The 72,089-nt window shown below is 46.3% G+C and overlaps 1 protein-coding gene across 1 annotated transcript; it reads left to right on the top strand.

Moving 5' to 3' along the window:
* The first annotated feature begins 21,874 nt into the window (after positions 1–21,874).
* Positions 21,875–43,603, top strand: LOC135362482 (immunoglobulin kappa light chain-like). The gene is made up of 3 exons (XM_064577714.1): positions 21,875–22,172; positions 27,981–28,283; positions 43,515–43,603. The coding sequence occupies exons 1-3, from the start codon at positions 21,875–21,877 to the stop codon at positions 43,601–43,603; spliced, it is 690 nt and encodes a 229-aa protein (XP_064433784.1).
* Positions 43,604–72,089: the final 28,486 nt, after the last annotated feature.

Below are 72,089 nucleotides of genomic sequence, written 5' to 3'. Positions count from 1 at the left end.
AACTCAAAGCCACTTTCTTTTTCATCCCCTATCTGAGAACCAACAAAAGTGTGGATAGCACTAAGCCATACAGGATAACAAAGAAAAATGTACAAGGAGATTTCAGTTGTCACCACAAATATATAACTGGACATATAGCTACAATCCTATGATTAGGGCTGCAGGAGGGGACAGCACAAGGAAGTTGTTTTGAAATGGTGGAACAGTTCTGTGTCATGATTTTGATCATGGTTACATGACCCGATGCATTTGTCAAAATTCATAAAACTGTCCAGGAAAGAGTAGATTCTATTGCACATAAATTAGATAGATAAATGGATGGATGGATGGGCGGATGGATGATAGCTAGCTAGATAGCTAGATGATGATAGATTAGATAGATAGATAGATTAGATAGATAGATAGATAGATAGATGATAGATAGATAGATGATAGATAGATATAGATAGATGATAGATAGATAGATAGATAGATGATAGATAGATAGATGATAGATAGATAGATCCTATGATTACATATGGTCAACTGGAGTTACTTTTTAAATGTTAAATCGTATTACAGTAATCATCTCTCCATCTCTTAGACTTCTGCTTCTCACATGAATGTTATTTGTGGGAACAGTTTTGAATCCAGCATGGACTTTCTCTTGAACCTGGTCACCATTCCTCCAAGGTGCCCTGTATTTTTCCTGCCTCCACATCCTGACTCATGCTTTTCTCCCTGCCTGTCAACTTCCCCACATTATGGCAGGTACCCCTGATCTTACCCCCAACCCCCAATCCATCACAATTTCTCCAAACTAGGAGTCTCAACCTCTCCATGAAGCTTCCTCAAGCCCCTGTGGTCCATAAATTGCTTGGTCCTCCAAACTCACAGAATTTACTATCCTTATATTTTTGTCTATTGGCATTCCTGCACTGACTTGTGACATATTTCAATCATTATTTACTATATTATCACAATGTCACTCTTTGTGAATTTATTTTCACTTACTCAGTTAAATAAACTATAACTCCCCTAGGGATGGATTCAGTGCAGTGCATATTACACTTGTAAGTGGAGAACCAAAATGCCTAGTTGATTTGAAGGCTTGGAGTTGGACATGCTTGGACTTAAGCAATCATGGGTAGGTAATCATCTTCATCTGTCAGGTGGGGATAATAACAGTGTAGGATTGTCATTTTGTTAAATGTGGTTACTTATGCAAAATACCAACAGAGCAAAAACACACAGCAAGTAATAAGTTCATGGCTATTATTTATTCAACAAAGAATAACTGAGTAATCGCTGCGCTTTTGGGACATGACAAACAAACGAGGCAGATATAATCCCTGATTTTGTGAAGCGTATCTTCTGGAGGGGAAGAAGCTCAAAAGTGATTTCTATTGTACTTTATTATAGGAACAAGATATCACCAAGTCCTCAAGTATTCTGTTATTATCCAAATATATGATGCCCAGGCTCATCTCACATACTTGGGACATCCAGAGCTCTCCCAAATATTCCTGAGGATCCCTTGGGTGTCTTACAGTCCTCTGGTCACCTCCCTCTCAATCCCTGTTCCCATGGATTCCTGGCCCCCAGTTGTGTCCCAGGCAAGAACACAGCCTATTCTCCTTCTTCTGCTCGCTGTTACTAAGTGTTGGAGGAAGAGAGAGGTGGACTAAAACAAACTATAGAACAAAAGCCAATTTGAAACTAAATGACAGATATGGCAAATTAAAGATGGCCACATAGTTTTTGACATTTTTCCTATGGAGGGGTAGCATCTCTTGCCCCCCATTGAATCTGAGTGGTACTGTGATGACTTTGGCCAATACAATATGGTGGATATGGTGCTGCACCTGATTCCCCCCCAAAGCCAGCAGCTTCCACTTCCTGTCTGTTAGAACCCTTGCTCTTGGAGCCTGAGATGCTCTGCAAGACATCCTACTGACCTGTAGGGGATACCATGTGGAGAGGCCACAAAACCTACTCATAATAGAGATGAGGGGCTGACCAGAGCCCAGCCTCCCTCCAGCACAGCCCAGTTACCAGCTGAATCCCATTAGGTGACCCCAGTCATTGGCTGATGGAGCCAAAGAATCATGAGACCTGCAGATTGGGACTGTAATAAAATTGTTAATATTTTAAGCTATCAGCTTTGGGTGCTTTGTTCCTAACATTACATAATCAGAGCAGCCGATGGCAATGACATTTACTTTTTTGTGGCCAGTCCTCCCCTCTGGGTCTAGACCCAGCCTAGTTTTCTTCCTCCCTGAGCCCCCAAACTCCTTGGCCTAACATGTAAAAGCCAAAAATGGAATCTCTGTTTCAAGTACTCTTATTTTGGGCTGGTTTGATACCAGGTGCCCATCTGCATAAATACAAAGCTCCTTTGGGGTATCTCCTGAGTCAATCTTGTTAACCTTGTGCTCACAATTCTAAAAGGTTTGAAACGATAGCTTTTCTTTAATTGTCTCACATCAAATTCTCTAGGAGGGACCCTCTGACCTCTAAGACATAACCCAAGGGGTGGCTTAGGTGGGTATATCTCCAAACTATCCAAATAAACATACAACCTAAATAAAACCAATGTGCTTGCTATACAGGCATGTCTTCAAGACAACTCCCTGAGTACCTCCATCGACACAACCAGGTACCTGTTCATAAGCCCCTTCCAGAGAGTAATTTGGGATTACCAATCCTCTACCACTAAGTATAAGCTGAGGAGGGCAATAAGGTATTTATATGCATTCTATATGGAATAAACGTTGGGAGCCTTGTTTATGATTCTTCAGATTACATTATTCTAGCTGTTATGCTTTGATCGATTGTGTATCCCTGAAGAACTAGGGCCATGCTGCTCACCTGCCTGAGATGTACACACAACTTTGTAAATGGGAGAAACCACAGCAGGTGAAGGGAGGATGGCCTGACCCCTTCCTTCTGGTCTTGGTGGGCAGGTTCTTAGCTGCCCCCTTCATCAATAAGCCAATATTCGGTCCTACACAGCCTAGAGACACAACCCACGGAGAAGGGCTGGAGCTTTCCCCTCCCAGAGCCTGCTGAAAGTCAGTCTTTTTCATAGAAGCTGAAGGACTACAGAAAAGGAGAAGACCAAATGTGAATGTGTGGCATGCTTTGAGAGTGACCACAGCTGGACCAGGCCAGGTCAAGCGGAGGGCCGAGAGGGCCATAAAAGTCTCTGGGCAAAACACTGTCGACATGAGTCAGATGTGGCCTTGGGCCCAGGCCTGCCCTGTTCACCAGCATAATCTGCTCTGTATGTCATCCTTGTTATGAAGGAAGGACTTCTGTTAACTCTTTATCAGTTGCTTTGAAAACTCATGACCTCAAGCCAGCCCCCATCAAAGAGGTGCTTCCCAGGGGCCTATATAATCCGAAAACTGTGTGTCTTCATTCCTGCCCTAGGGCTGGTTCAGTACATAGTACTGCGATTTAATTAAAAGTAAAATAAAATAAAAAAAAAAAAAAAACAGGAAAAAAACACATCAGGGCAGCTGACACAGGCCATTTAGTCAAATAAGTGTACTTTATTTTCAGCTAACTCAATTGCAAGTAATATGAAACAAATAAAGGGCAAAACATCTATGTTACTTCCAAATAAAAAAAAAATTGTTTCAAAGGTCTTACTTGGCTTTGTATGGCTTCTTGAAAATACTTCCCCTGAAAGCACTCTTAATGCAGGTAAGTGGGGCGAGCACTCTCTCTTGCTATCCGCCTTCCTTTGGTCATTAAAGCAAAAGCAGAGCTACAAGCATGTCTGCTTATAACCTTTAAATATAGGACAGGATATTTTAGCTTGTAGAAATTACCTGAGAATATGTGCAGACCAGCAAAAAGAAATGAAAACTTGGGGCCACATTCTCAAGAAAAATCCAAGTGGGCAGAATAGTTCCTCCCAGACATAAGTCATTCCTTAAATTGTCAATGTAAGTGTGGATGCCCTAACTTACAGGGCTTTATAAATCCAGGGGCACCATATGTGCGCCTGCCAGCTGCCTAGAACGTGTTAGGCATTACAGCACAGCGTTCTGGAGATAGTCTAGACGAAACCAAATCCCTAGGCCACCACTCACCAGCTGTGAGCAATCATAACTGCCTGGGCCTCTGTTCCCTCAGCTTTCAAAGTAGTTTCGGAAGAGAAAGGATTGATATGAGCATTGATGCAGAATAGTACCTGGTGCAGAGTGAACACACAAGGTTATTAGCTATTACTATTAAGAAATCTTTGAGTGCAGCCCCTTGGGTTCACATGGGTGAGATATTGATAACCTCATTTCCCAAGTGGCCTCACTGAGCACCAGAGGGTGAGGAGCCCTGGAAATAGGCTCCCATGCTCCCTGGCTCCTGGCCTCTGGGCAGCCATTGCCTCTGTGGGCCAATCAATCAGTACAGAAGGGTGCCCTGCAGGTGTATACACATAGTATTATATATGCTAATTGATATGTGTGTTAATAATGCAGGGCCATCATTTTAGCTCAAATGCTATGAGAGATGCAAACATTCTTCCTTTTCTGCTTTTCCCTCTTCCACTATCCCTGCTTTTGTTCCTGCTCTCACTGTCTCTCTCTCTCAAATAAATAAATAAAATCTTTAAAAAAAGAAAGAAAAGAAAGAAGGAGGGAAGGAAGGAAGGAAGGAAGGAAGGAAGGAAGGAAGGAAGGAGAGAAGGAAGGGGAAGGGAGGGAGGGAGGAGGAAGGAGAGAAGGGAGGGAGGGAGGAGGAAGGAAGGAAGGAAGGAAGGAAGGAGAGAAGGAAGGGGAAGGGAGGCAGGGAGGGAGGGAGGAGGAAGGAGAGAAGGGAGGGAGGGAGGAGGAAGGAAGGAAGGAAGGAAGAGAGAAAGACAGTCAAGTGAAAAGTTAGGGAAGGTGCTCCCCATTGTGTGGTGCTGAGAAGCTACCAGGTAAAGGCATTGGCAGGGGTGTCTTAGAAGAGAGTTGGAAGCAAGGCTGAGAAAGAAGGTAGAGGCAGGGATTGGGGTCAGCAGGAAAGAGGAGCCTGTGGAAAATCCTAAGGGGAATGGTGGGCTGCAGAGAAGGCAGCTGGTCTATGCTGAGAATGGAGATCAGATGGGAGGGTGGGAGGACAGCGTGTGTCCGTGTGTGTCTCGGTCAGGGGTTAGGGGGAGCAATGAGCAGTTGGGAATGAGAAATAGGGTAGTAAGGTATGCCGGGCATACAGAGGTTGGGGCTTCACAAGTTGTTGGCAGGGCTGGAGAGCCAGGCAGCAAAATTGAGATTCAGGACCTGGGGCAAAGTATCCGCACGGATGGAAGCTTGTGCAGGGGTGTGACAGGGTCCCTGGCAGAGGAAGGGTCTTCTCCACAGGGTTCCCAGGCAGTGCTCAGAGGAAATCTAGGGTTCTGTAGTTGGGTGACAGGACCCTCTACACGGAGGGAGGCAGGACTCTGAGCTTACAGGATTCACTATCTCACTGTGGTCTAAGATGTAAAATCGGGGCTCAGCCCGATATGCTGCCTTGACGTTGGTGCAGCCAGGAGGGCGTGGAGTTATCTAAGTCTTGGTTCCCCTCCCCACTCTGCTCTTGCACACATGGTCTCCTAGCCAAAGCACCCTCATTATAAAGGGGACCAGGCCCAGATCTTGCTCATCCTGGAGAGTGGGTTTCAGTTCCTGCCAGCCTGCAAAACTATTCAAACAGCCAATCACAGCCTGCCTTGGGAACCAGGGTTCTTGAAGAAAAAAAAGAAGGACAAAAATATCTTAGCCGGTTGGCTTAGCTATTTACAGTAGTGGCCCACAAACTACCTGGACCACTTTCCTTCTTGGGATAAAGGTTTCGAGCAGTCACTGCTACATGGAGTTTTATTTAGCCATAAATTGCATGTATATATTATTGTATTAATAGTTGGTATATACTATAGTATATTAACATTTTAAGGGAATAAGATAAAAATTACTATCATGTTACTGTCATAAAAACTCTAATATTTTCTTCCTCCCTGTGGACCCTTAAGACCAGGCAAGGTACTAATCATTCCAGAGAGTCCAGTTAGCCCATCCCAGGGGGGGAAAAGACCTATAGAATCTGAGCCATCCCCTTTAAGGCTGTCATGTCAGCTTAGGAATGATTCTCTCTGGGTTCCAGTTCATCTGGGAAGACAAGTGATTCGACTCAGAGATCCCATTGCCAATCCTGGGATGACACCTCAGAGACACTGGTCCCTTGATATGGCCTCATGATCAGCCTCTCAGATGCTTCACCATAAAAAGACTAGAAAAAACACAAGTCCCTTGGGAACAAGGAGGCAAGTGTGGTGGTCACTCTGTCAGTAGAAATGTCAACGTCCTCTCCCAATGGTGTCATTTTGCTCAGCATTCTAGACTTTCTCCTTACAGATGTCATAAACATACTTAGTACAGTCATAAAAATGCCATTTGGATCAAAGTGACACAGTGTCATCTCTCTGCCTGCATCTAAATGTTGCGATTATTACTCCCGAGCTGATGTAGAAAGGCCAGGGGACGTGTGCTGCCAGGAATCGTTGCTCTCCCTCACCCACCCACCAACAAGGCTACAGACCCACCCCCACCTCCGTCCATCTTCTCTGCTTCCTTTCCTTTGCAGCCCACAAAGCCAGGAAATCCTCTGCCACCTACTATCCCTTCCCAAACCATCCACTACTTGCTTATTCTCAATTTTTCTCTCCCTCCCTACCAGATCGCTGTTACCAGTATACAAACCGATCCATCACTAAAATGCACCTCCTGACCCCTCACCCACCCAGCTCAGGCTTCTCCTTTCTTTGCTCCTCTTTCTTGTGAAGCAAGCTATACTTATGACTCACTGTCTGAACCTAGTTACCTCACCGCCCTCCATCCTGGTCCTGTCCTCCATTGTCCGCATGATATTCGTGTTGTCTTGCCAAGGCCCATGACCTGCCTCCCACTGCCAAATTCAGTGGCACCTGTGTATCATCCTCCCATCTGACCACTCAGCTGTATTTGGGGTATTTGGCCAACTCCTTCTTCACAACACATTTCCCTCTCTTGAATTTCTGACGCTGTGCTTCCCTGGCTTTCATCCCCATGATTCTGGGGCTTCTTCTCTGTCAGGTTTGCTGTTTCCTGCTCTTCTCTATGCAACCTCCAAATGGTGCATTGTCTTGGAAATTGACTTTAGTCTTTCTTGCTTCTCCAACTACGCTCCATTTTTAGGTCTGCTCAGTTAGTCCCATACCACATGTGTTCTTTCTAGTCCAAAAGTTCATCCTTAGCTCAGGCTTCTCCTCTGAGCTCCAGATTTTCATTAACAATTTCCTGCTGGATCTCACCACTTAAATATCTAGCAGTCATTTCAAACTTAATATGACCAAAACATCAGTCTGGTTTCTGCCCTCCAGAGTCCACTTATCCCTGACTTTCCTGTATATGACATTGTTGCCCACTGGAAGACCAAACTACTTTATCAACTTTTTTTAAAATCTTTTTTTCATTTTTACACTTACATTTTATCCTTTCATTGTATTTAATTTTATTTTTGTATATATATAAGTTTTTCTTTCTTTACAATTTTGGGATGCAGTTTCTTCTAACAAACAGACCAAAATACACCCAGAATCTAGCATATGGTTCTGTTCTCTTCACCTATCTGATCGTATTCTCTCTTTTTTGTCTTTGTTTTGTTTTGTTTTCTTAAAGTCATTTTTGTACTTTCATCTTTACACTTACATTCTGTCCTTTCAATGTATTTAATGTTATTTTTGTATATATATGTTATTCTTTCTTTATAATTTTGAGATGTAGTTTCTTCAAACAAACTGAACAAAATACGCTCAGGATATAATGTATAGCTCTGTTCTGTTCACCTGTTTATATTCCTGTCTCCTTTTTTTCATTTTTTTCTTTTTTAATTTTCATTTCTACAGTTACATTCTATCCTTTCACTGTATTTAATCTTATTATAGTACACACATAAGTTGTTCTTACTTTACAATTTTGGGATCTAGTTTTCTAACAAACAGACCAAAATACACACAGGATCCAGTGTATTGCTCTATTCTGTTCACCTCTGGTTATATTCTCCTTTTGATTCTTTAATTTCAATTTCAATTTTTTTTTTTTTTTTTTTTAGTTTAAGATCTCTTCTGATTTGTTCAGTGTATATTTCTCTGGGGTCATTGCTGTCATTGCAGTATTTTGTTCTTTCATTCATCTATTCTTCCTGGACAAAATGGTCTAAGACAGAAAAACTCACCTCAAAAAAAGAGAACAAGAGGCAGTACTGACTTCCAAGGGCCTAATCAGTATGGAGGTAAGTAAGATGTCAGAACTAGAGCTCAGAATAATGATTATAAAGATAATAGATGGGCTTGAAAAAAGCATAGAAGACACTACAGAATCTCTTTCTGGAGAAATAAAAGAACTAAAATCTGCTCATGTTGAAATCAAAAAGGCTATTAATGTGATGCAATTAAAAATGGAGGGAGATCCCTGGGACATTTGCAAGCAGGACCAGGAGTCCCTGAAGCCAAGGGAAACTTCAGATCAGGAGAACGGGCCTCGCCCGGGAAGGAGGCCTGAACACTCTGCCCTGATTGTCTTGTGCGCACGGACGGACGTGACCTGGCCCTGCCTTGAGCCCCTAGGTTTGCTGTAGGGCCAGGTGGGCCTGAGTGGCTGAGCTCCGGGCCGGGATTAGCCCTTCCCACCTCCCCCAGGGCTTGTGTGATTGAGACAACTTTCTACTTCACGGCAAAGTCAGGGGCAACAGTTTTCTGGAACCTGGCTGGCCTCTCCTCCCCCAGCCCAACTGCTCTGCCCTGGTGGCCGGGCACCGTTGACCTCATAGGTGGAACTCTCCACAGGGTTCTGAGTGGTCCTTTGCGGTCACAGGACTCTGGCACTTGGAGACAGAGCTGTGGAGCCCGACGCAGCCATGGAGGGCCCCCTCTTGGCCGCCAGATCCACTTGCCAGCTGGTGTTGGAGCACCTGTGGGGGGCGCTGCAGCTGATTTCTGAAAGCTGGGGACACAGCCCGAGTCTCCCCGTGTTGCCCTGCATGGTGCTCATATGGACTGTGCTGCTGGTTCTCCTAGTGAAGAGACAACTCACTCGAAGAAGCGTGAAGACGCTGGGCCACAGGGGCTCTGCCCGCCACGAAGTGTGTGGAGCCCGCCGTGAGGAGAGTGGCCCAACCACACAAGCCGAGGCCGCCCTCAGGCCGCCCGCGGTGGTGGCCAGGCCTCCCTTGTTACAAGCCCTGTGCTTGTCGGCAATGAACACAGAACTGAGCAGGCTGGTGGATAGGGACACTGTCCATTTTTTGAGGAAGGCACTGAAGGAACTAGACCAGCCTCCCGACCTGCCCCAGGTCCCTGGGGAAAAACCCATCCTCAGAACATCGGAGAAGGATGGAGAACAGCTTCTGACGAAAAGAATGAAGGATCAGAGTGAAAACACTCCTTTTCCAGAAGGACCCGAACCGCTCAACCAAGAAGTTTCAAGATGGAGGCAGAAAGGGCAGAAGAAGGAGGGGGAAGAAAGCCGGGAGCCGTCGAAGGCATGCATGGAGCTGGTCCCGAAAGATCAAGCCAGCCAGTCCCCGTCCAGTGCCGGACCCGGGATGCAGGCCGTCCCCCCGCCTGACCTCCCGGCAGAGCACGACGGTGCCGGGACCCGGGGAGTCCAGCCAAAGAGGGGAGCAGGAAATGGTGATCAGCCCGCCCATCAGGCAGCCCTGGATCTGAAGGGCGTCCCTGAGGATGCTGGCTGCCCTGGGTCCCCTCCAAGTCCCGAAGGGGAACAGCAACACAGAGCCAGACGACTGTGGGCAGAAAAGCAAGAGATCGTGGAGCTGACACGACAAATCCACAGCCTGCAAACCCAGGAAGCCTCTTTGCAGAAGGAAACTTCACAGCTGGACAAGGAGATTCAGCCGCTGAAGCTGAAACTTCAGAACCCCCTGGATGAACAGGACCAATACATCCTGCAACTTGACCGAAAAGTGTTTCAAGCGGAAGCTCAGTGCTTGGAAATGAAGAAGAAACTGGCCAGCGCGCACAGAGAAATGAACTTCACGTGCCAGATTCGCAACCTCTACAAGAAGATGGCCCAAGACCTGGGCAAGGAGCTGGAGAGAACCACCTCCTACTATCATCGCAAGCTGGTCCTCTTCCATCAGGACAGAGTCGCAAAGAGCTGGGTGGTGGCTGCATCCAGAGAGAGGGAGTTCCAGGAGCTAAGGAAAGAGAATGATCACTTGAGGCGGATGCTAGCCGATGTGGAGTCCAGCTGCCGGCCTGTGCTGAGGGACCCTCTTGGTCCTGCTGCTCCGCCCACAGCCCACGCAGGCTGGGAAGTGTCAGGGGGTCCCCAGGGTCATCGGGCCCCCAGGGGGGATGGGAGGCCCACCGTGAGGGCCCCGGGACCCGGAGTCGCCTGCAAGGGTGACCGGGCTCAGGGCAGCCGGGCTCCGACCAGCCAAAGCCCGGCTCAGCATCTGCGCGGAGCTCCATGAAGAACGTCTGATGGCTCTCTCTCTAGTGAAACGGCTACTATTTCGGAACTGACGCCACAGTGACTCTCTGCAGGATAGCGGTGGAACCCCATCACAGACTGTGTAACTAGAGCTTTGTCCACACTGTCATGAATACATAGCTTCCCTGCCGGACGCTTTACAACTCTCGGCTGTAGGTATGGTGGTCGGATTTAAATTAATGCCACTGGGACTGAAGACATCCTCTATTGTGGACATAGACAGAGACTTTCAAACAAGACCATTTCTGTGCTCTAGGACTAGGTTTACAGTTCCGCAGAAATAACTCAGTATTTATGTGATTGCCTTAAAAAAAGAGAGAGAGAAAAAACTTAAACAAAACAACATCTCACTCAAACTGTATGAAATAGTTAGTGCAGTCCTAAATTCAAATTTTAGTCCTAAAACTCATATTTTAGTCATAAATTCAAATTTTAGTCCTAAATTCAAATTTTAGTCTTAAATTCAAATTGTAGTCCTAAATTCACATTTTAGTCCTAAGTTCATATTTTAGTTCTGAATTCATATTTTAGTCCTAAATTCATAGCATTAGTTTAGTCTTAAATTTATAAAAAAAAAAAAATTATAGATAGGAAAACTTAGGAATTTGCAACCATTTCTTCCTTGTTCTGCAATTTTTTTCTTCTTAGCCTTTGTTGTTTTGTTTAAGATACTGTTTGTTGTTTAACATTTGTGAATTTCATGCAGTCAAAATACAAAGTTTTCTCCTGATAACAAGCATACACTCCCATGCACGTGGGCATGTGCACATGCACACACCCCAGGATGCAAATCTAGACTACTGTAGTTGTTATGAATTCATATTTTAGTCCTTAATTCTTATTTTAGTCCTAAATTCATGGGGTTAGTTTAATCTTAAACTTATAGATAGGAAAGCTTAAGAATCTGCAACCATTTCTACCTTGTTCCGTGATTTTTTTTCTTAATCTTTGTTGTTTTGTTTAAGATACTATTTATTGTTTAACACTTATGTATTCTAAGCAGTCAAAATACAAAGTCTTCTCCCGATGACAAGCATACACTCCCATGCACGTGGACGCGTGCACACGCACACGCCCCAGGATGCAGAATCTAGACTATTGTAGTTGTTTTGTGAGTACCTGAAAATGTAAAAATAGAATTGCCCATTTCATTAATTGCTTGTAGATAAATAAATTACTGAAAGGAAAAAAACGTGTGTGTAATGTGTAAAGAGAGGAAAGTCTCCTTGATCTTCTGCACAGAGAGCAGAGTGTCCCGATGGACCAGGGAAGATCCCAGGCAGGAGCGCTTCTCCCACATGGTCCGGAGGAAGAGGCCCGGGGACAGTCCCCAGGTGCAGGAGGGAGGAGGGCAGGACCAAGGAGGGGGCTCCCAGCCTCCAGCCACAGGGGGAGGCGGTCCCAACCCTGGGCCTGGAGGGAGGACAGGGAAGTGGCATCTGCTGAGCCCAGTGGGGGGCTGTCCCAGGAATGGGGCAAAGTGCCCCCCTCTGCCATCCAGACCTCCATAGACTGCTGGGCAAGGAGGCAGCCCCCAGAGGGCCTGAGTGCAGGTAGGGGAGTCAGCCTCGGGCACAGGGCAGGCAGAAAAGGGTCCAGGAGCAATTTGGAGAAGGACGTGCACTCATGATTCTATTTGATCCAAAGTGTGCCTGTGTGTATTATTTGCTTTCATTCGCACCCACATATGTAGTGAGTATCTCTGCAGCTTCTAAGATGTCTTTAGCGCTGTCCTGCAGCATGGGATGGGGCCCGAGGACCCCCAGGGCTTCTGTCCTAGTGGGGGCAAGGCCAGAGAATCAAGAACAAGGGGACAAGGAATAGCAATCTCTGTTCTGCAGAGAATTCCAGTAGGGTGATGACTACAGGGGTCAGGGGCCACAACCAGAGGGGACATTCAGGCTGAGATGAAGGTCACAGGAGGTAGTCTGGGAGAGCAGGGGGAAGAATATTCCAGGCAGGGAGCACAGGAGTATAAAGGCCGAGGCAGGGCTGTGCTGCCAGGGCTGGGGAAACCAGGCACAGGTGAGAGGGAAGGGGGCAGGCAGCAGGGCCCCTGCACAGAGCTCTCCCTCGTGCAGGGTACAGACACCCGGGGCGGGTGTAGACCTGGAGACAGGGGCTGGAGGCTGGGCACGGGTGTGATGTGTGTTCTGCACAGATCTGCGTGGCTTTGGGGACAAGGGAACGAGGGAGGGGGAGACGGGGCTGGATTCTGGGAGGGGGCTCATGGGGTCTGCATGGAGCACTGGGGGCTGGCACTGGGGTGGTCATCATGGAGATGGAGGGGGAGGACAGATCGGGGCTGTGTTGGGGCAGTTGGGGGGTCAGAGGAGAGGCAGGAAGAAAGACTCCCACCTTCTGTAAGATCGCTGTGTGTTGTCTGGGCGTCCTCAAAGAACCCTTAGAGAAATCTCTGCGTGGGACCCTGAGGAGAGTCAGCATGGCATGGACCCATTGCACGCAGTGGGGAGCCCGCTTTCTGAGGAGTGCGGCGTGGAGTAGGCCTGTCCATTCGGGCTCCCGCCAGGTTTCCACCGTCCCTGACGGCCCTCGTGAGCAGGTGGTCTCACCTCCCAGCTGCTCCCACAACAGGGACCCCAAGGGCAGCTTCGGGAGGGGCTGGAGTGCAGGGGGAGGATTTCCAAGGGGACGCACATCCTACCTGATGGAGCCGACGCTGCTACCAGTGGGAACCACAACAAATACTACGTGTCCTCCCACAGAGTCATAGGCAGCAGGAGAGAGAGGCTCGGGGACTGGAAGTGCTCCTGAAGGTGGCATGTGCTCTCATTGCTGGGCCATCCCGCCTCTCTAACTGTCCCTGCTGCAGGCTGGGGTGGGGTGGCAGGGCAGGGGGGCTCTCCGGAGGAGGAGGCCTCTGAGCCGAATACTGATCAATGAGGAGGAGTTACCGATGGTGCTTTCACAGTTTAAAGAGCATTGGAATCTCTTGGAGACCTTGTCACAGAACAATTCAGATTCCTCAGGTTGTGGAGCTGAGACCCTGCACGGCCCCCATATGCTGTCTATGCTGGGACCAGATGTGGAATAACAAGGATCCTTAGATGATGATGGGATAGGAGTGGGGGAAGTTGGTTTGTGCAGGAGAATTTCTGGCAGAAGCCTCAGCACAGGCCAAACACAGGGCAGAAAACAGCCTAGTTTGGGTGAGCAAGGCAAGTTTGTGCTGTTAGTTTTCTGGAGTCCAGTGCCGATTGGCTCAGAAGGGAATTCTACCAAACATTTAAAGAAAAATTAATACCTATTTTTCTGAAGCAGTTTCAAAAAATAGAAATGGAAGGAAAACTTCCAAACTCATTCTATAAGGTCAGCATCACCTTGATCCCAAAATCAAAGAGCCCAATAAAAAGAATTTCAGACCAATACCCTTGATGAAAATGGATGCAAAAATTCTGGCTAAAATACTAGCCAATAGGATCCAACAGTACATTAAAAGGATTATTCTCCAAGACCAATGGGATTTATTTCTGGGCTAGAAGGGTGGTTGAACACCTGCAAACCAATCAACCTAATACATCAGATTAAGAAAATAAAGGACAAGAACCATATGATCCTCTCAACTGATGCAAAAAAAAAATATTTGACAAAATACATCATGCTTTCTTGATTAAAACTCTTCACAGTGTAGGGATAGGGGGAACATACCTCAATATCATAAAAGCCATATACGAAAAACCCACAGTGAATTTTTCAATGGGGAAAAACTGACAGCATTTCCTCTAAGGTCAGGAACACAACAGGGATGTCCACTCTCACCACTGCTGTTGAATATAGTACTAGAACTCATAGCCTCAGCAATCAGACAACAACAACAAAAGCATCCAAACTGACAAAGTAGAAGTCAAACTCTCACTCTTCACAAATGTCATGATACTCTATGTGGACAACCCAAAAGACTCCACCCCCAAATTCCTAGAACTCATACATGGAATTCAGCAACCTCTTTGACTTCAACTGTAGCAATTTCTTTCTAGACACGTCTCCAAAGGCAAGGGAAACAAAAGCAAAACTGAACTACTGGAACTTCATAAAAATAAAAAGCTTTGCACAGCAAAGGAAATAGTCGACAAAACCAAAAGACAACTGGCAGAATGGGAGAAGATATTCCCTATTTTCTTATCAGATATAGGGCTAGTATCCAAAATCTATAATGAATTTATCCAACCCCACACCCAAAGAACAAAGAATCCAATCAAGAAATGGGCAGAAGACATGAACAGACATTTTTCCAACGAAGACATCCAAACGGCCAACAGACACATGAAAAAGTGTTCAACATCGCTCGGCCTCAGGGAAATCCAAATCAAAACCTCAATGAGATATCACCTCACACCAGTCAGAATGGCTAAAATTAACAAGTCAGGAAAAGACAGATGTTGGTGGGGATGTGGAGAAAGGGGAATCCTCCTACACTGTTGGTGGGAATGCAAGCTGGTGCAGCCACTCTGGAAAACAGTATGGAGGTTCTTCAAAAAGTTGAAAATAGAGCTACCATACGATCTAGCAATTGCACTACTGAGTATTTACCCCAAAGATACAAATGTAGGGATCCGAAGGGGTACGTGCACCCTAATGTTTATAACAGTAATGTCCACAATAGCCAAACTGTGGAAAGAGCCAAGATGTTCATCGACAGATGAATGGATAAAGAAGAGGTGGTATATATATATACAATGGAATACTATGCAGCCATCAAAAAGAATGAAATCTTGCCATTTACAATGACATGGATGGAACTGGAGGGTATTATGCTGAGAGAAATAAGTCAATCAGAGAAAGACATGTATCATATGACCTCACTGATATGAGGAATTCTTAATCTCAGGAAACAAACTGAGGGTTGCTGGAGTGGTGGGTGGTGGGAGGGATGGGGTGGCTGGGTGATAGACATTGGGGAGGGTATGTACTATGGTGAGCGCTGTGAAGTGTGCAAGACTGTTGAATCACAGATCTGTACCTCTGAAGCAAATAATACATTATATGTTAAAAAAAAAAGAAGAAGAAGAAGAAGAAGATAGCAGGGGGGGAAGAATGAAGGGGGGGAAATCAGAGGGGGAGATGATCCATGAAAGGCTATGGACTCTGAAAAAGAAACTGAGGGTTCTAGAGGTGAGGGGGGTGGGAGGATGGGTTAGCCCAGTGATGGGTATTAAAGAGGGCACGTTCTGCATGGAGCACTGGGTGTTATACGCAAACAATGAATCATGGAACACTACATCAAAAACTAATGATGTAATGTATGGGGATTGACATAACATAATTAAAAAAAAAGAGAAAAAAAAAACCACAATGAGATACTACCTCACCTCAGTCAGAATGGCTAAAATTAACAAGTCAGGAAATGACAGATGTTGGTGGGGATGCGTGTAAAGGGGAACTCTCTTACACTGTTGGTGGGAATACAATCTGGTGCAACCACCCTGGAAAACAGTGTGCAGTTTCCTCAAACAGTTGAAAATAGAGCTACCTTATGACCCAGAAATTGCACTACTGGATATTTACCCCAAAGATACAAATACAGTGATCTGAAGGGGCACCTGCACCCCAATGTTCATAGCAGCAATGTCCACAATAGCCAAACTATGGAAAGAGCCCAGATGTCCATCAAAAGGTGAATAGATAAAGAAGATATGGTATATATATACAATGGAATACTACTCAGCCATCAAAAAAATGAAATCTTGCCATTTGCAAAGATGTGGATGGAATTAGAGGGTATTATGCAAAGTGAAATAAGTCAATCAGAGAAAGAAATTATTATATGATCTCACTCATATGTGGAATTTAAGAAACAAAACAGAGGGTCATACAGGAAGAGAGGAAAAAATAAAAGAAGACATAATCAGAGAGGGAGATAAACCATAAGAGACTCTTAATCTCAGGAAACAAACTGAGAGTTGCTGGAGGGGAGGGAGGTGTGGGGATGGGGTAACTGGGTGATGGGCATTAAGGAGGGCATGTGATGTAATGAGCACTGGGTATTATATAAGAGTGATGAATCAGTGAACTCTACTTCTGAAACTAATAATACATTATATGTTAATTAATTGAATTTAAATTTTAAAAAATGGTATAACTAAGTTAAGAATAAATTAAAGAATGAAAGAACCAGGTGTTAATTTAGGAAAGAGATTCAATGCCAAGTACTGACTATTGTTAACTATTTTCCATCTATAATTTTTATTCCTATAACCATATCCTGAGTTATCAGGCAAATAGAAACTTATTGAATAAAAAGTATAAGGTACCACATTTCTCAGAGGGCGTGGCCCACCCTCTTAAACAGAATATGCATTTGATTAATAAATACTAATTTAATGATCTTTGTTAAAAAAAAATCAATGTATTTCCTCTACATCCAAAACATGTTTTCTAAATCAGGAATTTCTTAAATCAAGGCTTTACAATGTTTGACATTGGACAAAACAGGCAAATAAGTCTAAGTGGCCTGGAGGCCTGATTTCTGGGCCTGAGGACCCCACCCAGGACTTCAAATCACCCTTGGACCTCCTTTTGCAGCAGATCAAGTGCTTCAGTGTTATCTGAGCGGATAGGAAAGGGAATGTTACCGTGAACGATCATCAGATGGGCACCTGAAACTATTGGGTCTTAGACTCTTACTCCATTCTCTCCCTTTTGAGGCTAACTCCAATTAGGAATCTGTAAAGACTTACTGAACACTATGGCCAACTTGACTTGACTTTTCTTACCTTGGCACATATGCAAAACGAGTCGTTTTCATAAGTTTCAAAATGGTTGTTGCGAGTGACAGTTAAGTTGGAATTTATTTTAAATTTCATCCCCTCCCCTCCCCACAACTTCCTCTGAGATAAGCCCCTTCTGCTGCCCAGTGAAGAATCAAGCGCCTGGCATGGTAATTGAGGAGAAATCTAGCAATGAATTTTCTTACTGATTTTTGTCATTTAGAGTAGAGCTCCAAGACATTTGTGTGGGGTAAGCACTGCTGTTTTACAAACAGAGATGTTGAATAAAGATAGATTCCCTTAGCTCACCAGACATAGTAGCTTAATAAATGCTCAAGATTGTCTCTTATGCTAAATGCTAAATTCACATTTCCCTCTCCCACACGCACATTAGTTTAGAAGAATGAATCCCAAAGACGAAACAAATATACTTCCCTGAGTGGTAAGAATCAATAGTCATTCCACTACATTAAAATGCCTGTTCAGCCATTTTTATTCGATATGCAAAGATCAATATTAATATCTCATAAACACATGTGATTCTGTACCCAGTGGCATTTATTTTCAGTATGAAGAGCATGCTTCTGCAAAAAGCTGGTATGTTCATGCATAAACTCATCCTGACATAGACCTCTCCCCTAACCTTGAAATCTGCAGATGCCCCTCCATCCCAGTGTGCTCCGCTGGAAGCACCTTTAATACTGCAGATGAGTGGAGTAGAAGAATGACTGGAAATGCTCAAGAGTGCCAGGCGAATACTTTTGTGTTACCTTAATAGCTGGAAGACAAGTAGCTGATGTACAATTCTTTGGTTACAACAAAGTGTAACTCGAAGGTCCATTGACTATTGTGCTTTCAGGAGACACAGAAAAGGGAGAGGGACTTTTTAAAAATAATAAATGCAAGTTGTGTGTAAATAATATAATAAGTACATTTTTAAATGAAGGGACTAAAAGCCAGCACCAGGACCTTCTCAGTAATAGAGTGATGACATTAGCTTACACTTTCAGTCCTTTGCATTCATCGTGGACTCACTCTCACTCTCATAACAACCATATGGGGACAGGACAGGCTTTATTATCCACAAACATAGATGGAAAATTTGGGGTTTCAGATATATAAAATGATGTCTGTGCTCATAATGTTAGTAAGCCATTGTGCAGGAGCCCTTAAGTCCCGATATTTTCCTTTAGGTAGCAGTCTGAGATAGGCAGCCCTGGAGGAATTCCTTCTTCCCCTCTCCCTGCTAACTATAACTTTGCTCAATTACAGTTCATTAACACCAAGTAGTGTTTAAAAAGGCCAACCTGGCCAGTAGAAAGAGGAAAGATGCCATCAGCAGAGGGTGGGAGGTAGCAGCCCACCTGGACTGAGAATACACAGACTAGGAGATATTCAGAGTTATCAGAAACCGGAGGAGTCGGTAGGTAGGAAATACAAAGACTGACAGCATGGCCATATGGTACAATTAGGGGCCGGAGAAGGCAGTCCACCAATAAATAACCAGAGTAGTGACTGTTAGGTGACAACCAAGGTTGAAATGCTATGGATGGGTCTCACGTTTTACTGGACGAGAAGAGTTGGTAAGCTGTCCATCTATTTCAGGCCTAGGAATAGCATCATTAACCAAATGATACCAGTGTCCTCTGTCACATGAGTCTGATTAGTATTTGATCCCACTATTTCTTGTGGCAACCACACCCACCTTATCATTACTGATAAAATGTAACCACATGCCTCCTAAAAAAACCAAAATCACATCAACTGCACCTTCGGTACCCAGGCAGAGTTCAGAATCTCTAGAAAATATATGTGTATACACTGCAAAAGGATGTACACACACATACATCTACAAACATACACAGAGCAGACGCAATTAGTATATATGTGCACACATACAAGTATACTCATGTCTGTGTACGTCTATCAATATAAAGGGGTGTGTGGCAGGAATTTGATGTGATGCGGAGACACACACAAAAACACACAGGTGAGCCTCAGAGAAGCCACACTGACTGCCAGCTACAAACGGGCTCCAACTTCCCACTCAGTTCGCAGGGAGGTTCACACAGGGCTCCCCTCGTGTTTCACTTTTCCTGGAAACATACAGCATGAGGATTCTAACCCATCACACCTGCCCCTCAAGTTTTTAACTTAGGAGAAAATGTCACCTTGGAGCTCAACTAGTTTGGAATCATAGACACCTAGGTCCTCACAGTCCCTGCATCCTCAGACTAACCAGACTCTTCTCCAGAGGGACTGACTCCAAACACACTTCAGTTCTTGCCCCTTCTTCCCATCCTGACAGCAGCCCCACAGTCCCCTCTGCAGAGAGGCCTCCTCTAACCTCTCCCCACATACTCCCTGCCTGTCATTTTGTCTGATGTCACTTCATTCTCTGCACGTCACCCAACACTGCACATGTTCTTCTATAATTATTTTATTAATTGATCATTTTGTGTTTATTGTCATCCTAACTGGTCAGGAAGATTAAGGCAATACACGCACATCTCAACAAGAGGCATGAATGTTCAGATACTTATTTTTCTCCCACAGAAATAAGTCTGAGGTCAGATGGTGGTTCTCCAGGTACTCACTTTTTCTCCCACCATCACTACTATAGAGGCTTTGCTTTGCCTTATTGTTGAGCGGACCTAGGGATGGCTGCCGCAGCTCCAGCCATCACACCCAAGTACAAGGGAAAGAGCACAACATGCATTTATACTGTTTCTTTTCTTCACAAGAGCAAAAGTGCCCCAAAAGGTCCCCAGGCACATGACACATTCATTGGTCAGCTCTGGGCCATGGATGGGGTCAACGCTGACCACGTGGCATCTGAGAATAGCCATAGTGTGGCTTCTAAAAGAATGTAGAAGACAAGATGCAGATAGAAGGGGTTGGAGTCTATGTGCTGTATCAGCAAAGCACATATATCCACTCTGCAGCCCCAGACTCGAGATGGAAATTGATAAAGTGACTGCATCTTGCTCACACTAATTTCCAGGATAGAATGTCTGCCAGACCAAAGTGGGTCTGATTAATGTTTGTTAAGTGACTGTTCTCCTGTCTCTGACTTGGAAGCAAGTCACCTCTGCCCCAGGTTGGTCCTGCACCAGCTGCTGGCACCAGTAAGAGGCTGTCCCTGAGTCCTGCGTCCCCTAGTACCAAGCTCCAAAACCACATGCATGACCACCCACAACCCGTACTTCAGATGAGCCCTGCATTCTCCTCCTCTAAATGAGCCTGCTCATATTTTCATGGGTAACCTGATCAGCACCTGCATGACCTTGAGGCTGGCAGGGACTACTTAGTTAAAAGCAACTCCTCACATGGAGCCAAAAGTCCATGGATCAGGGACTCAAGATCAGAGCAGTGGATTCAGAATCTCCACCTGGAGGAAGGTCTTCCCTGCACTTGCACCGCCAATGCGGAGTGGCCTCTAGGGGGCAGCAGAGCTCACCTGGACATGGGGTGTGTACGGGCATCAGGGGTTCTAACAGCCAGGGAGGGTTCGTCACCACCACCTGAGACCTAAAGGAAAAGTCATAGGCTTTCTATACTGTCACCTTTACCGCTAACCAAAAATTGACTCGGTGTCGCTCAGATCTGTCTCTTTAAGAATTTGCCTCTGTCTCCTGCACAAGGTCCAGTACCTTTTCTCCAGCCCAGCCCATTTATGCTAAAAACCAGTCACTGTCAATAATTGCTCAAGCACTGCATCTATCCCAGGAAATGAGTGCACACTGGGGATACTGAGCCACAGAATCTATGACCTGCCCTAGGAGCTCTCCGTGAGGACATCACCTACAGCACCTCAGTGGTTCTTGCAAAACTCCATGTGTGCTTAGCAAGTGAAGAATTTTCTTCATGTCTGATGCTCACAAACAGGGGTCTGGGTAGACACTGCACTGACCTAAGCCTCTTATGGTCACCTAGGAGCAAGGAAAGGAGAAAATCTGGGAAGGACATTTCAGAACCAATTATGGGACAAGTGGGCAAAGCAGAATCCCCTGGGCTGATGGTAGGTCTGCAGGGCCCACCCCTCCCTCTCTCTGCCCCTTGGGGCCAAGCCTTCTCTGAAACCGCGAAGGTCCTCAGCAGCAGCCCCTGAGCCCCAAATGATTTGCATAACCTTCGGGTGTTTCCAGCAAGGGGATAAGAGAGGCCTGGGAAGGCATGTGCCCAGCCTAGTGCCTCAGGGAGAAAATCGGGGCACCTGCACCATGGCCTGGACCCCTCTCCTCCTCGCATTCCTGGCTCACTGCACAGGTGCTGAGCCCAGGCTCACACCCACCCAGACCCACAGAACTGTCACAAGCCTGGCCCTGACATGGAGCTCAGCAGGGCACTGCTTGTGGGGGGCAAGATGCTCATGACCCTGCTGCAGGATGAGGGGCTGGAGGGCTCTGCGTGAGCCCTAGGGGCTGCACCTACCCAGGGAAAGAGGGTCAGGATTCTTATTTGTTCAAAGGCTCCATTCACCAGCCATGCTCAGGGGCCCCAGGGGCTGAAACTGATGGGAGGGGTGCCGTGTAAGTCCAGAGTATCCCTAAACTCCGATCTAGGTCACGTGGGTGGGGGGTCCTAAAGACGAGACCTGAGTGTGAAAGCCCACCTCGCGTTTTCTCTCTTGCAGGTTCCATGGCTGCCTACGTGCTGACTCAGCCCCCATCGATGTCAGTGAGCCTGGGACAGACGGCCAGGATTACCTGTGGGGGAGACAACATTGGAAGTAAATATGCTTACTGGTACCAACAGAAGCCAGGCCAGGCCCCCGTGACGATTATCTATGCTGATAGCAACCAGCCCTCAGGGATCCCTGACCGATTCTCAGGCACCAACTCGGGGAACACGGCTACCCTGACCATCAGCGGGGCCCGGGCCGAGGACGAGGCTGACTATTACTGTCTGTCATCAGCAAGCGGTGCTGATGCTCACGGTGACACAGGCAGATGGGGAAGTGAGACACAAACCCCTTCCCCGTCTGTGTCACCCTCTCCTCCAGCCCCAGGACACCTGTGCACAAACCAATGAGCAGGTCAAACCCAGGTCCCCAGGTCTGAGGTCCACAGGCTGCTCCCTCCTCCCTGCCCCGCAGGCGGGCTCTACAGAGGATGTATGAGGGACAACACAAAAATTACCATTGTAATGAGACTCCATTTGTTTGAAGAGGCAGAGCATGACTGAACATGTTCAGTGCAGACGTGGATGACCCTTGAATGGGGCCACATCTCACTTTGGAGATGAAAACTGCAGTCAGTGTCTGACAATAAAAATGCACTGGATGACAACAGATTAGTTTCTGCAAAAGAAGAGATTCGCGAACTCCACAACACCAAAGTAGTAACCATTCAAAATGAAATAAGACCCCCCAAAGAAGACTGTAAGAAATGAACAGAGCCTCGTTTGGTTGCGGGACCACCTCATGCAGCCCACTATACTTGTAACTGGAGCCCCCGAGCAGAGAAGACAGACAGGAGGGAATAGAAAAGATGCTTAAAGAAATATTGGACAGAAATATTACAAATTTGGTGAAAACAATAACCAACATATTCAAGAAGTTCAACAAAGCTCATGCTTGGGAACCAGGAAGTACCCACAGTGTCATCCACATCACAGTCACATTGCTGAACGCCGGTGTGGAAGAGTCATCTGCGAAGCAGCCAGAGAGAACATGCGGGTGGTATGCAGAGGGTAAATATGGTGAAAGCAGATTTTACTATGAGCAACGCAAGCAAGAAGACGGTGGAGAAATACCTTTTGAAAGAAAGATATTAAACTATGTATCTCTAGGGGGACCTGGGTGACTCATTTGGTGAAGCGTCTGCCTTTGGCTCAGGTCAAGATCCTGGAGTCCTGGGATCAAGCCACTTGTCCTGCTGCCTGCTCAGCGGGGAGTCTGATCCTACCTCTCCCTCTGCCCCACTTGCACACTCTCTCTCTCTCAAATAAATAAAATCTTAAAAAAAATACGTATCTGTAAAAAAAGAAAAATCTGTCCACCTGCAATTCATTATCCAGTGAAAATATCTCTCAAAAATGAAGCAAGACAAAGCTTTCAGACTGCACAATGTCACATAATTGACCACCCACAGACACTCGCTACAACAGCGAGTGATAGACACTCCTCACAGAGAGGAATAGTCTACCAGATAGCAATGTGAACCCACACAAAGGGATGAAGATAATCAGCCATGGGGTCTACATGGACAAACCTAAACATCTGTCTTACATTAATGTCTCTGAATGACAACTGTGTGAAGACAAACATAATAACAATATGCCCTGGTTCATGATGAATCTCAAAATAAAACACAGGATCCCCATAGCACAAATTGGGGGGTGGGGTGAGAAAAACATATTAAAATAGTCTTATGTTCTATGCAAAGTGATATAAAATCACTGGAAGGTAGATTTGGGGAAGGTAGATTGCTCCTGTAAACCCTAAAGCAACAATAAACTAAAACCTTTCAGTAAGAAAGAGTTATATCTAACGAGGTGTATTCGTTAGGTTCTCCAGAAAGAAGCAACATGAGAGGTACACAGTTGACCCTTGACCAACTCGGGTTGAATTGCTCCAGTCCAGTTACTCACAAGGGTTTACGCAACAGTAATGTAAATGTATTTTCTCTTGTTCATGCTTTTCCCCCCAAATCTGTATGTTTTATTCCCACAAGACAGCCAGGGGTGGGGAGTGTTGAGCAGCTAGCAGCTGGAGGGACATTGCTCCGGTAGAGGGTGCCTGCCTGGTCTGGGGTCTACACCAGAGCAGAAGCCTGCTTTTCAGGGAGACAGTAAGGGTACCGTGTGGACCTCTCCAAGGGACTGTGGGCTTGGGTGGGGGGTGCACGCCTGCAGAGCTGTGGGCGGCAGGGAAGTTCCTTCTTTATTACCAGGGGCCCTTCTGTGGGACATTATCGTGTCACCACACAGCTTTCTGGACAATATGGAACTTGGTGAAGGTCCATTTGATGGCATTCCCCTGCATGCTCCACCCCTTGGGCTGGGCTTCCATCCCCTTCCACAGTGGGTGGGTGACCTCCCTAGTCACTCAGATCTTGCTGTGCTCATGGAATTTGGCCTTAGAGCCATCGGCGGACTGTCCCATCTGCACATTACTCCCTGGTTGCTGCCTCTCCGGATGGTCACAAGGGAAGGCCAGGCTCCACGAACCCAACTCAGCATAGGGGGCTTGCGGGTCGAGGAGCTTAGTGCAGTTCGTGTCTGTTTGCCACGTTGTTAGGGCCTGTTGGTGACAATGCACAAGTACAGATTGTGCAGATTAAACATATCCCCACCGATGTCCTTTGGTGAGAACTGGTGCACAGGGTGAGCACAGTGCCCGTCCACACTAGAGGCTCACATGGTGCTGGCCGGGCAGGGGCTGCCTGGGCCCCACACACCAGCACCAGCTATCCTAATTCCCTAATTTTCTTCTGCACAACATTTTCTTTTTGGACTCACTTTTTTTGTGAGAATACAATATATGATTCATATACCATCGAAAATATGTCTTAATCCACTGTGTATGTCGTCAGTAAGGTTTCTGGTCAAGAGGAGGCGATTAGTAGTTAAAATTTGGGAGAATCAAAAGTTATATGCAGGTTTTAGACTACACCTGTGTCAGCACCCCTAACACCTGCTTGTTCAAAACTCAACTGTAGTATGAATTTTTCACAACGGGTTCCAAAAAATAGATGAATGTGGTAGACTTCCCCACTCATTTCATGTAGCCATTGTTACACTGATACCAAAAGTACACATCACTAGAAAACTATAGACCGCTGTCCCCTACAAATACAGGCACAGAAATCCTCAACAAAACACTATCAAACTTAATCCAGCAGCATATAGAAAGAATTAGACACCAGGAACAAGAGGGATTTACTGCAACAATACAAGGTGTTTCAACATACAAAACGATTCGTGCGATACATCGTATCAATGGAATAAAATACAAAACTCACATGATTTTCTCAATCGAAGCAGAAAGAGCATTTGACAAATGCAACATCCTTCATTAGAAAAAGACTTAACACCCAGCAGATGAGCCACAGTGACCGTCAGCTACAAAAAAGGCTGCTGTCTCCCTTTCAGTTTGCTCCAGATTCACACAGGAACCACTCCTGGGATTCACCAAAACCAGAAACAAACAGCAAAATGAATTCTGACAACACATCACTCCAGCCCCCCAATTTTTAATTTGTAAGAACATATTCCCTTGAAACGGACAAGGTTTAAATCACAGACACCTTAGGTGCTCACTGTTCCTTCAGGATCAGACAAACAGGAATCTTCCCTGCAGGGACTGACCCTGCTGTCCCCAAACACATGTCCTCGTGCCCCTTCCTTCTTCCCATCCTGACTGACAGCAGCTCTAGGGTCACCTCCCCAGAGAGGCCTCCTGCAGCTTCTCCCCACACAGTATCTGCCTGATATCCATTTTAATTGTATGCATATTACCTACTACTGAACGGTTTTTCCCTATCATGTGATTAGTTCATTGATTTGTGGTCATTATTTCCCTACTGGTCACAAAAACGTTAATGCAAAACATACCCATGATGATCAGAGGCAGGAACAGACAAACTCCCTCCCAACAAAGTCTAGAGGTAAATGGCTACTTTCCAGAGACTCACCAATTCCATGACGTCCCAAATCTACTCACTTTTCCCCCCCAATATCTCACCTATGGAGCTTTGCTTTTCATTCTTGCTGACAACACACCTCACATGGCTGTTGCAGCTCCAGGAAAGGCACTCCATATATCTGGTCTGTCTCCTTACTTCATGACAGTAAAAGTCCCCAGAAAGATCACCAGATGAAGGACATATCCATTGGCCAGTGCTGAACCACAAGGTCAATGCTGGCCAAGAGGGACGTGGGAATAGCAATGGTTTGGCTTTCAAATGAATATAGAAGATAAGACTTAGGTAAAAGGTGGTAGGGGCTGTCTACTGTCTCACCAAAACAAGTGTGTCCACTATTGCACCCCACCCACAACATGGAAACTCTGAGGGAGAAACTGTCTTCTTCACAAAGATTTCCCAGGATTGAAAGTCTGCCAAACCAAAGTGGGTCTGAATAAAGGTTAGCCAGGTGAGTGTTCTCCTGTCTCTGTCCTTGGAGCTGTAGCCACCACCACCTTATTTTGTTGCACCAGCCACCAGGGCCAGTAAGAAGCAGTGCCTGAGTCCTGTGTCCCCTGGTGTCCAGCCCAGAACCACACTCCTGACGACCCACCACCCCAATGGTAGGAGCAGTGATACCTCACATGGGCTTTGCCTTCTCCTCCTCACATGGGCCTCTTCCGATTTTCATGGATACTCAGATCTCCGGCAGTCTGGCCTTGAAAGTGGCAAGGGCCACATAGAGAAGAGTAATTCCTCCCTGGGGCCAGCAGTCCAAGGATCTGGGAATCAGGATGTGAGCAGTGGGTTCTGAATCTGCACCTGGACAATGGACTTCCCTGTGCCTCCCGGAGAACGACCACCAGGGGGCAGCAGAGATCACCTGGCCAAGCCACCTGGCCATGGGGAGGGTCTGGCATCAGGAGTTCTAACAGGGACGGTTGTTCACCAGGACCTGAGACCAGAAAGAAAGGGTGCAGGTTTTCTACACTATCACCTTTGACTCTGATGTAAAATTCTGACTCAGGGGCTCTCCATATTTGTGTCCTTGTGAATTTGTCTCTGTCTCTAGCACAGGTCCAGGATTTCATGCCTCCCCACCCAGCCCATTCCTGCTGCACTCAGTCACTGTCGATCTTTGCTCAAGCTGTGTCTGCTCCAGCATGCATTGCACCCTGGGGATACTGAGGCACAACATCTGTGACCAGCCCTCAGGACAGACACCTACAGCACTTCAATGGCTCCTTAAAACTCTACATGCACATGGCAAGGGAGAACTTTTTGATCGGGTTCTAATGCTCCTCAACACAGATATGGCTTAGGCAATGCACTGACCTAAGCCTCCTAGTTCCTGCAGAGGAAACATGCTATCATGCTCAGAAAATGCAGACATACTCCACCTCTGCGCTCAGCCAGGACAGACCAGCTCGGGAGTGGAGTCAGGACATGGAGAGGATGGAGTTGGGCACCCCAGGCTATGGACCAGGAGGTGAAGAAAAATCCCCTGGGCTGAGGGTGGACCTCCAGGGCTGGCCCTCCCCTCTCTGTGTCCCCTGAGGCTGAGCCCTTCTATGAAACCACAAGGCTCTTCAATAGCAGCCCCTGAGCCCCAGCTCATTTGTATGACCATCCTGTCCCTCTGAAAGGCGTAAGAGATGCCTGGGATCAATCCAGACCAGGCACAGGACTCTGGGAGCAGAATCCTTCACCATGGCCTGGACCCCTCTCCTCCTTGGCCTCCTTGCTCATTGCACAGGTGCTGCACCCAGGGTCAGACCCACTGCAGCCCCAGGGATCGGGGGCAATCCAGGCCCTGACTCTGAGCTAAGCAGGGAGCAGCTTGTCAAGGGAAGGATGGTCCTCACCCTGATGCAGTGAGAGACTGGAGGCGTGTAATTCCCCCAAGTGCTCACTGGCTCTCACTTGGGCAGAGAAAAATGAGGATGATCTCCTTTGGGCAAATAATCCATCCACCAGCTGGACCCAAGGGCCTCAGGTGCTGAGATGGTGGGAGGGTGGAAACAGGGCGTGGAGAATCCCTGGAGGCCAGGCAGGTGATGGTGTTCCGGGGATGAGACCCAGAGCTGGAAACCTAAAGCTCCTTTTCTTTCTTGTAGGTTCTGTGGCCTCCTATGAGCTGACTCAGCCCCCATCTGTGTCTGTGACCCTGGGACAAACAGCCCGGATCACCTGTGGGGGAAACAACACTGGAAGTACAAATGTTTCCTGCTACCAACAGAAGCCGGGCCAGGCCCCTGTGACGATTATCTATGGTGATAGCAGCCGGCCCTCAGGGATCCCTGACCGATTCTCAGGCTCCAACTCAGGGAACACGGCCACCCTGACCATCAGCGGAGCCCGGGCCAAGGACGAGGCTGACTATTACTGTCACGTGTGGGACAGCAATGCTGATGCTCACGGTGACACAGGCAGATGGGGAAGTGAGACACAAACCCCTTCCCCGTGTGTGTCGCACTCTCCTCCAGCCCCAGGAGGCCTGTGCACAGAGCAGTGAGGTCTGGCGCCGGTCACCAGGTCCAAGGTCCCCAGACCTCCCAGCCATCCACCCTTCAGGCAGTACCTGTAGAGAGTGGCTTGATTTGGGGTTACGATATTGTCATGGCCTGAGTATGTTTGGAAACAGAGGGACTGGGTGGAAGGACAAACAGAAAGAAGCATCAATACACTGGTCATTATTCTTGCGTTTCTATATGGTGGTCATGGACCACTCCTTCACCCCACTGGCCAGGATTATGACCAGAAATTTCCAGCTCCGCTGAGCTCCTGAAGCCCTGGCAGCATGGCAGCTGGGGACTCTGAGTGGAGCAGACCAGTGCATTACCCACTGTGGTCACCCCTCCTCTGGGCTCGCGCACGCACTCACCTCTGCCTGGAACCCCTGGAAGCTCATGGGGGAACTCTTCCCTGGGAAGTGCTCTTGGTTCAGAACACTGCCTCCTCCAGTTTCTGCCCCTTCTCAGACAGATTCAGTTGAATATTTCCTGAAGCCAAGGTCCCAAGGCCTTACCCCCAGTACAGATATCCTGGAAGGTCTCAGCTTAAAGCCCCCCATGCAGGGATGAGGCCTCACCTGATGTCTCACTTTGTGTGGGTCACTTTTCCTTCTGCCCAGTTTGACCTCCCTCCTGCTCCTACATTTCCTACACATGCACTTCTCCACCTCAGAGTCTGCATTCTGGAACCCAATGCAGGATAGCCTCTATCACCACCATGGTCCCCAAGGACCTCAGGAGGCCCCTGTGGACACACACAAAGCTCTGGTTTCTCCCACAAATCCACAATGTGCGTGTCCAATCCCCACACAGATCACATTGTTACTTGTCTTTTTAAACAATGAAAAAGATGCAGACACACTGGGTGCTCTGGGTTCTGACAGACAGTTGGAGAGTCACATGCATCCTGATGGTGAATGAGGGACATTGGGAGAGTTGCCTCCTCCTACAAAGTGGCCAGAAGATACACAACCATGGGACTGAGACACACAATGGGTTCTGCCTCACTTCTACCCTCCAAATTGTGCCCAAGAATTTCTCTTTACACTCACGCTACCCAGAAATGCAGAAAGGAATTTTGTGAAATACAGTTTAGCCTGTCAATGCTGACAGTTAATAACCACCACAGTCCCCCCTGCTCCACTCACCCAGATCCACACAAACCACAGTCTCTGAATAAAGAGAATGTTGGCTACCATGTTTCTACCTAATGTGATGAAACTATCCAATGAACAATTACAAACATGCTCACCCTTTCCCCACAAGAGAATTCAAAATACATTTTAGTCTACTAGTGATCCTTTTTTTTGTCCCTGCTGATTTGATATCCCATAACTTCAAAATTGAGATATAGTTTACTAGTTACTGTTAACACATCTAATGATAGATGATAATGGGATGACACAGGTGAACAAAAGAGAAACATATGCTTAATATGTATCCAAACTTATTCATGTCAACATAAGGAAGAGACACTTGTTACTTTCACTCTGCTCATTTCTGCCACTACCTCGTGGTCAGAGTGATGTTGCTAATTACCTTCTTCAAGACCCCATGTCCCCCTTGCCCACAGAAAATTCCTGAGCTAGTCATGATCCCTGCCAGGTGGGACAAGCAAGCCTTTAGCTGGAAGGTGGGTCCATTATCAGACCTGCTGCATTGGATTGTGATGAATTTATGACTGTAATCACAGTCCCAGGGAGTATTTGGGGATCTCCTGAATCCATGCATGCACCTGCTTACCCCAGTTGTGTTGTAGACACCCAATTGCCCCATGATAGACATCAGGATTCCCCTATCCAGTGCCCCCTACTTTTCCTGGTGATTCACTGCCAGGAAGACACGGGCGTGGGGGTATGGTGCCTTCTCAAGCACCAGAGCAGTGCGGTCAGTATCTCACTGGGGTATCCCATCCACAGTGCACACCCCAGGTGGCTGGTGAAAAAGTCTATTCTGAAACCATCTTTTCCACATCATTACAGGGTCTAGAATCTGAATCAAGCTCAGTGACCAGAGAGGAACAGTTAAGCCCCAAGAACCAGGTGGCCTGGTAGGACTTGGGAAGACAAGGAGAGGAAGGGAGACTTTCCACAGTGGCCTGAACCCCTAGCCTGTGAAACTCGGTGAGCACATAGTCCCCTGGGGAGGGTTTGCTCCACAAGATGCAGATGCAGCTCTGGGGTGGTCCCGGGCATCTGCATGTGCATGAGCCTGTGGTGCTGGTCCTCCGAGGACCACACTCTGAGTAGCTTCGCCCTGCTTCCCTGCTGCACCAAGCACAGGTGAGAGGCCCACAGAGAGGCACAGAGTGAGGGACAGGTGCCCTGCTCCCTACCACTCAGGGTCCATGGGGTCAGGGCCCTGCCCTCACTGTGTCCACACTGTTCCCTCCCCTAAGGGCTGGGCCAGTCACTTCTGACTCAGCCTCCCTGTCTTCGTCCAGGCCCTTCTCTGCTCCTCTCATAAGCTGCGAGGCTCCCCTGACCTGAGGCCACCTCCATCCATGTCAGTGGCCCTGGGCAGGCCCAGGATCCCCTGCTCTGGAGATGAGCTCAGGAGTGAACTTGAATCTTGATACCAGCAGAAGCCACACCAGGTCCCCGCGCTGGTTATATATACAGATGTGAGTGACCACCTGGAACATTCTGGCTGAGGCTGGCCCACCTCCCCTCTTGACCTGGGGCAGGGGACAGCTGCTGCCTTGCACCTGCTGGCTGATTCTGAGGATACAACTAAAGGACATGCCTCACCAGAGCATGACCAGGACCACAAGGGCCAGGACAAGGCTGCTCATTGCTGTGTCACCTATCATCACAGTGAGAGTGTCTGGCCGTGACTCACAGTGACAGAGAGGGATGTGCACAAACCCTCCTCCATGGCCTGGCTCTCTCTCTCTCACCTGCTCTCTGAGCAATGGCTACTCAGGCCTTCAGATCAGGTATCCTCCCTGATCCTAGCCTGGCCCCTGCAGAGTGGGAGACTCTAGCAGGTTCTCTATCCTCCAGTCTGTGTTTATCCTACTGAACAGTGGCAGAGTGGGGGGCTGTTCTGACTACGGGGACTGTTGTTGAGTTTCACAGTTGAGAGCAAAGATTTAGGATGTCATTGCACATCACTTGGACCCCAGATGTAATCACGCATCACTCGGGAGGGGAGACAGCTGCCTCAGGCAGCACAGTCCTGCGGGAATTCCTCTTCTCCTTGGGTCCAGGCAGCCTAGGTGGGCCCCAGGGGCTGTGTCTCCTCTGCTTCCTGGATGAGTTGTCCTCACATGCAGAAGGGCTGCCTGAGGCTTCCTGAAGAGGGGACCAGGCCCCTGCTGCCCTAGGCCCTGCCCTCAGATTTTACGAAACTCTGGAGGAAGTGCAGACACCACCTTGGGGTCCACAGGGGACTTTCTCCTGGCACCACGGTCCTCCCACTGCCCCAAGTCACCTGCACCAGGCAGGTCTGACCCTTAGCTCAGGTCCAACCCACATGGACTCACGCCCAACCCCATGTGACCCCATGTGGTGGCCACGGCTGCATTCGGGCCTCACCTATAGTACCAAGGGGAGAGACCTTTTCCAAGATGTGAATAAAATTATATCATAACTTGAATTTCTCTTCATGAATCTTTCACTTGCAGTTTTGGATTTGATTTGTAGAGCATAGCATGAGGTCCAAATGACAGAGGAGGAATTTATTAAGAAGGAAAAGCAGAAGCTTCCCCTATTTACACCCTGGCTTGTGTCAGAGCGATATCTTCAAAGGAGTTGTGAGAAGAAAACCCATTTTCTCCTCACAAAAGCATATCAAGTGCCATTGGAATCTTTCATCTAAAATTTACTTATTGGGGCGCCTGGGTGGCTCAGTTGGTTAAGCGACTGCCTTCAGCTCAGGTCGTGATCCCGGAGTCCCGGGAGTCCTGAGTCGGGCTCCCTGCTCAGCGGGGAGTCTGCTTCTCCCTCTGACCCTCCTCCCTCTCATGCTCTCTCATTCTCTCTCTCTCTCTCTCTCAAATAAATAAATAAATAAAATCTTAAAAATAAATAAATAAATAAATAAATAAATAAAATTTACTTATTGACCTAATGAAACAAACAAAAAAACAAACAAAAAAAACAAAGATGATTTTCTTAATGGGTATCCCTATGACTAAAATAAGATGTCAAGGGATTTTTCAGGTTAAAGGATCATGACAATGTCCCTCTAGGGAATTATAATCTGGAGATTCCCACCAGAGGCTTTCTCAGCATCATGACCATGAATGGACGGGCGGGTACCTCCCTGGTCAGCAGGTGTCACTGTGGCCAAGTGCAGCAGCGCCCCCACAGGCAGCGGGCAGAACTGAGAGGAAGGAGCTGTCTCCTTCTGGACCTGGAACGTTCTGGCTGAGGCTGGCCCACCTCCCCTCTTGGCCTGGGGCAGGGGAAAGCTGCTGCCTTGCACCTGCTGGCTTCTGCTCTTTTCTCTCCCTCTCCGGGGACCTGGACTCCTCTCCCGGCTCCCTTCCCTGTCAGGTGCACCCCTCCCTCATGTTCCAGCTCAGCTTGGCCAGTCTGTGGATGCTGGGGAAAGCAGTGCAGGTCATCGACAGGGGACAAGATGGGGGGACAATATCAGAGCACGTGGAGCACCCTGGTGTCCCTGTGGCTTAGGTGTGTATTGGGGGGAGGGGAGGGATGATAACCACTGCCCTGAGCGACCTCAGCCCCCAGGTGACCTAGGGAGATCCCAGGCACTGAGCACCGCTGTGCCAAACCTGTTCCTACCTCAGCCGCTTCCTCCTGGAGGCCCTTCAATGTTACCAGCAGCTGCGCAGAGGACGTGACTTATTACCTGGAAATTGCCCCTTACACACCGGACACATCCTTCTGTGCCCCAAGGGCTAACCTAAGAGAAATCTCCACACAGGCCTGGAACTGGAATTGAATCTCAGACCTCTCAGATTTGTCCTGTTCTTCCACACGACTATCCCTCCCAACCTCAGCACCTACCTGAAGTCAGGACAGGGCTTTCTTCACATGTCTTACTGCTTGTTTCTCTTGCTGACCAGACCAGTGCCAGAGTTCCCTCTTCAGTAGGCACTGTGTCTTGTTCATGCAGAATGCCCAGGATGGAATGTGGGCCAGACCAATGTGGGTCTGAACATATGTGTGCTGCGTGGACGCTCTCCTCTCTCTGTCTTTGGGACATTAGTCCCTGGTCACACACACACACACACACACACACACACACACACACACACACACACAATCAGCCCTGCATCCACAGTTGGCACCAGAAAGAGCCATCCCCTAAGTACTGGGTTCCCCAATGCTAACGCATGGGCAGGGAAGCCTCAGTGAAACCAGTCCTCTTTCCTCCAAATGAGCCTGTTCATGTTTTCATGAGTAATCTGGGACCCTCATGTCAGAATATGAGGCAGGCAGAAGCCATGCATAGAAAAGTCATTCCTCACTGGATCAGGACTCAGAAACTGAGCTGTGGTTTATCAATCTACACCTTTATGCCTGCCCTTCCAGCAGGCAGTGTGGATCGGCCACCAGGGGACAGCAGGGATCACCTGGCAAAACCACCTGCAGATGCAGAGGGCTTGGGCTTCAGGGCTTTTGACACGCAGCCCGGGGTCCTAAACAGTACCTGAGGCCTTCAGGTCATTTGGCTTTGGCCATTAATCTACAGCGTCATCCCTCATTCTCCAGTACAAATTCCTCAGGGTACCTGCGTGTACGGTCTTGCCCATGGAGACATTGCCTATTTCTCCAATACAGGTGCAGCCAAAAAGTCCCCCACCAACCCAAGCCCTAGCCCATCCTAATGAAACAAAATGCTGTCACTGTCCACAAACACTCACCCTTCCTGTGACCACATGTTTCCTTTCCCCCTCCTTTCCCTGTGCTGACAGTCCCCTGTCCTGCCGGACACAGCTCTTCCTCCTTCTTAGAAGGTCTTCCTACAGGGGACTGGAAAATTATGTTCTTCCCTTTCTCAGTTTCTGCAACACAGTTATTTTCTCGGTAAGCTTTTCTTGACTTAACTTATAGATTAAGATATTTCTTATATATTTTTCCCCAAATGTGAAGACAAGTTACTTATGACAACCCTTCCCTCTAAGAGTTACTAAACTTTGAGGTCCTCTCTCATTCTCTTATATGACAATATTTCTTTTTGCACCTGATCTGTTCCTGACCCTGACTGCAAAAGAGGGATACTGAGGCACAACCCCTGTGACCTGCTGCAGGGACTCACAGCTGAGAGCAGGCACTAACAGCACCGTGATGGCTTTGGAAACGCCATGTGCTCTTGAGGGAAGATGAATTTTATTTGGTCTCTGGCCCACAAGCTGTGATCTAGGTTGGACCCTGAACCTGTGCAAAGCCTCATAGTGCCAGGTATAGAATGGGATCAGAAAATAAAGACTACTCCACCTCTCAGGTCTCAGTGGCCAGGCCAGCCAAGGAGTGAGACACCAACCCCTTCCCTGTATGTGTCCCACCCTCCTCCAGCTCCAGGAGGCCTGTGCACAAAGCAATGAGCAGCTCTGACCCAGGTCCCCAGGTCTGAGGTCCCCAATCTGTCCCCTTCCTCCCAACCCTCCAGGGTGGATCGGCAGGGGATTTGTAAACAGTTTTCGGAACTCCATCTCCTCTGAATGTTTAGGAGCAGATATGGAAGATATTTTTCAAAGTCCAAATCTTTTAAATCTTTGCTAAATTAAATGGTCCGAAATTAAGAAATACACAGGAGAGACTGACAACGGATATGAGGCCGCCAAAGAAGAGATTATAGAATTTGATGTCTCAGTGATGGAAACTATTCAAAATGATATACAGAGCAAAAACCCTAAAGACATTATAAAGGCTGGGTGCCTGGAAGACACCTTCACACCACCCAGACAATGTGCAAGTGTAAGGATTGTGGGAGGGAAGATAAGGAACTGAAGGTGAAGCAAAAAATCTGTGAAGATCTAATTTACAGAAAGGCTTCAAATTTGGAGAAACCCAGGAACCAATGTATTCACGAAGCTCAGCGAAGCTTAGGCACAGGGAACATGAGAGACAGCCCAGCACACATCGGATGAAATGTCTACAAACCAGTGATGCAGATACTCTCACAGCCAGAGAGGAGAGTCGTGTTCCCTACAGAGAACCAGCGTCGTGCTGGGAGCACCTTTCTCATTACAAGCCATGTGAGCAAGAATACAGGGAAGCAATGGTTTCAAAATCTTAATAGAAAGCACTGTTAAGTTTGTTCCTTACCCAGGGAAAATGGCATTGAAAATTGAACACAACTAAGCCTTTCTCAGACTGCAAACCACCCAGACTGATCACCCACAGACCCTCAGCACAAGCGACAGTGAAGGACGGCCCTCGGATGGAAGAAAAGGGTGACAGAAGGAAATGTGAGCCTACACAAAGAAATAAAAAGCATCTGGTGTCATAACTACAAAGATAAATATACAAACAATGTTAATGGTTAATGTATATAAAAGTCAACTGCTTAAAGCAAAAAAATATATAGCAATGTGTTTGATTCATAATGGATTACAAATAATACACGTGACAATGAGAGCACAAATGATGAGGAAGATGAGACCATGTTATGAGGTCCTCATCCTGCACGTGAGTGATGTCATATCACTGGGAGGAACTTTCTTAAGGTAGGAGGTGAGAACTGTAAACTCTAAAGAAAGCATTAAAATAAAACCATTTTAACAAAGAGCGAGAGCTAAAGAGGTGCATGACTTAGGAATGTCTAGAGGGTGCAGATCCAATAGGACATGGATGTCATGTTCATGTATGTGTGTATTTATCTGTGATGCACAGAGAGACAGAGACAGTGGGAGAGACACTCACGTTGTGAATGGGCCCAGGCGGTCCTGGGGCGGCAGGTCTGGAAGCTGCCGGACAGGACAGAGGGCTGTGCATGGAAAGCAGGACAGTGTTGCAGACTTTCATCCAAATTTACTCTAATGATTGAAATGCAAAGAAGAGACAGAGAAGAAAATTAAAGGATTGCAATCAAACTGCTAGAGATGAAAACTGTAACATCTCAGATCACAAATACAAGGGCTGAGATTAGCACCAGACGTGACAAGATGAAGAACGTGAGGGAATCTGAAGACACAGCACAGACACCGCAGAGTGAAAGACACAAAAAGAGTTTATAGTTGAACAGACCAGCACTGAATATAGGAAAATGTTAGCAACGTCATGCACATGTGCTTGTGAACCCAGGGAGTGAGGGTGGAGGGGTGGAAAAGAATATTTGATGAATCATTGGCCACAAATGTACTAAATTTCATGAAAATTCAGTACCTATAGTTTACAAATTCTTGATAAACCCCAAGCAAAGAGATATGGGGGTGGGAGGAACAACAGCCCAACACCCATCAGGTATCACATTGTTTAAGGCAGAGAGAAAGACACAGTGTGAAAAGCAACCAGAGAGGAAAGATACTTGTTTCAGGGGAACAGTGATAAGGATTCAGACTGATTTCTCATGAGCAGAAATGCACACAGATGGCAGCGGATTAGCATCTTCAAACTACTGAGAAAAACAAGAAGAAACCACTTATGTTTTTATCCAGGGAAAATATCCTTTAGTAATAAAGGCTAAATAAATTTTTTTTTCAGATATACCAAACTGACAGAACTGATCATCAGCAGACCCCTAACACAGGAAATAATACTGGACTCCCCTCAGGCAGGAGGAAGTGATTCCAGAAAGAATCCAAATCTACAAAATGAATGTAAGAGTCAGAAAGGATAACTACAGGGATAAATATGAAGAATTTTTGATCTAATCTCTGCGTATGTTGGAATTTATCACGTAGCTAACAGTAATGGATATGACATTCCTACCACAGCTCTGAGAAGACAGAGTGGGAAGTGGGTTCTAATGGCTGATGCTCTCTGTCACGTGGAGTGGCGTCACCTAAATGTAGCCTGTGACAAGTCACAGATGACAGGACAGCAAGGAGTTACAGCTAAATAGCCAAAACAGAAATAAAATAGATTGTAAGAAATATTCTGTTACTCAAAAACAAGAAATAAATGGAAAAGGAGAATAGAGAAAACATGGAACATAAAGAAAATAAAAAGCAAGACGTGATCTAATAAACTATGTTACCACTCACAGTCAGGAAACCGCCTAAACGCCACAATTAAAAGATAGACATTGTCAATTTGAATTTGATAGCAACAACCAAGGAGAAGAAACCTACACTAAATGAACTTATACTAAGTGCAAGATCAGGACAATATTCCCACTCGATTCTGTTCCATAATTCAGGATGTAAAAAAAAACAGAACAGAGAATCTGGGAAGATGAATCGAACTTTTACAAATGGTTAGGATGGAATATTTCATGTCATGTGAAACACACAAAAATGGAAGTAAATGATCACAAGGGACATTTCATGAGAACATCAACAGAAATGCCCTCACCTCTCCCTCCCCCAATTTTTATGGTAGCAAACACAGAGTGACCAGAGCTCCCCTATGGAGCTGAGAGGTGAGGGAAGCTCCATGTAAGCCAAATGTATGAAGCTCGCCCAGAAGCAGAGAGATTCTCTCCACCAGCGTGAGAAGGAGCATTTTTCTCAAGAACCAGTGAGAGGGCATGATGGAGACTTTGGGAGGCCAGGCTCAGCAGTGGACTCAAGAAACAGAATCTGGGGTCCCCACCATTGCCTGGACCCTCCTCTGCTCTCCCTCGTCACTCTCTACCCAGGTGCTGCACAGGCCCTGCTCACAGACTCAGCCCCCACAGGACCCTGAGCATGACCTTGAGCCTGAGGTCAGCCCAGAGGGTGCTGGAGGGGTTATGACCCAGAGAATGAGCCCCACGGTGTCCTGAACCTACAGGACTTGGGTCCACTCCAAGACTCATCTGACCCCATTACTGTGGCCACGAGACCCCCCGTCACTCCCTCAAACTTGGAGCTCAGAGAGCACAAAGCAATAACGCAGAGCAGAGCCGGCAGGACCCAGGCCAGGCCCCTGCACCCCCAAACAGCCTCCAAAGTCCCCACAGATCCTCCAGCTCAAACCTGGGGCATGACACCTCTGACCCTCCTCACCGGCATGTTACCCAGGCTCCCTTACAGGCCAGGCCACTAGGGGGAGAGCAGTGAGCTGAGGGACAGAAGCCCTGCTGCCCAGCCTGGCCTCACCCTCTCACCCACCCGCCCTGGTCAAGCTCTGCCTTGATGAGCCCAGAGTCCGAATCCAACACATCTGGGCTCCATCCTGGACTCGCCCCACTCTCCGCTGTTTTCCTGGGAAGCTAGCCTCTCTGGGCCTCAGCTTTACGTGCTGTGAAATGGGGAAGCTTACACTCATGTAAGACACAATTTTTTCATGTTAAATGATACAAAACATTGTAAGGGTCTTCCTAATTAGAGAAACTCCATGTGATCTCGGTGAATTCACCTTGGACTTGGAGTCTCCCATCTTCTGTGAGTTGAAGGAAAAGTTGTCATCTACACTGTGACCTGCATCATATGCAATTGGATCCAAGTCTGAATGCGCAGTTTGCAAGTTCCACAAAATCACACACTAGGCTACTTCACAAATCCTCCTGCTCCAAACTCCAGGAGGTGTGGGTTAGAATAATAAAAAAAGTAGTAAAAATAAGAGTAATAACAATAAAATTAAATCTTTGCTTACTCAACTGAACTTAGCACCAGAATCATCACCTATTGCTCCGATGACCCAACTACACTGATGGGGATGCAGGAATCATCGGTCCTGATCCCTAAGTACACGAGAATCTGCTGGCTGTCGGATACCACACAGGTTTGTCTGGACATTGACCTTTTCAAATACAATACACTTGACCCTGAACTCTCCTTTTTGTAAGAAGCCAGCGGGTGAGGCCAAGGCATTTACCCTGGGACAAGCGCGGGAATTGAACCTACCCTGCCTCCTGAATAGTGTATGTGACCTTGTGTGCTGGGCTGGGCAGGGCGGGGGGAGGCAGCTGCCTGTGGGAGGCAGGACTCCCAGGTCCACACCCCTCCTCAGGTGACAGGGGCTGTGGAGGGACCTGCAGGAGGGAAGCTCCTGGTCTGAGGCTCCTCCACCAGCAGGGGGCAGCAGGGCTGCATCAGGAGCTGCAGGACAGAGGCTGGGGCTGCCCAGGGGGACCCTCACAGGGACACCAGGCCCAGGGGTCAGCAGGGATCCAGGACTCAGTCCTCAGAGACTGTGAGGATGATCCATCCTTATCTCCTCAGGCTGCAGGGACCATGTTCTGAGAGTCAGACACACAGTGTCACCCAGAACACTGATGGGAGTGACACAGTGAGCACCTCACATGGGAAACTTGGGTCCCCTCTCTGTCCACCAGTGCTCCCAGGGTCTGACTCCTCTGTGCTGGGCACATCCAGAGATGCCCCGATTACTCAAACTCTGCCTCTCCTTCCCACCTCCACCCCAACTCAAATCCGGGGCTGCAGCTTCCTTGCTCATGAGTGCCTCAGGGGATGGGAGGTGGGGCACTCGGGACCCCTGGTCCCCGGAAGGAGCATCCGCAGCCTCCCTGTGAGACTGTCTCCAGGGTGACGTGATTTTCACGGCCTCAGGCCACATCTCTGGTCCCTGTGCTGTCCTTGCTTCAGGGACAGAACCCAGTTCCCAGGAGGGACCACTCACTATCCAGTCCCCAGAGCTCACGCTGTATGCAAAGATGTGACCCGGGGGACCCTCACAGAGACCCAGAGCTTGAAGTGAGTCCCTCAGTCAGGGGTGGGTTCTGATACTATTCACAAGTTTCCATGAAACATGGATGAAAAAAATGAAAGGGATCAAAGTGTTGACAATGCCAGTCTCTGGTCCACTGTGGGATGGGGGTTGTTACAGAGACAGAAGCACCACGTGGAAATAGACTAGAAGTTGTGATGAATCTCCAACAGCAGGTGGTTGTGTAACAAGGAAGTTCCCACATGCACCATGATGAGCACGTGTCAGAATGAGAGGGTTTCCTATTCGGATGACATGTCGAGGATGGGACCAGACTTCAGCTGGAGGATACAAAGGGGACATGACATAGGAGGGGGAGGGGATGAGACCACAGGACCACCTTTCCCTGAAACAGGTGTTGTCTGTAGCTCTGCAAGGCCCCAGCTCAGCCCCATGGCCAGGCTCCTGAGAGGTCTCCCGGGTGCTAACCCAGCTGCCCTGTGCTCAGTGACCCTGGGACAGATGGCCATGATCACCTGTCCGGGAGACAATATAGAAATCCGATATACAGTGGTACCAGCAGAAGCCAGGTCAGGACCCCGTGTTGGTCATATAGGACAATAGCAAGCTTCCCTCAGGGATACCCAAATGATCCTCCAGCTCCAGCTTGGAAGACAGGGCCACCCTATACACCAGGAGGACCAGGGCCAAGGATGAGGCTGACTACTACTGTCAAGTGTGGGACGGTAATCGTAATGCTCACAGTGACATCGATAGCCAGACATGTGAGACACAAACCCCTTCCCAACTGTGTCAGCCTCCTTCAGCCTAGGAGGACTGTGGACAAAGCACAGTAGGTCTGGCCCAGGTCCCCGGATCTGAGATTCCCAGATCTCACCCCCAACCCAGTCCTCCAGGCAGCCTCTGCACCATGTGGATCAGGAGTGCATATGCAGGACGCAGGATGGGGCTGTCATGTTCTCTTGACTGCTGTTTGTGGCGGATGGAATTTCAGGCTGGAAGGACACACAGAGAGACGTCCATGGAGACATGACAAGCTCAAAATCACAAGGGGACATTTCAGCTTTCAGTTGATAGAATCATGCTCTGTCACTCGGTGGACATATTCTCCCCTAGAACTAAGACCTCTTGGCAGCAGAGTGTAAGGTCATGTGACAAGGACTGAACATTTTGCAGTGGATCACCCGGACTGTCAGCGAGTGGGGACATTCCCAATTCCACCTCTTGATTCCTGGACCCATGAATGCTGGCTATGGGAGAAACAGCATCACATATTGGACACAGACCCAGTGCAAATATCACCTCATGCCAAATCTTGCCCCAGTCCCACAAGGTGTTGCCATGTGACTGGACAGTAAACAAGTCTGCGAGAGGCCAGTGGTCCATCATTCAAGCCAGCTGTTTCAAATGGTGGGGAACATGGTACAACCAGTGCGTTCCATGGGCACGGCACACTGCAGCCCTTTTCTGATGTGAACTGTGAGCCTGGGATGGAAGCCACACTGAATACTAGAACAGTGGGTGACGCATTCAGTAAGTGCAAGGGTTACAGTTTGGGAAGAAGCACTGCAGACAAAGAAAGCAAGTCCCTATCCAGAGTAAAGGTCTATTCCAAAAAGGACAGAGCTTTCCCTTCCATGATGGATGAGATCTAATGTAATTCATCAGCCACCAGGCTCCTGGATGATTCCAAAGGGAATGGCCTCACCCTAGGAACTTAAGATTGGTCTCTGCTGTTGGCAGAGTAGATCTGAGAAGCGGCCATAGCCATGTCAGCTATGAGTGGACCTCCCTAGGGATTATCCCATGAATAACCTCCCGACTGGCAACATGGCCACTTTGTTATGGAGCCCACCAGACAAGTTCAAGTGTGGATGGACAAGAAGGCTGACCACCGTCCCCAGTCATGTCACATTATCCACCTGATTAATAACGCCATTCCCCTTTAAGAACTCACTCGTGCGGGCATTTTCATGGAACACAAATAGCTCTGTATTCCTTTGGGGGTGGGTTCCACTCACATATCTCTTCCTCAAACATCTTCCACCACTTTCCTTATTGTGTTTCTTCCATGTCTCTGACCGTCTAGCCATAACTGAGTCAGAGACCATAGGTTACAATAAAGCCACTTCTGTCCTTCTCTCCATCCAGGTAAAATAAATCAAGCCTTCTGCTCAAAGTCGCCTTACTGAATCCCCACCCACATTATGCACGAGTGTCCCTGATGAGGGCTGCAAAACTAACACTGTTGACTAGCAGAGTGGGCTGCACATCATACAGGAACCTCTGTAAACCAGCCCTACGGTTTTTGCTCTATATCAGCTGTTCATAGGCTTGTTCCTGCTGGGGCATAATTGTGCCAGATAGAGCACAAGGCAGTATGGGTTGGGGTCATGGGCATTGGGCCTCTTCCTCATGCAACTCACCTGTGCTTTCAGGATCTGGTGAAGCCCAATCTCGAATTATCTCTTCTGTTTGATGATGGAGAGCTGCTATAAGTGCCCAGTGCCGTGGCATGGTTGGTCCGATAACACCCAGTTCAGGCAGGCAGCTCAATTACATAGAAACTCAGTGCCTAATAAGGAGCATAGAGTCTCTGGTAAGGTTCAGTAGCAAGCCAAAACATGTGCCAATTGGAGCTTTCTATTTATACAAATGTAAAACAATTGGTAAGCTGCCCATCTATTTCAGTTCTAGGAACAGCATCATTGACTGATACCCATGTCCTCTGTCATATGACTCTCATTACTAACTTGGTCCTGCTATTCATAATGGTAACCATACCCACCTTATCATTGGTGATAAAATGGAACTGCGTGTCTCCTAAAAATGCAAAGATCCCCAAAACTACAAATTTGGCACCCAATTCAAATCTGGGTACTGTGGCCCAGCCAAGTTGACACATGAATTTAACCATCACACCATGCCAGAGACTGTGACATAATTGGTTATGGCGCAATGTGGGCCTCAAGATTGCTAAAGCTCCCCAAGTTTCCTAAGTTACATTCAAAGGTGAGAACTATGCTCTAGAAACACAGATTTTTGAAATGTTAACACTGATTTTTGAACCCTTCAGTTAAGGGCTCTTTGATTCACTGAAAACCAATGTGAGGACCAGAGGGAAATCATCCCCAGAAGCCAGATTTCCCAGACCTTTGCAATTCCACAAGAAGCAACAGAAGCAAGTCACTATGTCACAGGACTTAAAATGTGTAGTCATAAGATTTGGGAGCAACCACACCACTGGACAAAGCCAACCCTCAAAGCAGCCTAAGGGACATTAAACACAAGCCTCATAGGGGAAATGCAAAGATAAGAAAGAAAAGCTGCCACCACCCCATATTTTATGCTATGGAAGAAAATAGCATTGTCCCAAATGTGTCTCCAAAATGCCTCCTCCGTAGGTTAAACACTGCCACAATTGACCTCTCGTTGGTGCCAATAGCATCCTGCAAAGATGAAGCCATCGATGCTGTTTTTTCTCTGTCCACCAAACTGCTCTCAGATTCCATGGAGCTTCCACTTCATATTTGATATCAGTAACACAGGTCAAGATTGAACCAAGTGTGATGTCCTGAGAGCCACATTTCACTTGGGGTATCTCCCTAGGACTTGAGGTTAGTTAGTGACATAAAGTCAGTGCTGTGATAATTCTGTGGGTCCCACAACCACCTTATACTCTTTAAAGTGGGGAATGAGAAACGCATCTAACTCAACTTCGAAGCCCAATGGCATTAAGCCCATCGTGATAATGGTGACCTGGTTCACACATGATTGTTGGAAAATCCCAGACTCTAATGAACACAAAAAGAAATCCAAGAGGGCCTTAATCTCATTGAACATTAATTTAAAATTAGGAATTATGTATAGACTTTGGACTTGACTTCCACAGGGCAAGAATATTTAAATTTGGATTTTGTTACTTCAGACACAAAATGAGTTGAACTTTATCTTACAAGAATATTTAATATTTGTGGCTTTTAATTTCTTCCTGAAGAAAGAAAAAGCTGGTCCTTAGAGCTGTTTCTACTATTCTGGCTCTTGTCCTCCAGGCACGTGGGAGCATTGGGCTTCTGTGCCACTTTTGAACGTAAGCATTGCCATGTCACTTACTTTGGCTTATGACATGTGAGCAGAAAAGACATTGTCACTTCCAAGTGAAAGTTTTAGGCACCAGTGTGTGCTTAGTTAAGGTTGGTGCTCCCTCTGGCATCTGGCCAGCAATATTCCAGATGGTGGCTGTTCTCCTAGCCAGGTATCAGAGCAAGACCACAGTGAAGCAGAACAGAAGCCCCAGCTGGCCAGTGAAGTCCTCAGGAATAAACCTTCCTAGTATTAGTCCACTGAGATCTGTGGCTTGCTTCCTACTGCAGCATAACTTGGTCTACCTACTAAAACAGAATTTAATAAAAGAAGGGCTTTATATTCAACTTGAGCCATCTCCAGATTATTAATATTTTCTTCCCAGATCATCTTAATGTTGACCTTTAATCACATTGCTGTAGCTCCACTGGGCAATATGGCTGGGGGAAAAAATGCAAAGAAATAAAGAAAAGAATAAATTTCCAGCCTTGACTCCAGCGTGGCTCAAAATTAATATGAGTATTTCACTACTTCAACCCAATGGACAGCTTCTGGGAGTAAAATATATACTGCCCAGTGGCAGTTCCAGGAACGTACCCCAAGGGGGTGTGGGCTGCTGAAGGCAGGAGCAGGGCTGGCCAGATGCACAGCTCACCAGCGCAGGGCAGGACACCCCTGGACCCAAAGGTTAAGAGAACAAAAAGCACAGGGGTCCCCTTAGTTCCCCATTCCTCACATTTACATGTGGAGGGAATGCTACTTGAATGACTCCTGGCCTCTTGTTCCAGTCTCACTGGTTGCTCACCATGGAGGAGCAGGTGACTGCCGTTGGCTCATGCTCCATGATTGCGTAAAGCTGATCTCTCAGAAGGCTGGAAACAACAGGGATTCGATCTCCTTTCTTCCCTCTCCAGCTAGGACCCCTGGGAGGCGGCAGAAGGGTAAAGTGTCTGACTTGGAGATCCCAACTTTACTGTCGAGAGCTGCTCCAAAAAGCAGATGGGAGAAGGGACATGCAGAGGAGCAACAAGCCCATCAGGAGAAGGCGTGAGCTCCATCAAATGACCTCCCTTGGATGAGCAATAAAATGGATGGTTTGGTCTCCATCTGTCTGCTTCTGTGTCTGCCCTCCTGTTTGTTCATAACTCTGGTGGGACAGAGAGATTATTTATGAACTCCTAAACATCCCATCAGTGTCTCCTGCTGAGTGGACGTGTGAGCCCATATGGAAAGCCAAGAGCCATGATGTGGCACCAGTAACAATGGGTCATCTGTCTTGTGCCCAGGCCTTATGGTCATGCCAGGTCCTTGTGGCTCCTGCTGGCACCAGCTTCTCACTAAGACCAAGGGGTACCCAAGGGACAGGGACTCGCTGGCAGACTTGCAGAGAGCTTCTAGGTAGCTGGGAGGGGTGTGTGTGTTTGGGGGTCCAGAGGCTAGAGCTACTGTGGAGACACAAAGGATAAGAAAACATCTCTGCCTTGGAGAAAAGTGGCAGTCGAGAGCGAATCAAGAAGCCCTCACCCACTGTTAACCAGGGGGGACATTTTGAAGGGAGTGAACCCCAGAAATACTGCATGGTATTAATTAATTGCATCTCCAGAAAATGTCTGGGGGCACCTGGGTGGCTCATTTGGTTAAGCATCCGACTCTTGGTTTAGGCTCAGGTCTTGATCTCAGGGTCATGAGATCGAGCCCCCGTGGGGCTCTGTGCTCAGCATAGATTCTGCTTGAGATTCTCTCTCTCCCTCTGCCTCTGCCCCTTCCCCAACTCACACATGTGTGTGCTCTCTCTTTCTCTCTCAAAATAAATAAAATCTTTAAAAAAAAAGAAAAGAAAATGTCTGTCATCCATTTAATTTCAATAATACTATTTGGGGTACGTAACAAAGTTCTTGGCAATATTTAAATTTTTAATAAGAAAAAGGTATGAAATAATGATAATTTTATCATTTCCCCTAACTTTTCCTTCTCACTGCTAGTGCCCAGTTCAGGCCTTTAGCACCGTTCTTCTGGGTTACTCAGTCCAAGTCATGATGCTGAGAGAGATCTGGATCCCCCCACTTACTTCTCCATCCATGCCGCCTTTGAAAGGAGAGCAAGTCTCTGCATGGTGATGAGAGGGGCGTGGGTGGCCCCTGGCGGCAGCTCACCATCTCCTTGTGCTCTGAGGGTCCCCTGGCTGGGCGGTCCCAGCCCCATCATCCAGCGGAGAGCGAGTCCCATGGGAGGAAATCTAGGAGGAGATAAAGACAGATGCTTCCCCCTTGCAAGGTGAACATTTTTATAGTGATAACGTTATAAATATATCTATATCTATCTCTAGAGATGTATACTATAAGCAGAGTTTTAAGAAGCTACAGATTTAGAAAAAATATAAAATAATAAAAACGTCTTACATTGGTAAGAGAATATAAATAACATAATAGAAAATTGATTCGCAGAAAAACCAATTCAAAGGAGCACCAAATATGAGAAGATACTCAAACTCAGTAGTAAGTGACCATGTGACGTAGTTTTAGATGGACAAATATTAGAAAACAAAAGCCCTCGACCGTGTTGAGAATGTGGAAAAATGGGAACTCTAACGTAGCCAGTGGGAGCATGAATTGGTGCCTCCTCCTGGAATGTGATCTTGGAATAACCTAGTAAGATGCAGAGTCACCACCCAGTTACCCCATCCACCCACCCACCTCCCTTTCCACAACCCTCAGTTTGTTTCCTGGAGTCAAGAGTCTCTAATGGTTTGTTTCCCTCTCTGATTTCTTCCCATTCAGTTTTCCCTCCCTTCCCCTATTGTCCTCTGCACTATTCCTTATATTCCACATATGAGTGAAACCATATGATAATTAAAGAGGACACGTGATGTGATGAGCACTGGGTGTTATACGCAACTAACGAATCATTGAACAGTATATCGAAACCAATGATGTAAAAAAAAATTGCATTCTACAAAAAAAAAAAAAAAAAAAAAATACCTGTAACCCACCAATCCCAGTCTTAGGGAATTACTCCAGAGAATAAAGGTCAGCATATACAGATGCATGTATAAGGATGGTCTATATAGCTTTGTTTCCATGACAAAACATGACAATCAAGTGAAAGCCCATTAAGAGAGAAGTGGCAGAATAAACTCTACTAGTTGTGGAAGTTTATAGTTATTAAAAAATTAGTTAGGGCACTAGCCCCTGACTTGCAGAAATACCATGTGGCATTGCCAAGTAAGAAAAGCAAGATGTGCATTTAGATGATTGCATTTAGAACAAAACGAAGACCCTAAAAACAACAGTGTGTGTGTGTGGGTGTGTGTATTTATATATGACTAAGTGAACACAGAGAGAAACACCAGAGGAGAGATGATGGGGTGGGAAGACAAGCACAAAATTTTTTAAACGTGCGCTACAAATATTACCACGTCTGATATAATTACCTTCACATAAATTTACATAAGTGTATATAGATGCAGAAAGAAGGGGGGAAGATAAAAGATAGATCCAATACGTGAGCAGTGTTATTTCTTATTTGCTACGAAGACTTGAAGGTTAATTAGCAATATAGCTAAATAGTTATGCTGCCAAATCTCCTTCAGACAAACAATTTTATTAAAAGTGTTCAGATGAATTAGGTAAGTAGCAGGTCTTTATCCGCAAATATGTGGCCATTCAGGACTTTTTGTTATATGAAACTAGGATTTTTCAAGGATTATGCTTTTGAGGAATGGCATAACGTAATGGTTCAAAGCATAGCATTTGGGGTTGATAGCCTCGAATTGGAATTCCAGCTCCAGCAGTGTAGTGTTAACACTTACTCTGAGCTTCAATCTCTTCTCTCTGAGAAGTGGGTATAATTCCTGCTCCTCATGCTTGTGTAAGACTGCACATAAAAATTCTGAATAAATCGTACCTGTTGTTACTAACCTGTGGGGGTGGGGGGAGGCTAGATCCATATCCATGTACTCATTGAGAGATCTTTGATACATTAATTGAGAAGACATTTTGGTAAAAACCAACAAAAATTCCCAAGTGTGTATAATTGCCTGGAAAAGATTTACAGGAACAGGAAAAAGAGACAGAGGAAGCATGTGCTATTAATATTAGGCCTCCAGGATGGTGGAGTTGCAGAGTGGTCCGGTGGAGAAGATTCTCTTTAAAACAACAACAACAACAACAACAACAACAACAACAAGAATGCATGACTTCTGTATTTTGGAAAAGAAAGTCTAATGTCAAGACTTTGAATATTGCTGATTTTTCAGTCACTCTTCATACCATTGCCCATTTTGTAGCTTGCCTTAGTAGCAATGAATTCTGATAAGGTAAAAATCAGATTTAAGGCTGCTGTATGCCTCTGTCAATTGCCCACTGGAAATGTGTGAAATCATTTTGCTGAAAGTGACCCCTGATTCTTGGGGTCCGATTAGACTTCTCTCCAAGAAGGACAACTTTCCATCCTGCCCTTCCCAGATCTGGATTGAAGCTGTGTCCATCCTTGTGTGGTGATCCCTAGCATTGAGATGGCCCCTGTCTTCAGCTCCTTGGATGTCCCTAGCTTGGGCCATTTGTTCTAGCTAATGGCATTGGGGCCAGGCACCTTCCTGGGCTCCCAATTGTTTCATAGGGATAGTAAGAAACAATTGTTGCTATCATTTTTATGGAATATTTTTTTAAAAGAGTTAGTCATTTTAATTCTTAGATGTTCTATGTTAGTTTTCTTCTACTTACTAACACAGTTCCCAGAGGAGGAGGCAACAGGGAAAGCATCCATAGGTCCTTCTCTGTGCCACAGAGGAGGTAATTAACACAGCTGTACGTGCTGGGACTCAGAGTCATGGAAATGGCCTTGAAAAGAATGTAGATCCTGCCTCAGCCTCCCTTATGAGCAAAGGAGGAAATTGACCCTCACAATTCCTTGGAACTTCACTTTTTAACATTTTGAAGTGTATTTTACAAAAAGTTTAATTTAGAAAATGTGAAGAAAAAAAAAGACCAGTGCCCATAATACTGCAATCTGTCCCTTCCAGAAGACATGTGACATTTAAGGTCCTAATTAAGAGGCCCATTGTAGCACATTGATGGCAAAGCCAGCCTATCCTCATCTTTCTCAAAGCCACTGTGTGTGAGTCTCAGCCCAGTTATAGACAGACCAAACAACTCCAAACTAAAAGCAAGAATGGGGCCCAATTAATCAGAATTAATTTTACCTAAATGATATTTCAGATGCACCAAAATGGGTTTGTGATTAGAGCCTGAAGCTGGCATCCTCCCTGCAGAGAATACTAATGCTGACATTCTAGTCCCGTGTGGCACTTAGCGTCATCGCCGGCCATTGCCAACCCGCTCCCTGCAGGTCCCCCTGGAAAACCAGCTTGTCAAATGTCGAGAGCACTGTGATGAGTCTGCATGGGTCCATTTAGAACTCCAGCTCCTTCTCATTCATATTCATCACAGTTGGTGTGAATTCACAAGTGATGGCGGCATGTTTCTGTCAGTTCCTAATGCCTCTTAGAAATATGGGCATTTTTAACAAGGGCTTGCCTGATTGCAAAGCAAACACTCTGGGGTCATTTTTTCGGAAGAGCAAACACTCTGTTAAAATACGACACATCCAGCAGTGCTCCTGCTCATCTGTCCCCGTTCACTGAGTCACTGTACCAGCACCGCGTGGACAAACCACATGGGACACATTGACTGTTTTCATAGCTCCCCCTCTTCCTGATGCAATGGCCACATTTAGATGGAAAATACTACTTCAATACGTGGAAGAAGAACCATCAAGGGCAGCCTTCTAGCAAGAGATTTAAGAGAAGGGGGAAAGGACTAGGCCACTCTTCTCTCCCCTTCTCTCTGGGAGGACTGGTGTGATCTTGGGAATTTGCTAGAACAGCTCAGGGAACTCCTGGAAAGAACAGCTGCATCTTCTGTCGATCAGCACTCACATCTGGGACTGCCTAGAGTTGGAGAAGGCCCAGTTCTCCAGGTGAGCACCTGTTTGCACCATTCGCCATGTCACCACCTGAACAGGCTGGTGTCAACGTCCTCACATTTAAAAGAAGGATGAGCATCATGACACCAACTTCATAAAGCTGTCATGAGACCTGAATGCCCCCACAAAACTCTTAACACAGCCCCTGGCATATTGTGTGTGCTCAAGAGATACTAACTCTTATGATCATTACTAATAACATATTAAAGTTTTCCACGACTAGAACCTTCCACAGATCTTGTTTTTTTCCGGAATCGGTCATGGGTATTATATTTGACCAAAGATATACATTTAGGAGATAGTTTCCAAGGGGTGAAGATGCATCGTGTCCATAAAACAGTTTTTTGCTGGAGCCCACATAGCCTTGCCTGCTTCAAATGCAGTGGGTAGCTCATGTCTGCTCTAGAGATTAGAAACACTACATGGGGAGCTTAAGGACCCCATGGTTCTGATTGTGTGACCTCCTGGCTCAGAAAGTCATTCAACCTACTAAACCTCAGATTCCTCAACAGCACAATAAGCTTTACCGGATAATCTTAGAGATCCTCACCAGGCAAAAATTCCAGTTCAACATTTTTATAACCCAAGCTTTGGAGAATTTGTCTGCCATGTTTGCTCCTCTATTCCCAATCCCTGCCACAGAGAAGACACTAAATAAGCATTTGTAGAGTAAAAACATGGATAAATAAAAAAGATCCACTTGAAAAAATAAATCCAATTGATCCTTTTCCTCTTGAAGAAAAAAAAATAATTATTCATTATTTAGATACTTCCAAAATTTAATATTTCTGTCCATTTTGTTGTGCTGCCCATGTATTAACTGTGTAAAGCAATAATAATGCCTTCTTTTTTTTTATTTTTTTTATTCTTATGTTAATCCCCATACATTACATCATTAGTTTTAGATGAAGTGTTCCATGATTCATTGTTTGTGCATAACACCCAGTGCTCCATGCAGAATGTGCCCTCCTCAATACCCACCACCAGGCTAACCCATCCTCACACCCCCCTCCCCTCTAGAACCCTCAGTTTGTTTTTCAGAGTCCATCGTCTCTCATGGTTCGTCTACCCCTCCGATTTCCCCCGGTTCATTCTTCCCCTCCCGCTACCTTCTTCTTCTTCTTTTTTTTTTCCTAACATATATTGCATTTGTTTCAGAGGTACAGATCTGAGATTCAACAGTCTTGCACAATTCACAGCGCTTACCAGAGCACATGCCCTCCCCAGTGTCTATCACCCAGTCACCCCATCACTCCCAACCCACCCCCACTCCAACAACACTCAGTTTGTTTTCTGCGATTAAGAATTCCTCATATCAGTGAGATCATATGATACATATCTTTCTCTGTTTGACTTATTTCACTCAACATAATACCCTCCAGTTGCATCCACGTCGTTGCAAATGGCAAGATCTCATTCATTTTGATGGCTGCATAATATTCCATTGTGTATATATATACCACCTCTTCTTTATCCATTCATCTGTCGATGGACATCTTGGCTCTTTCCACAGTTTGGCTATTGTGGACATTGCTGCTATAAACATCGGGGTGCACGTACCCCTTCGGAACCCTACTTTTGTATCTTTGGGGTAAATACCCAGTAGTGCAATTGCTGGATCATAGGGTAGCTCTACTTTCAACTTTTTGAGGAACCTCCATACAGTTTGCCAGAGTGATAATGCCTTCTTTTTTTAAAATTTAAATTCAATTAGCCAACATATAGTACATCATTAGTTTTTGGTGTAGTGTTCAATGACTCATTAGTTGCATATAACACCCAATGCATATCACAACACGTGCCCTCCTTAAAAATCCCATCACCCAATTACCCCATCCCCCCACCCACCTCCCTTTCCACAACCCTCAGTTTTTTTCCTGGAGTCAAGAGTCTCTCATGGTTTGTCTCCTTCTCTGATCTTCCCTCCCTTCCCCTATGATCCTCTGCATTGTTCCTTATATTCCACTGCCTTCTTAGGCTTACAGTGAATACAATAAAATATAGTTCAGCAATGATATGTAGATTGTGGGAGTAGTAAATGAAGTTAAAGTATTCTAGTGTCCTCATATTTTCTGGGAAAAGATCAGAGGCTCTAATTTATATTTGTCTGTAGTAAGTCAAAGGCATACATTTTACCTTTGATTGTAGTTACTAAAAGAATAGTAAGTGAATGTATTACTTCTGTAGTGCATTGAATGGTGGCCCGCAAAATGATATGTCAACATCTTAACTCCTGGAGCCTGTGAATGTGATCATATTTAGATATAGAGTACACAGCTGTAATTAAGTTAAGGATCTTGAGAGATCATCGTAGATTGCCCAGGTACACACTAAATCCAATGATACGTGTCCTTCTAACAAACAGAAGAAGATGGACACACAGAAGGGAAGACTATGGGACAGCAGAGGAAGGATTAGAGTGACAATGTCACAAGCCAAAGAATGAGAAAAGACACCAGAACTGAAGAGGCAAAGAACGATTCCCTCCTCGAATGGCTGGAGGGAGCATGGCCCTGCTGACTCCTTGACTTCATGCTCTTGGCCTCCAGAACTTTGTTCAAGCCACCGTGTTTGTAATAATTTATTATAGCAGCCATAGGAAATTGAGAAGTCTTTTAATTTTTTTCTCTTTGGTTATTCAACCAATTTCTTACTTTATCAACTCTTTTTTTAAAATCTTTTTTCATTTTTACACTTACATTTTATCCTTTCATTGTATTTAATTTTATTTTTGTATATATATAAGTTTTTCTTTCTTTACAATTTTGGGATGCAGTTTCTTCTAACAAACAAACCAAAATACACCCAGAATCCAGCATATGGTTCTGTTCTCTTCACCTATCTGATCGTATTCTTTTTTGTCTTTGTTTTGTTTTGTTTTCTTAAAGTCATTTTTGTACTTTCATCTTTACACTTACATTCTATCCTTTCAATGTATTTAATGTTATTTTTGTATATATATGTTATTCTTTCTTTATAATTTTGAGATGTAGTTTCTTCAAACAAACTGAACAAAATACGCTCAGGATATAATGTATAGCTCTGTTCTGTTCACCTGTTTATATTCCTGTCTTCTTTTTTTCATTTTTTTCTTTTTTAATTTTCATTTCTACAGTTACATTCTATCCTTTCACTGTATTTAATTTTATTATTGTACACACATAAGTTTTTCTTACTTTACAATTTTGGGATCTAGTTTTCTAACAAACAGACCAAAATACACACAGGATCCAGTGTATTGCTCTATTCTGTTCACCTCTGGTTATATTCTCCTTTTGATTCTTTAATGTCAATTTTTTTTTTTAAGTTTAATATCTCTCCTGATTTGTTTAGTGTATATTTCTCTGGGGTCATTGCTGTCATTGTGGTATTTTGTTCTTTCATTCATCTATTCTTCCTGGACAAAATGGTCTAAGACAGAAAAACTCACCTCAAAAAAAGAGAACAAGAGGCAGTACTGACTTCCAAGGGCCTAATCAGTATGGAGGTAAGTAAGATGTCAGAACTAGAGTTCAAAATAATGATTATAAAGATAATAGATGGGCTTGAAAAAAGCATAGAAGACACTACAGAATCTCTTTCTGGAGAAATGAAAGAACTAAAATCTGCTCGTGTTGAAATCAAAAAGGCTATTAATGTGATGCAATTAAAAATGGAGAGAGATCCCTGGGACATTTGCAGACAGGACCAGGAGTCCCTGAAGCCAAGGGAAACTTCAGATCAGGAGAATGGGCCTCGCCCGGGAAGGAGGCCTGAACACTTTGCCCTGATTGTCTTGTGCGCACGGACGGACGTGACGTGGCCCTGCCTTGAGCCCCTAGGTTTGCTGTAGGGCCAGGTGGGCCTGAGTGGCTGAGCTCCTGGCCGGGATCAGGCCTTCCCACGCCCCCCAGGGCTTGTGTGATTGAGACAACTTTCTACTTCACTGCAAAGTCAGGGGCAACTGTTTTCTGGAACCTGGCTGGCCTCTCCTCCCCCAGCCCAACTGCTCTACCCTGGTTGCCGGGCACCGTTGACCTCATAGGTAGAACTCTCCACAGGGTTCTCAGGGGTCCGTTGGGGCCACAGGACTCTGGCACTTGGAGACAGAGCTGTGGAGCCCGACGCAGCCATGGAGGGCCCCCTCTTGGCCGCCAGATCCACTTGCCAGCTGGTGTTGGAGCACCTGTGGGGGGCGCTGCAGCTGATTTCTGAAAGCTGGGGACACAGCCCGAGTCTCCCCATGTTGCCCTGCGTGGTGCTCCTATGGACTGTGCTGCTGGTTCTCCTAGTGAAGAGACAACTCACTCGAAGAAGCACGAAGGCACTGGGCCATAGGGGCTCTGCCCACCACGAAGTGTGTGGAGCCCGCCGTGAGGAGAGTGGCCCAACCACAAAAGCCGAGGCCGCCCTCAGGCCGCCCAAGGTGGTGGCTAGTCCTCCCTTGTTACAAGCCCTGTGCTTGACGGCAATGAACACAGAACTGAGGAGGCTGGTGGATAGGGACACTGTCAACTTTTTGAGGAAGGCACTGAAGGAACTGGACCAGCATCCCAACCTGCCCCAGGTCCCTGGGGAAAAACCCATCCTCAGAACATTGGAGAAGGATGGAGAACAGCTTCTGACGAAAAGAACGAAGGATCAGAGTGAAAAGACTCCTTTTCCAGAAGGACGGGAAACGCTCAACCAAGAAGTTTCGAGATGGAGGCAGAAAGGGCAGGAGAACGAGGGGGAAGAAAGGCTGGAGCCGTTGAAGGCATGCATGGAGCTGGTCCCGAAAGATCAAGCCAGCCAGTCCCCGTCCAGGGCCGGACCCGGGCTGCAGGCCGTCCCCCCGCCTGACCTCCCGGCAGAGCACGACGGTGCCGGGACCCGGGGAGTCCAGCCAAAGAGGGGAGCAGGAAACGGTGATCAGCCCGCCCATCAGGCAGCAGTGGATCTGAAGGGCGTCCCTGAGGATGCTGGCTGCCCTGGGTCCCCTCCAAGTCCCGAAGGGGAACAGCAACACAGAGCCAGACGACTGTGGGCAGAAAGGCAAGAGATCGTGGAGCTGACACGACAAATCCACAGCCTACAAACCCAGGAAGCCTCTTTGCAGAAGGAAACTTCACAGCTGGACAAGGAGATTCAGCCGCTGAAGCTGAAACTTCAGAACCCCCTGGATGAACAGGACCAATACATCCTGCAACTTGACCGAAAAGTGTTTCAAGCGGAAGCTAAGTGCTTGGAAATGAAGAAGAAACTGGCCAGCGCACACAGAGAAATGAACTTCACGTGCCAGATTCGCAACCTCTACAAGAAGATGGCCCAAGACCTGGGCAAGGAGCTGGAGAGAACCACCTCCTACTATCATCGCAAGCTGGTCCTCTTCCATCAGGACAGAGTCGCAAAGAGCTGGGTGGTGGCTACATCCAGAGAGAGGGAGTTCCAGGAGCTAAGGAAAGAGAATGATCACTTGAGGCGGTTGCTAGCCGGTGTGGAGTCCAGCTGCTGGCCTGTCCTGAGGGACCCTCTTGGTCCTGCAGCTCCGCCCACAGCCCACGCAGGCTGGGAAGTGTCAGGAGGTCCCCGGGGTCATCGGGCCCCCAGGGGGGATGGAAGGCCCACCGTGAGGGCCCCGGGACCCGGAGTCGCCTGCAAGGGTGACCGGGCTCAGGGCAGCCGGGCTCTGAGCAGCCAAAACCCGGCTCAGCATCTGCGTGGAGCTCCGTGAAGAACGTCTGATGGCTCTCTCTCTAGTGAAACGGCTACTATTTCGGAACTGACGCCACAGTGACTCTCTGCAGGATAGCGGTGGAACCCCATCGCGGACTGTGTAACTAGAGCTTCGTCCAGATTGTCATGAATACACAGCTTCCCCGCCAGACGCTTTAGAACTCTCTGCTGTAGGTATGGTGGTCGGATTTAAATTAATGCCACTGGGACTGAAGACATCCTCCATTGTGGACATAGATAGAGACTTTCAAACAAGACCATTTCTGTGCTCTAGGACTAGGGTTACAGTTCCGCAGAAATAACTCAGGATTTATGTGATTGCCTTAAAAAAAGAGAGAGAGAAAAAACTTAAACAAAACAACATCTCACTCAAACTGTATGAAATAGTTAGTGCAGTCCTAAATTCAAATTTTAGTCCTAAAATTCATATTTTAGTCATAAATTCAAATTTTAGTCCTAAATTCAAATTTTAGTCTTAAACTCAAATTGTAGTCCTAAATTCACATTTTAGTCCTAAGTTCATATTTTAGTTCTGAATTCATATTTTAGTCCTAAATTCATAGCAATAGTTTAGTCTTAAATTTATAGATAGGAAAACTTAGGAATTTGCAACCATTTCTTCCTTGTTCTGCAATTTTTTTCTTCTTAGCCTTTGTTGTTTTGTTTAAGATACTGTTTGTTGTTTAACATTTGTGAATTTTATGCAGTCAAAATACAAAGTTTTCTCCTGGTAACAAGCACACACTCCCATGCACGTGGACGCGTGTACACGCACACACCACAGGATGCAAATCTAGACTATTGTAGTTGTTTTATGAATTCATATTTTAGTCCTTAATTCTTATTTTAGTCCTAAATTCATGGGATTAGTTTAATCTTAAACTTATAGATAGGAAAGCTTAAGAATCTGCAACCATTTCCTTCTTGTTCTGTGATTTTTTTCTTAATCTTTGTTGTTTTGTTTAAGATACTATTTATTGTTTAACACATGTATTCTAAGCAGTCAAAATACAACGTTTTCTCCCGATGACAAGCATACACTCCCATGCACATGGACGCGTGCACACGCACAAGCCCCAGGATGCAGAATCTAGACTATTGTAGTTGTTTTGTGAGTACCTGGAAAATGTAAAAATAGAATTGACAATTTCATTAATTGCTTGTAGATAAATAAATTACTGAAAGGAAAAAAACGTGTGTGTGCAATGTGTAAAGAGAAGAAAGTCTCCTTGATCTTCTGCACAGAGAGCAGAGTCTCCCGATGGACCAGGGAAGATCCCAGGCAGGAGCGCTTCTCCCACAGGGTCCGGAGGAAGAGGCCAGGGGACAGTCTCCAGCTGCAGCAGGGAGTAGGGCAGGACCAAGGAGGGCGCTCCCAGCCTCCAGCCACAGTGGGAGGTGGTTCCACCCCTGGGCCTGGAGGGAGGACAGGGAGGTGGCATCTGCTGAGCCCGGGTGGGGGGGCTGTCCCAGGAATGGTGCAGGGCCGCCCCCAGAGGGCCTGGAGAGCAGACAGGAGTCAGCCTTGGGCACAGGGCAGACAGAAGAGGGTCCAGGAGCAATTTGGAGAAGGACCCGCACTCATGACTCTCTTTGACCCAAAGTGTGCCTGAGTGTGTTACTGCCTGCTTTCGCGCCCACATATGTAGTGCGAATCTCTGCAGCTTCTACGATGTCTTTGGCACTGGGCCGCCGTGGCTCTCTAACTGTCCCTGCTACAGGCTGGGGTGGGGTGGCAGGACAGGGGGGCTCTCTGGAGGAGGCGGCCTCTGAGCTGAACACTGATGGATAAGCAGCGGTTATCAGTGGTGCTTTCACACTTGAAAGAGCATGTGAAAATCTTGGAGACCTTGCCACAGAAAGATTTTGATTTCAGGTTGTGGAGCTGAGAGCCTGCACGGCCCCCACGTGAGCTCTATGCTGGGACCAGAGATGGAGTAGGAAGGATCCTTAGATGATGATGGGCTAGGAGCAAGTGGGGGCAGGTGGATGGTGCAAAGGCATTTCCGGCAGAAGGCACACACAGGCAAAACCACGGGACACAAAACAGCCTAGTCTGGTGAGCAAGTCAAGGTTGTGCAGTTAGCTTTCTGGAGCCCAAAAACTAAACGCTGGGAGGGTGGGGACAGGAGTCGGAATAGATGCACACCCTGTGCACATGTACTGTTCCCAATTACGCTGTCCAGGGCTCCTGTCCTAACGGGCAATCATGTCCCGCTAGAGAACCTCTCTCCTGACTCACAAGCACCTAGAATACTCTAATCTTGGGGTGCCAACAGCCATCATGTTGCTTTTGGAAATCCTCTGAGAACATAAACTATCACAGGGAAAGCAGTAGAGCCAAAAGACAGCAAGAAACAAAATCCTGATACCTGGACCCTTGATCCAGCTGTTCCTGAAGCTTCTTTCCGAGTCTCAGAAAGGACCTAACTTGAGTCCCCTTTGAGGCTTAAGCAGGTTGAGATAAGTTTCTACCACCTGCATATGAAAGAATCCTGCTGGTTATATTTTATAATCGTTCTGCTGATAGCAAACCCTGTCTTCAGGAGAAGGCACTGTCCACAGTCACAGAGTCCATCAGGACAGACAAGGTGAGACAGCTCACAGGTTCAGTTGGCCACACTCAGGCTCCTACCTTACAAGTATAAGGACAGTGACAAGCTTCCCTGTTTCTGGCACTGCAGGGCATTCTCCCTCTGGGGTCCCCCACTGCCCATGACAGTTGTCCTCTCCCTGGGTGGGCATGGGGACATTGTTGTGCTCAGCTCCCAGGCATGGTTCTCAAAGCCAAACTCCACCCCATCCTGAGGTTCATGACATCATAGTGAGGACACTAAATCCCCAGGCTCTGCCGTCCCTTGACATAAAACCCCACCAGAACTCTTGTCTAACCACCAAAGGTTGACCCTCTGGGAAACTGTGTGAGGGACTGTGCCCTGAGTTAGGCTTAGAAGGGTCCTCCATCCATTGCTAGGGTGACAAATCGAGCGTGCTCCCTCACCCAGGACTCACGGGCTGCGCACCCTCCTGGAAGGGCAGGCCGTTCCTACCCCTCCCAGAGCGACAAGCCTACTACCGGGCTTCTGATGGACCCCAAACTATTGGGTGAGGAGGAAAGGCTGCTGGCCACCCACAGGCCCTGTGTGTAAGATGCTTTGACGTGAATAACCCAGACCCATGGAGGGAGGGAAAGGACCCCGTGGGAGCTGGGGGACCATGATGGACACAAAACACAATCACCATGGCAACGTGGTCTCTAGCCCTGGCCTCCTCACCTAGTCCTGGCCACTGTCCTTTCCAACGTGTGGCCTGAGGTTCTCTCTAGGGTGTGGTCACCGGAGTTCTTTCTGCCTCATGCAGAACGAGGTGACAGATGCACCCATTTGGTGCTTGGTGCCCGTACGGGCTTGAATAACATCCCCTCAGATTCATGTCTGCCTGGAGCCTCAAAAAGTGAGCTTATTTGGAAATAGGGTCTCTGGAGACATAATTAGTTGAGGTGAGGTCATACTGGACTATGGCACAGCCCTGATCCAACACGACTGGTGTCCTTACAGGCGGAGCGGGCGGACTCAGACTGGCAGGAGGGAAGCCGGGTTAGCCAGGGGCAGGGACTTCGGTGAAGCAACTTCGAGCCCAGAAATGCCCCACTTGGCCGCAGCGCCCAGAAGCTGGGACAAAAGCTTCGAAAGGATGTCCCTTTGGGCCTCCAGAAGGGACGGACCCTGACGGACCCTGATTTCAGTACTGTGGCCTCCAGAAGAGCGAGAGAATACAGTTCTGGGGTCTCAAGTTGCCTGGTTTGGGGTGTTTTGCAAGAGCAGTCACTGCAAACGAATGCGGTGCCACAGAGCCCTCAAAATGCAGGCCTTGCAAATGCTCAGAGCTGGAATCCAAGGAGCCCGAAGCTGCGGGGAAAGGAAAGACGTGTGTCTGTCTGACGTGCACCCCTCGTGCTTCTAGGGAAAGATGTCGCCAGACAAACGGCCCCGAACCATTGAGCCCCTCCTCTTGGATACTGATGTGAGAAGTCACCCCCTAGGGAGCCCATCATGACCTGGACCCATGACCCTGGGTGCAGAGTTAGCCTCCGGGAGTGACCCCGCAGCTGCGGGCTGGAGACCACCCCAGCGGTTGCTCTGCGGACTGAGCAAGAGTGACGGGCAGGAAGGCATGCGGGAATGCTCGCCTGCCGCCCTACAACCTCTGTCTTATTCTTCCAGAGGTTGCTTTGTTTGGTGTGTGTTCCCAGGAGGGGGTTGGAGACTCTGTCCCATGGCTTCCACTTCTGGGCAGCCCCCACTGTCGGTGCGGAGTGCACTAAGTCAGCCCCTCGTGGGAAAAGCGTTTGTGGACCTGCCATTCCAACACGACACCATCCAGCACTTGGGGCACCAGCGCCCCCCAAGCAGTGCTGGGGCGGGGCAGGGACACTTCTGATGGGACTCCAGCCCTCCACGACCACATGAACCACGATCTTAGCACGTGTGAAGCCGTCAGACCGTAACTGAGTGTTGCGGGGACAGAGTGTGGCCGACGACCCGAATCACCCGCTAGCAATCTTTTGCCCTGCTTCAAGACCAGAAGGGGCTGCATTCACTGTCCTTCCTTCACGTCTGTGGTCCTGCATCCACCAGCACCCTGTACATCACAGGGTGGGGGTCCTTTCCTGTCTGGGGCATGTCAGGGTTCCTGGTGTTTGCTCTGCAGGGTCAGGCTTGGGTTCACCTAGAAAGGTCTTGGCCCTGTGTCTTTGTCTGCCTGGATGCTCCTGGGACAAGTGACACTGTGGAGACCCTTCCCCCACTACATTCACCTTTGAGTGAAGGAGAAGGCTCTTGATTTTCACCAGTGCATGGAGCAGCATCAGCCTCGGCCAGGGGTTCCTTCATTGGGCTTAAGACATGTCTTAAGACATGTCCCCATCAGAGATCAGGCTGGAGAGTCAGGTGAACCACCAGTTAGTCCCCTCAGCTTTGAAGAAAGGGGACAGGAAGGCAATGGAGAGGCGAGGATATGAGGAGGGTATAAGAAGGGGAGAGAATGGGTTACTATGGAGAATTTTAGCACAGATGCACAATTACATTCTAAAAATTTGCTTTTTCTGATGGCAAAGCCTAAAAGGTATCCTAGTTAAAACTTTACTCTGCAAAAGAGAAATTAAGAGCCGGTCCCATTTACAATTGCAGCAAAAAGAATAAAATACCTCAGAATAAACTTAACTAAGGAGATGAAAGACTTTACTCTGAAAACAACAAGACACTGATGAAAGAAATTGAAGAGGACAGAGACAAATAAAGATATTCCATGCTCATGGGTTGGGAGAAAAAATATTATTAAAATGTCCATACTACCCAAAGCAATCTACAATTTCAATGCAATCCCTATCAAAATGTCAACAGCATTTTTCACAAAACTAGAACAAATAGTCCTGAAAATGTGTATGGAACTGAAAAAAAAAAAAAAACAAAAACAAAAAAAAACCATCACCACAACAAAAAAAGCCCTGAATAGCCAAAGTAGTCCTAAAGAAGAACAAAGCTGGAGGTATGACAATCCCAGATTTCAAGATATACTATAAAGCAATAGTAATCAAAATAGCATGGTACTGGTACAAAAATAGACACATAGATCAATGGAACAGAATGGAGAGCCCAGAAATAAACCCACATTTATATGGTCAGTTAATCTTCGACAAAGCAGGAAAGAATATCCAGTGGGGAAAAAAGTCTCTTCAACAAATAGTGTTGGAAAAACTGGACAGCAATGTGCAAAAGAATAAAACTGGACCTCTTTCTTACACCATACACAAAAATAAATTCAAAATGAGTTAAAGACCTAAATGTGAGACCTAAAACCATAAGAATCCTAGAGGAGGGCACAGGCAGTAATGTCTCTGACATCAGGGGTAGCAACATTTGCTAGATGTGTCCCCTGAGGCAAGAGAAACAAAAGCAAAAATACACTAGTGGGACTACATCAAAATAAAAGCTTCTGCACAGCAAAGGAAACGACCAACAAAACTAAAAGACAATCTACTGAATGGGAGAATGTATTTGTGAGTGACAAATCCAACAAAGGGTTAGTATCCAAAATATATAAAAAACAGATACAACTCAAAAAACACCCAAAAAACAAATAATCCAATTAAAAATGGACAGAAGACATAAACAGACATTTTTCCAAAGAGGGCATACACTTGGCCAACAGACATGAAAAGCTGCTCAATATCACTCACCATCAGGGAAATGCAAATGAAAACCACAAGGAAATATCACCTCACACTGTGAGGATGGCTAAAATCAAAAAGGCAAGAAACAACAAATGTTGGTGAGGATGTGGAGAAAAAGGAGCCCTCGTGCACTATCGGTGGGAATGCAAACTGGTGCAGCCTCTGTGGAAAACAATATGGAGGGTCCTCAAAAAATTAAAAATAGAATTACCATATGATCCAATAATGCCAATACGGGGTAATTACCCAATGAATACGAAAAAACTAATTTGAAAAGATACACATACCTCTATGCTTACTTCAGCATTATTTATAATAACCAAATATGGATGGATGGATAAAGAAGATGTGTTATGAAATAATGCAATATAGGTTAAGGGAAAAAAAGGAAGAAGAAGAAGGTAGCGGGAGGGGAAGAATGAAGCGGGGGAAATCGGAGGGGTAGACGAACCATGAGGGACGATGGACTCTGAAAAACAAACACGGTTCTAGAGGGGAGGGGGGTGGGAGGATGGGTTAGCCTGGTGGTGGGTATTGAGGAGGGCACATTCTGCATGGAGCACTGGGTGTTATGCACAAACAATGAATCATGGAACACTTCATCTAAAACTCATGATGTAATGCATGGGGATTAACATAAGAATAAAAAAAATAAAAAAAAAGAAGATGTGTCATGTATGTATGTACACACACAACACACACAAACACAAATGTGAATGGAATATTATTCAGCCAAAGAAAGGAAATGAATCTTGCCATTTATAACAACACAGTTGGATCTAGAAAGTATAATCCTATGTGAAATAAGTGGGTCAGAAAAAGACATATGATTTCACTCATATGGAAAATTTAAGAAACAAAACAAACCAAGAGAAAAGGAGAAAAACAACAACAACAAAAAACCAGACTCTTGACTATAGAGAACAAACAGAGGGTTAGCAGAGGGGAGGAAGTTGGGGGAAGGGGGAAATAGAGGATGGGGATTAGGGAGGACACTTGTCCTGATGAGCACTACATTGTACACCTGAAATTAATATAGCACTCGATGTTCACTAACTGGAATTAAAAATATATATATATATTGGCATAAGGTTCAAAGCCAAATGGATTCCCAGTATCTTATCTTTAATAGTTTTACTTTTTATTGAGATATACACCATTTCTACTGTAGGTGCTCAAATCTTAGGGGCACTTAAGTGTTCAGTGACCTTTTACATACGTCTACAGCCATGTAAGCAACTCCCAGAACAAGATGCAGAACGTTTTCAGGCCCAGAAAGCCCCTCCTCAATAACTAATCGCCCAACCCTAGAGGTAACTGCTGCTCTGACCTTTGGCACATGTCACTACACTTAAAATTTAGAGATGGAATCATACACTCTGCATTCTAGGACCTGCTTTCTTGAGCTCAATATTGAGTCTATGACATGTCCTTGTGTAGAGCAATAGTTTGGGGGTTGGTATTGTTGCATACTGTCCCATTACGTGACTATAGCACAATTAGTTTAATTTCTTCTGCAGCTGGTGACCACTTGGGTTGTTTTGTGTTTGGGGCTATTAGAAACAAAGGTGCTATGACCATCCTGGTGGCCAGAGCCCTCACTTGCCCTGAGTACACACCCAGGGATGCCGGCCACGGACATCTGCATGCTCAGCTGTACTAGACACGGCCATGCTATTTCCCAACGCTGTGCCACTCCCCCCAGCAGCCTTCCCGGACGGGAGCTGTAACTGTCCCCCGTCATTGTCACACTTGGTGCCAATCTTTTTCATTTTAGCCATTCTGATGGGTGCGCAAGGGTATCTTACTATAGGCTTAATTTGCATTTTCCTGTTGGCTAATAATGTTGGGCACCCTTCCCTATGCTTATTAGCCTCTTGGTTTCCTCTGTTACAGGGGTCTGCATGTTTTTCTGTAGGGGCCTGACGGTAAACATCTTTGGTTTACAGGTCAGATGGTCTCCACTCCAGCCACGCAGGCCTGCCGGTGTAGGGGAAAGCAGCGTTGACGATGTATGAACGAACGGGCATGGCTGTGTTCCAATGAAACTTTATTTATAAAACAGCCTGAAGGGTTGGATTTGGTCTCCCGGGCCTTCATTTCCCGACCCCTACTCTAGAGTAAAGCCTCTGCTGAGGACGTTTGTCCATTGCAAAATGAGTTTGTTATTGATCTGTACAATTATCTATAAGTTCTGGATCCCAGTCTTGTACTACTAATCACTTATTATGTTCTAGAAATTAGAAGAAATCATGGTACTATATCAGACCATTTCGATACCTTTGTCCTCGATGTTTCCACCATGAGGGCCCTCAGGGAGGAGATGACAGTTGTCGCAGGGATCCTTCCTCCTGACCCGGGGACCCAGGAGACCTGTCCACTGCTGTATCATCCGAGTGGCAGACGGTGCCACACAGCAACCCAGAGCCCTGTGTCTCTCTGCCCCCTACCGCAGATCGCCATGCCTGATGGGCTACAGGATAAACGGCCCTGACTTGTTAAAAGGCACACATTTCCCAAAAGGAACAGAAACAGTATGGATAATGAATGTATATGCCACAGGGCTTTTTTCTTCTGAAGGAAATTTTCCAGTCCTTCAGATCGAAGATGGTCAAAGTGGGGGAGCTGGTAGGGACCCCCTTGCCATTGTTAGCCAAAACCTGACGGGCTGGGCATCGGCTGACAGAGGGCTGGAGGGGAAATGGGCCCCCATTCGAAGATCGGCCTGGAAGGGCTGCTACTGGAAATCTGGTCAGGTTCTGCCCACCAGGGTGAGACCTTGAGGTCCTTGGGGGCGGGGGTTGGTCAGAGGACTTGTCACTCAGGCCCCAACAAGCCAGCTGCACAGCTGGGATGAGAACCCAGATTTCCCAAGTCCAAAGTCCTCCTCACATCTTCCCTTTATCTAAGTAACTCAGGCTTTGCCAGGTGAATCATAATGTGAGCTGCATAGAAACTGCCAGGTATTTTGTCTTTTTCTCCGCCATACCCACGTCAGTAAGAGCATCCAATGACTGAGGAGCCCCATTTATAGAACAAACGGATCATAAGGAAATGAGTAGGAGGTGGTCTGATTATGTCCTGCAGAGACGGTTTGGTGCTCGTCCCACCCATCCCTCCCTCTCAAGTGTCCCCTCAAGATGGACAGGGTGGCTCGATGCCCAGCATCAGTCAAGACCCTGGGCCAAGAGGAGACTCGCGGTATCAGACTTCTTTTCTTTGTACGTTACTAACGTCGTGGAGGTACCACAGTCTGTGTCCTTCACAGGTGCTCTAATCACAAAGAGATACATCAAAATACGGGAACTTGTCTCATCCAACCTGGCCTTAGATGACCAACTACTCTTACTTTCAGTTTTACCTGATTCCAAATATACAGCTCCTTAGGAACGTAGGAAAGCTGTTCCCAGTCCCTAACTGTGGGATTTATCAGTCATGCATTGTTTATTCTTGCTCAATTTGGGACATCATTTCTGGGAAAGGACTTTCAGGACTGAATAAATCTGTGTCATTTTCCTAGCAGTGATTCTTCTTTCGGCATGCCCTCCTTTCCTACCAAAGTGGGGTTATGGGAAGTTTGGGTCAACAAAACTCTTGTGAGTAATTAGTATCCAATTAGGCCAAGGTTTCATGTCTGTGGGAGTCAAGGCCTCTTTCTCCAAACTCTGGGAAGAATGAAGTAGGTCAGGCCTCTGTTTAAAATCAAGGCCCATGCTGACTGTCCACCCATTTTACTAGTTGCTGTTAGGGGCTGGACATCTACAGAAAGTGACTCAGTACTTTTGTTGGCCCTCACTGCCAGTGGAAGGTCAAGACTGGCCCCCAGTGACCTAAGTCCTTCCTCTTTATGTCCGTCTTGTAGGAGGTTCCAGCATCACCGAGAAGCTTCATCCTGGCCCAGAGGGAAGGACACGACACTGCTCTCTGGGTGAAAGATCATGACGTCCTTCCCATCATCAGCCTGTTTCAAATGATGAATCTGGAGTGAGAGCCTCTCTACTGACAAGAGTTTGTGCCTCATTTACCTTTCCCAGCTTTGTATTATGAAAATGTTCAAATATACAAAAAAGCTAAAAGAAGAACACAACGAACATTTGTATACCTACCCTTAGATTCACCAATTGTCCAAATTGTGCTGCACCATTGGAAAGTAAGTTACACCTTAAATACTTCTGCATGATTTCCTAAGAATAAGTACATCCTTTAATACAACCAAAGTAACATTAGGACAAAGAATTTATCTATTTCTTTTAAGTTATTGAATTAATTGGAGTGAAATTGCTCATAATGTTTCTTTCTTATCCTTTTAAAGTCTATAGGATCTGTACTGATGCTTCTATTTCATTCCTGAGGTGGTAAATTGTGTCTTCTCTCTCTTTTTCTGAATAAATCTGGTTAGATCAATCAATTTCATAGATTTTTTTTCTCAAAGGAACTGCTTATGGGATTCTTTTTCTCTTTTTTAAATTTTGCATTTCATTGATTTCTCCTTTTATGTTTATTATTCCATCTTTTTGGGGAGGGTTAGTTGTTTTTGTTTTTTTGTTTTTTTTTTGTCATTTCTAACAGCTTAAGGTAGAAGTTCAGATTTTTAAAAACTGTATCCTAATCTTATCTTTTGCTTCTAAATATTCTTCGTCCCCTTGTGATTTCTTCTCTGATACATGGATTCTCTAGAGGTATGTTGTTTACCTCTCAAATATTCAGGAGTTTGGAACTATATATCCTTGTTCAACACTTGTCATTGTCTATCTTTTCTCCTTTTATCTTTGCCATTCTAGTGCAGGTGAAGTATATCTCAGTGGTTTTGATTTGCATCTCCTGAAAGACTAATGAGGTTTAGCGTGTTTTCATGTGTTTCTTCCCCATTTGTGTATCTTTTTATACAAATGTCTATTTACTGGAGTGCCTGGGTGGCTCAATTGGTTAAGTGTCTGCTTTTGGCTCAGGTCATGATCTCAGGGTCCTGGGATCAAGCCCCGAGTTGGTCTCTCTGCTCAGCAGAGAGTCTGCTTCTCCCTCTTACTCTCCTTCTGTGTGCTCTCTCTCAAGTAAATAAATGTCTATTCACATCTTTTTTTAATTGAAGTAGGTGTTGCTCTACTGTTGATTTGCAAGTGTTCTTTGTATATTCTGGACACAAGTCTTTTATCAGACACATGATATGTGAATATTTCTTTCCATTCTGTGGGTTGTCTTTCCACTTTCTTGATTTTGTCCTTTGAAGCACAAATTTTTTAGTTTTGATGAAGTCCACTTTATCTGTTTATTCTTTTGTCCCTTGTGTTTTTTGGTATTGTATCTAAAAAACTATTGCCTAATTCAAAGTTACAAAACTGTCTTATGTTTCTTTCTAAGAGTTTTATAATTTTAACTTATTTTTAGTTCTAATTTTGAGCTGTTTTTGGTGTGTAGTATAAGGAAAAGGTCCACCTTTATTCTTTTGCATGTCGACATCCAGTTGTGCCCTTGATCATTCATCATTATGCCAAGAAAAAAATTTCCTCTCATATATATAAATGAAAAGCTTTCTAATTTTTTAAAGTCATAGGACATTACCTCTAGAATTCTGTTTACAGGTACATAGTCCAAATGCTCTCAAACAGGTCAACTGATGTATCCAAGGCCATCCAGGCACCAATCCTAGTCTCAGCTTATGCACTAGGATCTGCACCAACCCTGATCCTCATTGTGCTGGTATTTGGAGATGGGGCCTTTGAGAGGCAATTAAGTGGAGAGAGTGGAACCCTTGTGATGGAATTAATGCTCTTATAACAAGAAGCAGGAAAGCTCTTGCTTCCTCTCTCTCTCCACCATGTGAGGACACAGCAAGGAGACCACCATCTATAAATCAAGAAAAGAGCTCTCCCAAGAACCCTACTGCTCTGGCACCCTGATCTCAGACTTTCAAACTCCAGAATAATGACAAATAAATTTTTGTTGTTTACACCATCCACTCTATTGTCATTTGTTATGGCAGCCTAAACTAAGAGCCAGCTACATAAAAATGTCTTTGCTTCTCTTATCTTTAAAATGGGGTAACCACATTTACCCATCATTTGGGGGAAGATTAATTGAAATGAAATATATCAAGCCCTGAGTACACTGATATGCTCGGTCAATGGAGCATAATCCTGGCATGACCCAAGGGTGGGAGACGTTGCTCATGAGCTGGATGACAGACCATCACTGATTACTTAGCTCAGGGGGGCTCCTTCTTGAAGCATCCCCCATCCCCAGGGGCTCTCTAAAATTGGCAAGATCCCAGTCTTGGCTGATAAAGCCTAAAGATTCCTAAGTCACACTCCCTGCCTCCTGGGGACATAGGCAAATAACCCTGAGACATGTCATTTTAACCCTTCTTCTGCTCCTCCTGCTGGAGGGGCAGCACGGTCAGTCCCACCAGGGACGATCATTCACTCTGTATAAGCTCTCTCCTGCTGGTCCACTCAGGCCACCATCCAGCTCTGCAAATACTCTCTCCTGTCTGTCCAGACTCCCTTACTTGAGTGGCTGAGAACAGGCCCAAATCATTATCCACTTGGCCTATTGCAATCACCTCTTAGCGGGTGGCCACACCCCCAAGTCCTCCCCAGTTTCTAACCCCTTGTTTCACTGCCACTTGAGCAACCTTCCAAAGTCTGTGTAAAGTGTGATCCTGATAGCTTCTGCTCTCAGAAGACACCATTCTCCATTTCTACCATTGGAAATCATCATGGGGCCATTATTCTGAGAGGGAAACTTGACAAGTCTACCAGAGGATCCCTTTTCCTTTCAGTCCAAAATCTAAGCTTTGTGGTATGTCTTTCAGGCTCTTGGTGCCCTGCCCTGCTGATGCTGCAGCTCACCTTGCCACCCCTCATGGAATTTCAGGCTTTTCCCAAACTAAACTAGATGGACCCTCCTTATAAAACCAGCTATGCCCTGCCTCTTGGCCTTCCCTTGTCACTTTCCCTGCACCTAGTTTATCCTTGCCTCTCATCTTCACCCACATAACACATATGCATAACACATATGCTATTGTCTCGACTCAGGGTCTCCTTCTTTCAGAAGGCCCTTCTTAGGGCCCCAACAGACTTAAGGGCCCCTCTCATGGTCCCACAGTCTGAGCCCTTGACAAGTCCTTACTAGCTGGCCAACTGCCTTATCAGAGGACAAACTTCTTGTGCATTAGTACTCACTGCAGCCCTAGACTTAGCACCACACTGTCAGTGAGTGCAACTCTTCTTAAATACATGTCAGTAGGTGGGGGGACCTTGGTTTGGGAACTAGCTGGGTAGAATGCAGACATGCTCGCCATGTCAGAAGAACTGTTGAATGGGCAGGAAGGCAGCCAGGGGGACAGATCAAAGAGTCTCCTGGGAGAAAACTCAAACTGTGGGAGAGTTTCCAGCTACAAGCTGTTTTACGCTATTATTTGTTGAACTGATCACCTTCGCTTTCCAGAAGTCTCAGATAAGAGGCTGGGGTGGTTGGGATTCCTGGGTGGCTTAGTCGTTAAGTGTCTGCCTTCGGCTCAGGTCATGATTCCAGGGTCCTGGGATCGAGTCCCCACATCGGGCTCCCTGCTCGGCGGGAAGCCTGCTTCTCCCTCTCCCACTCCCCCTGCTTGTGTTCCTGCTCTCGCTGTCTCTCTCTCTGTCAAATAAATAAATTAAAAAATCTTTAAAAAAAATGCATGTCAGGTATAATCTGGAATCAGAATAGAGATTCCTATCATGTTGGACATGACCTACCAATTAATTTGAGTCTTGATCGCCCCACTCTCACATTGACTTCCAAGATCATGCATCATTCTCAACAACACACAAACATACTTTCAAATCGCCTTTCTTTAAAAACCCCTTCCCTAGACTCTACATCCTCTCCAACTGCTGCTCTATTCCTCTGACATCAGAACTACTCTGAAGAGTTGTGTAAATTCACTCTTTGCTTTCTCACTACATGTGCTCCCTCCAAACTGCTCCATTCAGGATTTTAGAAACTAACTCTGTTTAAGGTCACCTACAACTTCCATCTCACCAAGTCTAATGTTGAATTCTCATACTGCACCTCATTAAAACTCTTCTCGGTATTGGACACAATAATCACTCCCTCCTCTTTCACCTGACTATCAGAGGACCACACTCTCCAGACTGTTTTCCCACAATCTCAGTTCATTGGCTGGTACTTGTTCTTCTTCCAGACCTCTGAGCACTCGCATAGTCTTGACTGCTTTCCTTGGGCTGTTCCTTTGAACTTACATCAGGTCCTGACTTTAATCCTCTTAATCCTAGAAGCAATTCTCAATTACCCTAATATCCCTGTTTTCCTAAGAGCATAGAGGGCTTTATTCCTGGACCTCGCCTCCAACGACACTTATACTCCAGGTAATATTTTCCAGTTGCATTCCCTCAGTTACCATCTATATGTTGATGGCTCCCCAATTTACATCCCCATCCTCAACCTTTTCCCTGAATTCTAGACTTGTATAGCCAAATGCCTACTTGACACTTCCAACTTGGATGTATTTGCATACACAGGCTAAACTCATGACAAAAGAATCCAAACATGTTTCCTTATCTCCTCTTTAGCTTGCAAAGTTCTATTTCTCCCCCTCTTTCATGTACTTCTTCTTGGCAAGCAAAAAAGCAGAAAGTCTGGGAACTTTATCTACCAGGCTCATCTACCTTTCAGTTTCGGGTTGCATCCGTGTTCTGCTAATAAAGAGCCCTAGTGTGAAATTTTAAGGTCGAGGAGAAATAGAATATATTCTGCTTCCCCATGTGTCAACATTCGAGATGAAAGCTTTGGCAGATGTGAGTCTTTGCAGTAGCCTCTGGGTGGTCCACTGTGATAACTGCTCTCAGTACTATGGGCCAGCTATGACCATCACCACCAATATCCTGTACTTTTTTAATCTCTGGGTGGAAGCAACAACTTCTATATTCACTGGACCAGCAGTGATGGCAGAACTGAATGTCACTGGCCCTTCCCCTAACTTGTGTTTCCTCAGCTCTTTCAACATTTTTGTAAGCACTCAATTCCCTATATTAAATCTCTTCCTGCTTAAAAGACCTAGAGCAGTTTCTTTTTCCCTGTTTGAAGGCTCACAGATATGGTTCCCCATCTTCTCAATTAACAACACCAACATTTACCCACTTGCAAAGAGCAAAAATTTAGGAGGCATCCTTGACTCTTTGTTTTTCTCTTTACATCTTGCAATCAATCCAGGAAAAAGTCAGCCTGGATAGTCCTCCAAAATATATGCTGAATCCCACTCCCTCACACCTCAAGTATAAGATCCAAACCCCTTACTTCAGCCTACAAGGTCTTGAAACACTAACCTTCACTCACTTTAATGAACTCAGCCCCTCAGCTCTCTCCTGCTCCAGCTGTAATGATCTCCTTAATTTTTAATGAATACGCCAAGTTAATCCGCACCCAGTGTGTATTTAATATTTTCTGTGCCTAGATTCCTTTATCTCTATACCTTCCTGTGGCTTGTTCTTCCAGTTCATTTAGGTCTCTGTTCAAAAACTTCCTCCTCAGATAAGACTTTCCAAATTACCCATCTAAAAGAGCCCCTCAAACACCCTTTCTATGCTCCTTTAACCTGTTTATCACTATCTGAAATTGCATTGCCTATTTACAAAATATCTTTGGGGCTATCTATGCCCTCCCTCCACTAGAATGTTTGCTCTAAGAGGGCTTGGTCAGCTAGTTCACCACTGTACCCATTCCTTATATTTGTACCTAGCACTTGCTGGACATTCTATAAAAAGTGGTTGAATGCATAACTGGATGGCCTTGCTCCTCTGTTCAGAGAACTTGAGCTTTCCAAGAGGCACAGTTAGCTGATTTCCTCAGGATATTCTCTCCATTAGCTAGTCACAATCATAAGACCCTGGTGAAATCAAAGAGAAACTTGCAAAACTACAAAGTTATTGAAGACACAGACCACTTTCCTGACATATACCTAAACTCTTAATAGGGATTCAGCTGAAAATGAAGAAAATCCATTTAAATGTTCCTCATAAGCATTTTCTC

Source organism: Mirounga angustirostris, unplaced genomic scaffold (genome assembly GCF_029215605.1).
Source record: "Mirounga angustirostris isolate CCGP_5_RB_7025 unplaced genomic scaffold, mMirAng1.0.hap1 SCAF_14, whole genome shotgun sequence".
NCBI lineage: Eukaryota > Metazoa > Chordata > Mammalia > Carnivora > Phocidae > Mirounga > Mirounga angustirostris.
Note: the sequence above shows the minus strand (reverse complement) of the source record. Positions and strands in the feature narration are given on the sequence as shown.

Excerpts from the sequence above, each read along its gene's own strand:
- LOC135362482 (XM_064577714.1), top strand. The coding sequence starts at position 21,875 with ATGGCTGCCTACGTGCTGACTCAGCCCCCATCGATGTCAGTGAGCCTG. Across the intron at positions 22,173-27,980 it reads AAGCGGTGCTGATGCTCACG|GTTCTGTGGCCTCCTATGAG; the intron begins GTGACACAGGCA and ends TCTTTCTTGTAG. Across the intron at positions 28,284-43,514 it reads CAGCAATGCTGATGCTCACG|CATCCTGCAAAGATGAAGCC; the intron begins GTGACACAGGCA and ends TGGTGCCAATAG.